This window comes from Homalodisca vitripennis, unplaced genomic scaffold, assembly GCF_021130785.1.
Source record: "Homalodisca vitripennis isolate AUS2020 unplaced genomic scaffold, UT_GWSS_2.1 ScUCBcl_175;HRSCAF=1498, whole genome shotgun sequence".
Lineage (NCBI taxonomy): Eukaryota > Metazoa > Arthropoda > Insecta > Hemiptera > Cicadellidae > Homalodisca > Homalodisca vitripennis.
This window is the reverse complement of record NW_025776297.1, coordinates 67502-139590: the sequence shown is the minus strand read 5'-3', so window position 1 is coordinate 139590 and position 72089 is coordinate 67502. Positions and strand designations below refer to the sequence as shown.

Sequence of the window (72089 nt, the reverse complement as noted above, 5' to 3'; positions counted from 1 at the left end):
CTCCTTCTTCTTCTTCTTCTCTTCCTTACACCACATTAACACTTTAACACTCTGATACTTTTACTCCTCTTCTTTTACAGTACATATACACGGGGGGATCAGGATTAGCATTGGCTGTTTAGAGAATTTTTTTTGCTTCGGCAATTTTTCTAGGCTGTACATTGGAGCGAATTTTATGTTTATTTATTTTTTAACATTCCCTAATGCAGTCGCGCGCAGGCCTGCTATCCTTGGTTCGGCCAACCCATTACATTTTACAACACAAGCTTACATTTTCTTTCCCTTTTCCTTTTTCTTTGTCTTTCTCTTGCTTAGTAGGGTCAGTCTTTTGGCAGTAGGTGGAATTCTTTGTTATTCAGCTAAGTTAGCAGCGATGGATAGGTTATTAGTTTTTTATTGTTGAAAATATTGTTGAAGATTGTAGTTTTGTCTATATAATTTTTTGTAAGTTAGTTGTTGTTGTTATCTCCTTGTGTCTTTAAGACTTTATAATTTTTGTCTCTGAAGCTGCTAAATGTTCCAGCAGCTATCTTATTTATTTGCTGTTTAGTGTTTATATTGGAAGTGTTTTTTTTTACTGTTGTTACTGTTATCCTTTGAAGGCTTTTTTTATTGTTATTGTTTTAGAGGTTTATTGATTGTTATAACCTAATTTTGTTGGGTTTTGGCCCAGTTAGTTTTTTTTTTGGTCCTCTTTTCCGTAGGTTTTCAGGGTTTTTTTTTTTGCCTTTCCTGGCCAACACTTAGAAACTAGTTGTTTTTTTTGTTTTTAAAGTTCCTAATTAAACCCTTTTACCACGACCAAATGATTTCCTTACTCCGTTAAAGCTCTTCCCGTAGCTCTACAGTTTTTCTTTCAACGCCTTTTAAGAGCCTGAATTTATTTGCTCCAAGTCTCTAAATTTAAAAAACTAGTATGGAAAAATAAAACTTTATTTTGTCTTTTCCCACTGGCCACCAATTTTTTTTTCTCAGCCGTCCCGTAGGGGGAGGAGAGTACTGGCCCACTTTTGCTAAATTTTGCCAGTAACCAGGTTTTTAACCTAATTAGCCTTTACAACACGAACTTGGGTCTGTTGATATTATGATGGGTGTAATTTTTCTCATATTTTTAATTTTCGCTTTGGAATGGTCTCTTCATCCCTTCTGTTCCTCCCATCTTTGAAGAAAAAAAATACAGACCTTATGTCTGGAGTAATACTCTCCCGGTGGTCCAAGGAGTTCCGCCAGCCGTTCGGGGTTTCCATTCGGGTGCTTAAGTGGCCCTTGGGTTCCGGGGTGGAGATACCCCCGGATGGTGGAGACTTTAGGAAGTGCTTTGGCTAATAAGCTTTGGGCTAATAAGTGTACACTTATTTAATTTCCTTCCCAACCTTACTGGAACACCCTCTTGTAGCATTTTTTGACCACCAAGCGTATTAGTGATGTAGAAACAAACGAAAAAAACCCATCCTTGTGTCAACACTTCAGACCTTTATTTATTGGTAGCTACCACAGAAAGTAGTTAATTTTTGTTCAAGTTTTTTTTTACTACTACTAGGCTTTTCCTCAAGCCTCTTTAAACTAAAAAAGATTTAATCTTGAGTAGTTTGGTCAGTCGGAATGGATTCTAGCCGTTACGCTTTTGGAGCGCCTCGCGAGCGTGCAGGATATCTATACTAGAGCTATTTCTAGCTGTTTTGCTAACGACAGCAGTACCAGTTGTAGTCTCTAATCTTTCCGTCCTTGTCTTCCTACCTTATCCTTTTGAGTTTTTTTCTTTTCTCTCCCGGGGTAGAGGGGGAGGATGTGGCGTTTGCCACTTTATTTTGTTGGTCTTTTGGACGGACCGGGAGCTGTTTCCTTACAGCTGGTCGAGCCATCTGTTTTTACCAGATGGTTGTTCTCTTTCTAGATGTATTCTGTGGCTTTTCTGGCTTTTGATTGGTTCTAGTATTTTTCAGGTTTTCTAGATATCGGGAATTAGGTTTCTTGTCCTCTTCTCTTCTGACCTTCCATAGGGCAAGGACATCTTGGAGTTTTCTGTGGTCGGAGTTACAAAATCAAAGCTGGCTGCCCGCTCCCTCTACCGAACCGGCACGGTGTTTTGGTGGTTAATATCGTATGCCTACCTCCAATCAACGTTTCACGACCTCGTTTAATATTTAGGACCCAGTCTTTCCAAATTCAGTTTTTCGAATAATCGTCGCAATATTGAGAATCTCAACTATAATAAAACTTCCGGAGAACCCATCTTCAATACTGTCAGTACTGTTTCAGTAAATGCCTTTATATCAGAATGGCCAATCTAATTTTTCGTCTGCGATCAGTGTGAATCAGCGCCGCGTGTATTGAACTGCACGCAATTTAAATCTAATTTCACTCTCAACTAGATGCTGAACAAACGGTAAACTTTAAGAACCATGTTACAAATATATGGTATATTGGCTCAAAACTTTGAGAACGATCTCTCTTGTTTACAAATTACAAAATCACTACTACATTAACCTTTTCATATCTAATGTCTTTTGTCTTGTTTTATTTGTTTGTCTACATTTATAATTACATTCTCCATTCTTGTTAGAAATTAACTCAATTTCCATAATGCATTTTTCAACAGTAAAACAATAGAATTTTATCTTAACTCTAAGGGAGTTTTATACACAACACAATACCCGAACAGAGTCCGGTTCCGTTAAAAGAAGCAATGTTCTAAAATGTAATAGTTCGGTCCGAAAAATTAACCGGTCCGTCAACCAGCGACCGGAAACGCAGTCCTGATTTATCTGGAAGTCGGGCTAATACTTACACTATTAATACTACGTACATGTTCACACAGGCACCGATTCACCGTAAATGTCGATGATGGATAGGCTTGTTTTTTCAGTACTTATAGTATCTCCACAGTGGATAGTCGAGGCTAACTTTAAATATAAAACCGTAAACAGGGTGTACAAATTATCCTCTAAGTAATGCACACTTTAGAGGCGATGAACCCAGCACTCTGTATTTAGTGTCTGGTACCTTCTCCTCAAACAAAGCAGCGAGGCGAGATACCGCAGGTTAAATCTTGGCCTGATGCGCATGCGCCAATGTGCAGCACTCGTGCTGTATCGCTTCTAAATATTTTATTCAAATTTACTAGTTTAAAGTTTTAATTTTAACAATTAGTTAAGTGAATTTTAATTATCTAACGTGGCTGTGATTGGACTTGAAAATCCAATTTAAATGTATTGGACATTCAAGTGAGTAAGGCACACAGTAACATTGGACTTTTCATTCATAACCTAACTTTGACTAACTAACAAACACGATTCAAGAGTTAGTAACATGCGTCTTTACTCAGACTTCGTCGGTGCGACCTATGTACTAGTGACTGTGGCTTATCACCAAGTCAGGACTAGTTCACTAATAGCGTTTAAGCCTAGTAATCCGAGGGATAGCAGATCGAATCCCGCCAGGGACACTATCTTTTTGTACCCACGATGATTAAATTATTTTACTTACATCAACTCAAATTTTGACAGATTTTTTTGTTTGTGTCTTTTATTTATTTGTTTGTTCAACTTTTTATTATAATTTTAAATTATTTAAATATTTTACATATACCGATATTTATTTTAATTAGATGTCAAAAATTAGTGCCTATATTCATATTTATTACAAAAAATGACTGACTCTTGAGCAAACAAAAAGTGGAAAACCTCTTATCCTTCCACCACACCTACAAGTATAGAGAGAGCCATTGCTTGAAGAACGGGGAAAGAGCCTGGCGCTGTTTGGGGCGGAACCGTGGAGCGACGTTGAAGACCAATGCCGATGCGACGAGACTTGTGTCGCGCAGCGGCAAACACCAAGGGCCCCATCCAGTCAAAATGAGGAATCTGTCCTTGTCACCTGCACCTACACCGCCTCCCGCATCTCCCGCGACGTCCGCTTGCGCTTCGACGCCTGCGGTCTCGTCGGCACAGTCTGCCGCGACGCCCGCGCTCTCGAGCGATGCTGAACTCCCCGCGTCATCCGCGACGTCCACCTGCGCCTCGATCCCGGTTGTCTGTCTTGACTCTGCCTCTGCCGCGGAATTAGCCGACCTGGTTTGCCGAAAACAAAGTTCTCCAAGACCGTCTACTGCAGCTCGAAGAACAGTTTAAGCACTTTCTGGACCACTCTATTGAGTCGGATACACGACTCATGCAGTACACCAACCAGGTTTTCGTGGCGTCCACGCCGCGGGTTGACTCACCTGTACGTGTCTCCGCGACTGACTGCGGCGTGCAGTGTGACCTGCCGATGAACTGCGGGGACCAGCGGTGTGCCGAGACCCGAGATCTTGTGGCCAGCCTCAGGCCCACCATTGAAGTCTTAGAAGCGGAGCTGAAGTGCCTCAGGGGGAAAGAAGAATTTGGGTGTATGGGAGAGCAGCCACCGGACTGGACAGTGAAACATAATAAAATGAGGTCATGTGTAATCAAACCAGCCAACAAACCTTCTACTGTCCCAAAGCTGGTGACCTGTTCTTTGGCAACCTCTGAGAGGCTGAGCTCGCCCTGCAGTGAGCGGAGCAAAAAAGAAGAAAAAGAGGAATGGGAAAAAGAGGAAGACGAGGCCTACAGACGAATACACCAGAGCTGTGAGAAGTGCCTTATTCCTCAGTTTTAATTGAGGGATACAGCCACACCCGCGACTTGGCAAAACATGTGCGGCGGAGGATTACCCGGGGGATGAAAGTAGAGGGTGTCTGAAAGCCTGGATCCGGGCTGCTGGATGCGACGTCTCAAGTCTCGCCCCCACTCGGTAGCTGCTGCGTCATCGTAGCTGGGACCAATGACGTCGCCTCCGGTCAGCAACTCAACATCATGACAAAGCTGAAAACCTCCACTGTTGTTGTCTCCACCCTGCCCCACAGACACGACTTGCCAACCAACCACCAGATAAATCAAGAAATACTGCTTGTAAACCATTACATCGAAGAATTGTGTGCCAGGTACCGTGGGGCAGGGGTTCTGGACTTCAACCGCATCGGCAGAAGTGCGTTCACGCGTCACGGTATGCACCTAAGACCGGACATCAAGCATCTGCTGGCGGAGCTGTTGGTTGAGTGTCTGCAGGGAGCGAATCGATTCATCCGTGTAGCGCCCTCGCCGCCTCCTGCCTCCCGCGCCGAGCCCGCCAACACAGCGCCAACACAGCCCGCGGAGTCTCCTTCTGCGCCTTCGCTCTCCGCCGACGAGCTTGTTCTCATGGCAGAAGAGCTGCATCCAGACATATTTGTTGTTACTGAGCATGGCTTCACGGCAGATACTGTGGCAATGTTCAGTATCAGCAATTACGAATTGGTTAGTAATGTTCACCGAATGCAATTTAAAGGGGGTGGCGTGGAAATTTTTGTCAAATCCCAATTGACTTTCCAGCCATTCAATGTTGATTACAGCTGTGGTCTAAACTTTTAAGTGGCTGGAATAAAACTCGGACTAAATTCCCTGGCAAATATAATAGTAGTTGGCTTGTACAGATCCCCAAACGGGTGTAGTACAAAAGTTTTTTAAAAATTCGAGACCCTCCTAAATGTTTTCTTTTCTAAATTATTGAAGTTTATTATTGTAGGTGACTTCAATATTAACGTTTTAGACCACGCCAGCCCTCTGACCCAGCGGCACTGCGATATTCTCACTTCTTTCGGCTTAATCTGGTCAGTGAACTCACCAACACGGGTGACCGCCGCGTCGAGTACAGCCATCGACAACGTCATCACAAAATTCCGGATGTCTCGGTCTCTGTGCTGGATGCGGCCATCTCCGACCACTTCGCCCAAGAAGCTGTCATAAATAATTCCAAAGCAAAATTCAAACCCCAATCCGTAAATATTAAACGAGATTAAAGCCATCAAACTTACAACTTTTTAATAAATCTCTTGGGAAGGAATCGTGGTCTTTCTTAGATCCATTCCAGCGAGTGTACGATTCCTTTAATGTGTTTTTTGACACTGTAATTTTTCACTTAAATGTCACTTGCTCATTTCAAATATTCAATGAGCGTTCTCATGGGAAGAGGAATACTTGGGTTACTCAAGATATCCTAAAATTAAGAGAAAGGCTCCATTATTATCATTCAATATACGTCAAGTCTGAAAACGAAGAATTTAAAACATTTTTCCGCAAATTAAAAAAAATTATCGGAACGAAATCAAAAATGCTAAGACTCGAAATTTTGAAGAAAAATTAATACAATCGGACAATTTTGCAAAAAAGTGCATGGGAAATTATTAAAATCAACAAAAACTCTAAAAATTTTTCTAAATTTTCAACTCCAACCCTTAAAATTCAAAACAAAATAATTGAAGATCCTTTCAAAGTGGCAAGTGAATTCAACAAATTCTTCTCATCAGTGGCCGAACCAGACAACTCATTTAACCCGGACAGCCATCGCGAGGAGCAACTGGTGAGACCGGTCTCATCCATGACTTTCTTCCCCGTGAGTGAGGCGGAGGTGGCTCGTATCGTGCAGGAAACTAAAAAATCCTGTGACATCAATGGTATGTCTGTGTGGTTACTCAAAGGGTGCGTCAAGCATCTTTTGACACCTCTCACAAAATTGATTAATATGTCGTTCGCTCAAGGCGTCTTCCCATCGGCATTGAAGATTGCCAAAGTCACTCAAATTATCAAAAAAGACGATCCTTGCATCTCAAGCAATTATCGTCCAATTTCAATCCTCCCTGTGTTCAGCAAAAGTTTTGAAAAAAGCTATCCTCAATCAATTTCAAACATTTCTTGACCGTTACGACGTTCTCTGTCCCGAACAGTTTGGGTTCAGAAAAAACAAATCGACAATCGATGCCGTAACAAATATGGGTTAAAATAATGTTTATTTGCTTAACTGTTCACAGTTATATGAATTATTAAATATAAACACTTACACATAACATAAGCTACTCAGGTGATTATTAGTCAGACAGAAAAGGGTATTAGTTGCAAGTATTAAAAGATTAGTTACAAGAATGTAGATAAAACTTCTACTAACCAGTAACGAGTAATATTCTTGCGAAAATATGTATTATATAAAAATTAAAACTATGATGAGACTGTTTATGACGCTCAGCCTTATTCCGAGATTGGACATGCACCATCGTTCTTCTCTATGTAGAAATTTCATTAAAAGTTTTATATCAGTTTTCTGGTAAGCAAGTGAAAGGCAAAAGTGCAATTAAGTTCAATATTGTCACTAACGTCTACCATTGGCTGCAATATATTATTATTTATTTTTAATCTTCGAATAAAAATGTTATTTCTTAAAACCTTACATAAAAGTACTCAGTTTTTTTACATATTTATTTTTTAATATTTTTTCGTGTCGATCATGGTTAAGAAGTTTGCAAAAATATTAGCTGATGTTCATCCAAATTCAATTGGTTAATACATACTAATATCAAACACAGTGTTTCTCAAATATAAATTAAACTTCATGCAAATGTTGAAATCTGAAGTGAGTTCGTTTTCGGGATATCGTGCAGACTGACAGACAGACCAAATTAAAATATTTCAAGCCTCACGAGTGATGAATTTCGTTAAAGCTCAGGGAATTATTTAATTTTAAAAAATTTAATAGAACTAACATAAGTGGAATATATAGTTACAATATAAGGTTGCAGAGCTGAACATTATAGGTACCAAATCCTAATAGCAAAGTTATCGCACTTCTCAATACAAGTCAATGTTAGTTTAAAACTTCACGTTTATCTCTTTTTTACGTATACCTATTATCATTATAAATTCATTAAAATCGTGGAATTAAGAGTGTAAACTCAAAAAAGGGCTTTTGTGATAACGTTAATTTGAAGTAAAACGAACATCACCTATTAACGGATATTATCTACCTACTAACGGACATACAAGCTAAGGACCAAAGTAGTTTTAAGAAAAAATTTCGCAAATATTTTCTCGTATGCTTATAACATTCTAAGGAGCTAGTTTTCCGATAACTATTTAAAAAAAATACAAAACTTACATTTGAACTTAGAGCTAATATACATCTAAAGCCATTATGCGAGTTACTTTATCTGCATGGTTATCGAGTGGTTACGTTTCTCAATAACATTCACCATCAAATGTTCCAGTTAGTGAGAAACTGATATTTCTGTGAAGTATAGTGATGGCTATATTATTTATTCAATATTGAATATTTTATTTACTTATTGAAAAAACATATCCATCTCAGTTTCCAAATGGAAATGTATAAAATTCTTAAAAAATTTAGTTTACAATATACATTTTATTTTTCAAAAATCACTTTAAGTAATAAAGTTTATAGTATAACCACGTCATGGGCTTAATAAAAACACCAGAAATACAGAATAGCAATCTTTACTAGCATATATTTAGTTTAATGTAATATGTGTATGTGACAACCAGTGACTCAGTTACCCTGGTCCCAAAATGTGGACCACAAGTTAGATAGCTTGTGAATTCTGAAAAAAAAAAACATTTTGATTGTTCCTATCGGATTTTTCAGTAGGTTGGCTTTCCTGTCAATGTGTGATGAAAATTATATTCCGATAAACAATTGTAGTGGAAAATGGCATAACAACTCGGAGTTGGCATTATTTTTCAAATATAGCATTTTTGACTTTTTTCAGAGTAAAATTATTATTAATAGTGTAAGTGAACCATGTAAAGGCGACAAAGGAATCTAAGGAGTTGTTTCTATAACTGTATCATCACAATCGGCAAGTTATAATCTCTTGTAAAGTAAAAGGAAGCTCTGGTGGTAATCTCATCAACTAATTGAATAAAGTAAAAGATATAGACTATAATTCTCCTCAAATCTGTACAACAACGTTTTTGGAAATAATTAAGTTTAAACAAATAAACGCAATACATTATGAGTTTTAATTCAAAGTCAGCTAAAATTCACCAGTTTTAAATTTTTAAAAGTTTTTACACTACTATATAATGCCTGAAAAATGTCTCTAAGTCACATTGAAGTAAATAATTCTCCTAGTACTCTTTTCACTTCTTATAAACACACACCAAGCCAACGCTACATTTTCTATTCGGAAAATCTGTTTACATATAAAACAATGAATCAGCAAAATAGTAATAGATTAAATATTTTCAAAGCTTTGATTGATAATAGTGATGGCATAGATGAAGACAAGAACTATTCACCTTCAGAATGTTCAGAGAGTTCAGACTCAGAAGATGAAAGAAGATTAAAAGTCAAGAAAAACAAGAGCCCACATAAAGTTTACATGAATAAAGGACTACTGACCGGTCAAGCATCCACCTCGAAGTTTAGGGTTGATTCTTCGGAAAAAAGAGGCCCGGATTGCGGCTCTTGCTGCCCCAGCGACCTCCCACGGCCTGATGGAGACCTCCGACGGCCCATTGGAGACCATCCACGGCCTGCCGACAACATCTCGATTCAGCAACGCCGTGCCACCCGGGACAGGAGAACAGGGCCCGAGTGAAGTCGGGATTACCCCCGAGAGCTGCCAGGGTGCGGCGACCAAGTGCCAGGGGAACCCACGCCGGTCGGAATCCCAAAAATGCCTTTCCAAAGGCCACCTGACACCACCGGGGACTTCTGCTCCAGTTGCCAAGCTGATGGATTCAGCTACTTCTGAGGCCAACTCTGGAACTTCAGGCCGACCCGCCGCGGGTCTGCGGAAACGACAAGCGGCTCCAGCTCCGACTCTACCGCCGAAAAGCCGACGGACGGACACCAACGCAGGCGAAGACATGGACGTCGAGCGAGGGCCACGCATTCCTCCCATCATCCTGGACGTCCCCAAAGGATGGGCCAGCCATGCTGTGAATATCAAACAGCTGGTTGGGGGCGACCTGGAGGCAATCTGCACCGCTCGGACGCTACGGCTGAAGACGAGCACCGTGGCCCACTTTCGGCAACTACAAAGGTACTTACAGGAACAGGGGCTAAAGTTCCACACTTTCGCCATGACCACTGAGCGCCTCCTCAAGGTGGTGATCAAAGGTCTCCCAGCCACTCTATCGCCGGAAGAGGTCGTCGAGGCTTTCCAAGGAGATGGCTATGGCATCGTGGAGGCCAAGCTCCTGAAGACAAGACTTGGACAACCGACCAGCCTGTGGCTCATCACCCTCCGTGGAGGCGATGGGCTCCGGCCTCCTACTGATGTCTACACCGTCCGAAGTCTGTTCTTCTGCAGGCTGGAGGTCAGGAAGTACACCAGGCCTAGTAGACCAGTCCAGTGCCACCGATGCCAGGGGTTTGGGCATGGCTCCAGCCACTGCCACCGTGAGCTCCGCTGCGTACGATGCGGTGATAATCATCCGTCCAGCCTCTGCCCGAAGGAAGCTTCAACCCCGGCCAGATGCTGCAATTGTGGAGAGGCCCACTCTGCCAACTATCGTGAGTGTGTCACCTTCAAAAACGAGAAGCAACTCTCGTATGCTGCCGTTGCCAGGAGGGTTCAGAGGCCTGTACCTTCCAGGATTGAGCCTCCTCAGCCTCGAAAAGCTCCTGCTCCTGCTCCTGCCTTTCCTGCCACCGTAGATGACACCGCGGAGCCCTCCACTGAAAACCGGGAGGAAGACGAATTCGAGATGGTAAGACGTCGCCGTCATCGCCCAGCTCAGGAGCCGGAAAATCGGGAGGCTCGTTCTCGTTCAACTCCGAAGACCTCAACCTCCGAGACACGTCAACCCCCTGCCTCTCATCAACTAGAAAACCCAAAAATCGAGGACACTCCTGCCCCTGCCAGACCAGAACTACCCAGGCCCACACCGAGATCTCGTGCTGAGCCACCTAAGCCTGCTTCCAGCGCTGAACTACAAGCCCAACCGCCCACACAAAACATCACGCCGACTTCTCACCCAGATTCCCTCCTGCCTCAGGATTTCAAGGTAAGACTAAATCAGATTCTTTCTCATCTGACCAACATAGTGGCGTTGATGTCACGCCTCATGGACATGTTGTCCGCCACCGTACATGGGTAAGCTGAGAGTTGTCAGCTGGAACGCCGACGGGCTGGCAAACAAGCGGCTGGAACTCGGTCAGCTACTAACTGAAATGGATGTGGACGTCGGTCTTCTACAGGAGACTCACTTCAGGGCGACACATCGCTTCAATATCCCCAATTACCAGATATACCGCACCGATAGGCAGCTGCAGAACAACCAACCCGGCGGAGGCTCGGCGATCATGGTGCATCGGCGAGTGACCCATCGTCTCCTGGCAGAAGTCCCTGCCCCAGGAGCTGAGATCACCCGGATTGCCATCCACTACAGCGGAGCCGAACTGGAGATTGCCTCCGTCTACAATCCACCTAGAAACACTCTGCAAACTCGCTGCCTTGATGCCCTGCTGCGTCCTGGTTCCCCTGCACTTGTTGCTGGGGACCTCAATGCAAAGCATCTGGACTGGAGATGCCGGAACACCAACTCCAACGGCAGAAGTCTCCACCGTCTCCTGGACAACCGACTCCACATCCAACTACTGACACCTGAGGAGCCCACGCACTACAACCACAATGGACGGCACCTCCCGGACATACTGGACATCTAGCTGGCTCGCTGGACGGACACATCGATGTGTTTTGCAGTGTCTAAACTCTCGTCAGACCACGTGCCAGTTGTCTTCGACATCCCGGACGACGGAGCGCCATCATATCCTCCTACTCGTCCCACCAAGATCAACTGGCACCACTTTGCAAACCACCTCGCTGACAGACATCGGACACCACCAACTCCCGCCGAGTCACCGGACCAGCTAGACCGACTTGACTTCCATCCTCCAAGAAGCTATGACGGCCTCGTCATCTCCTCTCTCCCGGACTGACATCAATCCACCTCTACTCGAGGAGTTGAGAGAGGAGATTCGCCTTCGTCGCAGACTGCGATGGGAGTATCAGTCCCGATGTCCCCACGCCAAGCAGACATTCAACCGCCAGGCCAGGAAGTGCTCTCGTCTCCTAACTGAACAGAGAACGGCTGCGTGGGATGACTTTGTGGAACATCAAGGTGACGGTGGTGTCGGCGGCATCTGGAAAATTTCCAAGGCACTTCGAGGGGAGAAGAAGACCAACCGACCACTTCATGGACAGCGTGGTAATGTCTACTCCCCTGGAGGCCTTTGCCGACACCATGGAAGACCAATTATCCCCACACGCGGATGTCTACGACGAGGACACGTGCGAAATAATTGAAAACTTCCTGGAGCAAAACCAACCTGACGAAGACGACCTACTGCCCACTGTGACTACACTTGAAGTGCAAGACCACATTCGCCGCCTTCGCCCGAAGAAGGCCCCTGGCCCGGACTCCTGAGGAACTCCAGCATTGAAGAACCTGCCGACTTGGGTGATCGTCACGATCACCTTCATCTTCAACTCATGCCTACGCTTGGCTCACTTCCCGACCACCTGGAAGGATGCCAAGGTGATCATGATACCCAAGCGCGGCAAGGACCCTCTCTTCCCGGAGAACCACAGGCCGATCTCCCTCCTGCCTGTGCTCTCCAAGATTCTGGAGAAGATCGTCTTGGCGAGATTCCCTGAGGAATTCTTCACGTCTATCAGGACAGAACAATTCGGCTTCTGCACCGGCCATGCCACCACCCTTCAGCTTCGCAGAGTCCTGAACAACATCACCGGAGCTGTAGGAAGGAAGCACCACTCCACTTCGGTCCTGATAGACGTGAGCAAAGCCTTCGACAAGGTGTGGCATGAGGGACTGCTCTTCAAGCTGTCATCGTCTCCATTGCCTGGCAAGATTTTCCAGCTGCTCCGCAGCTATCCCCACCTCCGGACCTTCGCAGTCAGCGTTTAGCGATCCACCTCCACGACCCGCCCAGTGACATCTGGTGTGCAACAGGGATCAGTTCTCGGCCCGATCCTGTACCTGTGGTACACAAACGGCTTTCCGGTCGCTCCGTGAGTGCAGCTCTCTCTGTACGCGGACGTGCGTTTCTCACTGCCACTTTTGCCAACATGAGGATGGCTGGACTCTACATCCAGCGGCAGCTGCACCTACTGGAGCCCTGGTTGACCAAGTGGAGGATCAAGTTCAACGTTGACAAATGTGAAGCCATAAACTCCACGAGGACAAGGAGACAATCGGACGGCCGTCACCTATCACTCAACGGCGACGACATACCGTGGAAGACTTCAGTCAAGTACCTGGGGGTACTCCTGGACTCGAAGCTGACCTTCACACCCCACGTCAAGAGGATCTGTGGCCAAGCGAGGTAATGCTTCGGCAGCATCGGCCCCCTGCTCAACTCCACGAAGCTACAGACCAGGACGAAGGTCCTGCTCTACACGGCTCTGATACGACCAGTGCTCACATATGCGGCCCCAGCATGGTACCAGCTCACCTGCAAGACCGCAAGGAGGCAGTTGCTCGCTGTCCAGAGCGTGTGTCTTCGGCGGGCCACTGGGTCGCCCTGGTTCGTGAGGAACACCGTAGTCAGGGCTTCGTCCAACGTCCCTACCATCAGGAGTTTCGTAGAAAGGCCTGACATCGAGCCTTGAGGAAGCTGCAGAGTCCTCACCGTGGGATCACATCCGTGAGCTTCGCGCCCAGGAGGTCCCCCAACTGCGTCTTCCTATGGATGACTGATGACATCGACTACAACTTCGACTGCACCACGACACTTCACCCCACTGACAGGTAGCGAAAGCTACTAGTGCTTTGACCCTCGAGACACAAGGCCAAAGCCTAACCGGCAGAGGCCTTGAAAGATGTGGGGGATTCACCCCCCCCCCATAGTCACAGCGACTTGACTTGACTTGACTTTTGTGTGGTGTTTATTTTCAGGAAATTATAATCACATTATCCTTCTTTGCTCTTTAGGTACAGAGAGGATAAACTCCTGTAACTGCTGCTCTTATATCCTAACGTGCTAGAAATGATTTTAACGGGTTTTAACTATTAAAGTTCCGTTATTCAAATCGATTGGTTTTTGGTTTTGGAATGTGTTAAAATAAAAACGCAAAACGGGTGTTTTGGATTGGGAAACCTATACAGGCATACACTGATCCCATTAACTTACTCAAGTCAACCCCTGTTGTTTTAGACGGACACATACGTCAGCTTTACCACAGACCAATGAACCTCATAAGTGTACACCAGAGCGCAAAACACTCATAACATCAAGTGTGGAATCGAACCCATGACTCTAAAGCCAACAATCTAGTCCGAGAGTAGCGCCTTAGACCACACAGCCATCCTGATTTGACGTCTTTGTGTGCAGATAGTTCACTTACGATTGCGCACTAGCAGAGCTCACTCCCTTATCGCTTTTTCAGTGTTCTAATGCGTCACGATCGCGACCCTTGGTGCTTGTTGGGTGAAAAATTACTCCAGATACACACTTAGACTTTCTACACAAAAATGGAAAAAATTATTTTTTATCTATGGCAATTTTCACAAAAATAGAAAGTACTTCAGACAAGTAATAAATAAGATTAATTCAGATTCCTTTGTAATGCGTTATCATTATGTAGGAACTGTTTCGCGATTTATTCTATAGTTAAAAGTCCCTGAAAGTATGATGTAAACTGCTTTGGGTAAGGAGAAATAAATTAATAAATGAAACTTATCTTTATGTCCTGGTCCTTGTCAGAGTAGTCCTAATGGAGTTCCCCGATTTGCTGGATTTTGGAACATATTAACTAAACTATTAACCCTCCATCGGTCACACTGTATCAATTTGATACGCATGCACGTTCTCCTCCGTGCTATTTTACGATGTGCGCGCATACTGCCATCCCCTTCCTAATGGGCTTCCCTCTCCTCATCCCTGAACTGGCAGTACTACCCCTGACCTTGAACAGAGCGTGTTTACGGAGCTGTATCAATTAGATACAGTGCGACCATTCCCGTTTCAGATTTAAGGTATCAATTTGATGCAGTGCGACCGTTCACGTATCATATTTACAGTATTATTGTGATGCAGTGCGATCGTTTCTGTTGCGCTTTTTAGGTAAAAAAAATGTCAAAACGCAGTTTGAACTTAGAAACTGATGACGGCCAAGAAACTGTCCATCGCCTCTTATTTTCTGATACAAGTGAAGAAGAGAATGAAAGGTTAGAATACATTGATGGTGATAATAGCGATATAGACGGTAAAGATGTGGTTGAAGAAAGAGAAGAAAACTCCGATACAGAACAGAGTGCTGTTGACGAACTAATGATGTTGGATGAACCACAGGCGCAGGTGATCGACCAGCCACAGCCGCAGGTCATCGACCAGCCACAGCCGCAGGTGATCGACCAGCCACATCCGCAGGTGATCGACCAGCTACAGCCGCAGGTGATCAACCAGCCACCACCTCTACAACGTCAGGTTCGCGAAGAAGATGTAAAAGACAACTTGTTTTTGACAGCTAAATGGGGTAAGAATGATGCAATTAAGTGGTTCTTAAGACCTAGGGAGTACAATCAAAGAACACAGCCACAAAACATTTTGCGACGCCTGCCTGGCGTGATTGGGCCTGCACGTCAAAGCAAATCCGAATTAGATTGTTGGTCCAACTTTTTCACAGATTCAATGTTAGAAAAAATTGTTTAAGTACACTAGACTTCGTGATGCCAAAACCACTAACGATCGAAATAAAGGCGTTCATAGGCATACTTTACCTTTTAGGAGTTTTTAAGTCAAACAGTCTGGATGAGATATTTTCTACCGATGGTTTCGACATAGCAAAATGCAGAATGACGTTTAGTCTCAGACGGTTTAAATTTCTCCTAAGATGCTTATGATTTGATGATAGAAGTACTCGAGACGAGCGTAAAGAGATTGATAACTTAGCCGCTATCAGAGAGATATTTAGAGACTTCGTAGGTAACTGTAAAAAATGTTACTCTCACGGAGAAAATGTAACTATCAATGAAAAACTGGAAGCCTTTCTTGGTGGTTACCACTTTAAACAGTATATTCCTTCAAAACCAGCAAAATATGGTATCAAAATCTTTGCTCTTTGTGACACTAAAACATTTTACACTAACAATCTTGAAGTGTACTGAGCTAAACAGCCAGACGGCCCTTTCTGGGTCAGCAATAAGTCGGACGATGTTGTTAAGCGATTGGTTGAACCAATACATAACAGCGGCAGGAACATTACTGCCGATAATTGGTTCAGTTCGGTAAGCCTTGTTGACCATTTGAAAGAAAAAATATTATCATTTGTTGGTACGATTAAAAAAAACCGGACTGGTATTCCTTCTGAGCTGACATGTACAAAAGGAAGACCTTTGCAGTCAAGCTATTTCGTGTATGGTGAAAATTCAACAATGGTATCAAATATGTACAAAAAAACAAAAATATTTTGTTGATATCAAGCTTACATTTCAGTGACGAACTGATGCTCACACAAATAAGCCTGACATTGTCTTGCACTACAATAACACAAAGTCTGGTGTATACTGTGTTGACAAGTTATGTGCTTCGTACAACGTTGCCAGAGGTACCCGCCGATGGCCGATGGTAATTTTTTATGCCTTGTTGAATGTAGCAGGCATCAATGCTCAAGTAGTTTCATTTGGAAATGACATTGTCACCAAAATTAGAAGATTGTTTCTACGAGAACTCGGTAACTCCCTTGTAACTGAACACATTCAACGAAAGTGTGAGACCATACCAGTTGGAGGGATTCCCTTGCACATTCAACATGGACTGAAGAAAATATGCAATGCTGACCGGTATGGAAATGATTTAAATAGAGAGAGGCCACAGTTAGAGAAGTGGACAGGTGTGAGTTCTGCAAGCTTGATAAGAGAACTCACACGTACCTTTGTTTGCTTATTTTATTCTGTGTCTATTAAGTGTACTTGAAAAAGTTGTTAATTACAACGAAATATTGTACGAAAACAATTGTAGTTTTCTTTTGAACTTTTTATAGAAATATCTTATATTTTTAGCGACAGAAACAACTACTTTTTGTACAGCAATTGTTTGGCTAAAAAATACCAAAATATATGTAACTGGTTACAAAATAAATATATTTCATTATTCCTAATCGTTATTGTGTGTTATTTCTTCAAATACATGTAATTTACCAAATGTGTATCAAATAGATACAGTGCGACCATTCCCGTTTCAATAACAATTTGGATTGAGTGCACACATTTTGTAAAATATTTTTAATATTTTTTAAACTACATTTAAAAAACGACTATGATATTTGAAAAGCATAAGACATATTTTTAGAACCCATAAATATTGTATGAGTATATTGGAGTAAATACCACTGAAATTAGTTTAAATACAAATGTATCAATTTGATACAGTGCGACCTGTCATGTAACGTTTCAGGTGCGACCGAAGGAGGGTTAAAAGAATCAAATTACAAAAGGCCTTTTCATTATGATTTCTATGGTTATACATAACAATGGCCTTTAATTTTAAAGAGTTTTCTTTGTTGATTTTATGTACAAACATTTAACATGCAGCTCCAATGTGTGACTTTAAATCGAATAGTATCCAGTTTTTACAGCAGGAACGTCCTACACCGCATGGCAAAAGACCACTTTTAATTTTTATTCACAAAACTTTTTTCATACACTCCACCTGAAAATCATTCAAACGTACACTTTGGAAACTTAAATACATCCAATTATTTTCCAAATATTCCTACTTTCAGCGACGGACTCAGTTATTATTTTTAATCGGAGGTATCCTAATCATATTCCAATAACTCACTAAAATTATAAAATATATTGGCACTAAAAAAGCGTTTAGTGTTTTTTAACACACCTTAGACGTTGGAGCATTTTTTATTAAAACTGGTAATTTTTTTTAAGAATACCTGCCTGTGAAGTCAAGTGTTTATAAACCACCGTTCTGTATGTACCACTTCTATAGGTATCTCTGCATATAATCTCATACTCATGTATATCTCGGCTATTCGTCATGGCACATTAAGACATACAAAACAGGGTTGTTTCCAAGATGTGGAGACCACATGTATGCTATGTACAGCCTGTAATATTCAAAAAACTACTGAATCATAGCATTTGCACATCAGTTAAATAATCTTTCCATATTAATAGATATGCAATAGTACAGTTAAAATTCATTAACTTCTCATTGGTTGGATAATTATATTATAAAATTACTAAATTGAGTATAGAGGAAAATTATTTAAATTAGGTATACATAAACATGCGAGTTTTGTGGTAAAATTACGTGTAAAAAAAGCAACGATATCATGCAACATTTTGTCTAATGATTGATAGCAATGAAGATAAAGTTATTTTAAAGTTTCAAGTATAGATAGAGTCTCAACGATGAAAAAAAAACCTTAGATTAAATATGGTCACTTGTGGTTAATTATTGATTTGAGGACATATTTAGAAACCACAAAGAACATAATTGTAGTCTCACGGTCTTTACTTACCAATTAAAATATAGTTCCGCTTAATAAGTAAGTAATTCAGGTAGTAAAAAATATTTAGTAATGAATTTAAAATAAGCTTTGATGCCCAATGAAACACATTTTTTTTCTGCTTCGTAATTTACAAATGTGTAAATTTCTTAGAGGGGTTATTATTTGTGAGACCATTCCGGGATATTGAACTTCAAAAGGTTTTTCTGGATTGAGTGGACACATTTTGTAAAACCACATTTTTTAATAGTCTATTTTTTAGAAAAACCCCCTGCCATTTAAGGAAACGACTTTGGGATATTTCATTGTTGCAGTCAGTATTCAGTTACTTTATTATTTTAAAAACCGCATATATTCGAAATATAATAGCTTTTACCAAATCAAGTGCAGTCGTAAATTTTATTGCGTTCAAAAAGATATTTATATATCAAAGTGTATAAAAGTTAAATACAATATTCCATTGAACAATGCTATATTATACCCGAACATAACATGGTAGAAGTGTATTACTTGTATGAACCATTACAACAATAAAACTCATATAATCTTAAAATCATTTGGAACTGGAAACATATTTTATACATAAATACTGAATTTTAAACGTAACATACTGTATGTGTAAATAAGTACTTTTTATACACTAATACTGAATTGTGTTGAACACTTAGAAAATTTAAACTAATTTATTATATTGATTTTTTAGTGAAAATGAAGAAGGATCTAAGAAAAAGTTCTTGAACATATAATAAAAGTTAATATGAATGGTACTGAAGCTCATAATACAAACCATTCTTCCATCAGCCATTTCCACACATGAGATATTTAGGATTAATATTTAACTCCATATGCCGTTTGAACTGTGTATGTGGTCTTCTTATCTATATGTAAAGAAATGAATGTTTGTCTGTATATCCTTTATAGAATCGTAAACTACTTGAACAATAATTATGAAAATGTTTATGTATAAGTATTATTCCATATAGAAGGCGTATGTTATGTCCATTGATATAACTCTATATCAGGCGGCGCTGCAAGAGATAAAAGTTTTAAGAGCGCCCGCACAGAGTAAACTGCAATACGATACAGTTTCCGATATTAAAAAGCCAAACACAATTTGAAGGCACTAGGTCCTGATGTGTATTTGTATTTAAGATAGTCTTATGGTCGATCTAAAAGCTTGAGTGTTATACCACTTTATATTAAAGTACATATACGTGTACAATGACTATAAAGGTTGGGACACACATAACCGCACCGTGCCCGACACGTGAGTCGGCCGAGTATCGGTGCGGGCTCGGCTCGGTTACCGTGAGGCCACACATTTCCGTATGCAGTCCGAGCGCAACAATCTCACTGTTTGTACTAGAGCATGTTTCTTTTGACATTCGAAGTGACAGATACTTAAAAAATATTCGGAAGATTAAGTATTGCTGGAGATAATTGTTAATTCTCATTGTTGTTATTTTTATTAATCGCTGTGGTGAATGAAAATTTATGCAATGCTACAGTAAAGCTTTGTACAATCAGCTAGTATGTAAAATTTGTAAAAAAATCTTTATCTTGGTTATATTTTTTATCCCTATAATTCTTGTTCATTGTGTTTCATTGCAGTGAATTTTGGTCAAATACACTATAAACAAGTATATTTGGTGTTTTTTTTGTATTAAAAAAAAGCTATAGAGTTTAAATATGTTGCAAGCCCGTCTATATTAATTTGTAAAACATAGTAAATATTTGTAAAATATATACTGGAGAACATACAAAGAACAGATTTTACTAAATGTTTTTCTCTTATACTTACCAGGATTAATAATTTATTGCCAGAATTCGGCTTAAAAATAGTAAGAAATTCAGGTATTTTCTAAAAAATATTTAGAGTATGGTTGAATTTCAAAATGATATTGAGTATATGTTTAATGATAATAAATTAATGTATGGTTAGTCTTGCTGCTAAGTTATAATAATATTTAAATAGACACGTTAGAGCATTATAAAATAGATGATTTATAATATAATATTTCAATGTTACATTTTCTGGCCGTAATATATTTGAATTAATTTTAATTCATGCATAAATCCTTTTTGTTTAATACAGCACACTAGTTATACTAAATTTAAACTTTGAAACGTAATATTACATTATTTACTACATAAGTCAGTATTCAATAACTTTATTTTTAAATTTCATTCTTGCTCGATTTCGAAATATAATAGCTTTTTGTATGTAGTATCCCAACACAGTGCAGTCGTAAATTTTATTGCGTTCAAAATTTTATTGTAAATCTATTGGCCTAATTATTAGTTATAAAAGAAAGAAAAATCTAAAAGGATGTAACCTACTTTTTATATTTTATTACTCTAAGTACATAAATTTGAAATAAAGTAAGTAGAAAACATTTTTGTATTTGTTTATTATTACTGCTATTGTAAATACGTTATGTCATAGTATTATTTTATTATTTGGAACTGGCAAACATATTTTATTTGTAAATATTGAATTTGTTATTATGGGAAAATAAATGATTTATTATTATTATTTATTTTTAATACTGAATTTTTCTTGCTTAAAAATCTTATTGTAAAATTTAAACTAATTTTTTTATTGAAGTGAAAATGAATAAAAAAATCTAAAATGTCATAGAAACATTCTTGAACATATGACCCTTACAAAGTTACCGGAATATGAATGTGTACTGAAGCTCATAATACATCGAAGAAAAATATATTTTCGCGCAAATAATTCCACACATGCTTGTTATTTTTTAGGATTAATTAAAAAAAAATCTTTATAGATTTTTCATAATTCGAATTTAGTTGTTTAAGATCACTTAAGGTACAACATGGTTTTCAAATTTGTTGTAATAAGAAAATATGCACAATAACAAAAAAATGACTAGTTTACTCTAAGGTAAGAAAATGTAATACTTTTAATAATAAATATGATTTTGTACGCGAACACAGGATGTAGAGTTAGTAGGCTATACTAAATAATTCACTAAAATGGAACGCTGTAGACTACTTAAATAGTTTTGAAAAGAAGAACCCGCAACAGTAAACAACATATGATGCCGCTCGTAGACCGCACCGTGCCCGTCAAAATTCAAACTAAACATATCGGTGACGGTGCGGGCACGGTGCGGCCACGACGGTCCTGGTGTCGGTGCGGACATGTGTGGACTTGCAGGTTGAAAACTGCGCTGCAATTCTTTCACCGTATGACGGCCAGCATACGGCCGACTGACGTGTCGGGCGCGGTGCGGTTATGTGTGTGTCCCAACCTATAATAAACATACATAGATTTTCTTTATCGTGGCAACAAGGCAAACTCTACATTGACGTTGAAGATATAATTCACTTGAACCAGAAGCGCTCATACACGGGCAAAACTTATGAAAAGCGTATGAAGTCACATGAAACAGCTAGTTCTGTATAAAATTTATAATAAATGATGACATAATAATTACTTTGGACAAAAAATAATAGCCCACAACAGAGTTGAAAGCCTTGAGTGGGTAATGTCCTTTGGGATACGGTACAGCACCACTTATTAGACATGTTTTGGGACATAACTTTGATAGTTTACAAAAGCCATATTTCACTATCTTTGAAGATTTTACACCACTTAACATGGTATACTTGTAAGCAGGACTGTTCTAATAAGATATTTCCGGCGATGAACAACTCCATATAGCTAATACTGCATACAAGACCATCTGCCTCACGGCCCAAAATTTCTCTTCATTTCCTACTTAGTTCATAAGACAGGTATGGGCATGATCTACGTCTCCTTGTTTCATACAAACGGGAATGTACATTAAACTGACTCCGAAGCATTCTAAAAATCCGGACTATGAATACTTTAAGCCTCTATCAGCTTCCTGACTGAGAGCTCTCAACCTTTTAAGACCTTCTTACCGGGGTAGGACCTTAGACAGATCCTGTGTATTTTTCCTGCTTCTAGCTTGCAGCTCCTTGCTATCTCATCACCACCCTCAGACGAGACAAAGTGATCACGAGTTTTAGTGATACGACCCTATATAGTGTGAGTGCTCTATTTAGGATGTGAAGGTCCATCCAAACACCTCTCTACTTATGATGGTTAATTTTATATTAGGGTCTTTCTGATTGTTCTTTTTTCATAGAATGTTTGTACATTTCCTTTTAAGGTTTCCAACTTTTATTTCCTACATAAGTTACATTTCTTTCTACTGTTAAATTTATTATTAAATAAACATACTCATTTATTCCATGATCTTGCTATTCTTGCTCTGATCTTGTATTGTTTTCTTTAGAGGTTAATTTTTTTCTCCATTTGTTAATAGGGATTTTGTTGATAATGTTAATTCATTCTTTTAGTTAAATTTAAGATTTTTAAGCGTTATTAGTTTTAGTGCAGACTTATGAACTCGTTTCTTTCTCCACGTACAGGTTGATGGCCATATGGGGATAATTTCATAGAAAATTATTGTAAGCAAATTATGGAAATAAATGCAATAAATTGTTTTATCAGTTTGTTACAAAAAAAAACTTTACCGTGGCTTTCTTCTCACTTTGGAGTACCTCATAGAATGCGTAATGGCAGATAACAGGGTATCTGTTACATATTATTTCTAAATAAATATAAACAACATGTTGGAAAACATACAGTTGAGATTTATCAATACATAGCTACGTTTCAGTTCTCACAGGTACAATAACATTTATATTTGAAAAATTATTTTTTTTTATTTATAAAAGGTTAATTTAACTCTTAGAAATTAATAAATGGAGGAAACATTAAATGAGCTATGGTATCAACATCAAAATCATGAGGTTTGAGCTTTTAGGCAAAAGACTAATATAATTGAAATTTGGAAGGAAATTTAAGAAGTATTAGGTTTTAAATGGTAAAAACTAATACTCGTAAAATATTGAGCTCACATATTGGGATGATGTTAAAGAGCTACTAGTAGTAGGCGTGATCCGATTCCTCAGATGGTGGTATCTAATAGCATGGAATGTGTGGACTATTTTTTGGAATCAGAATCAGAGTTCATTAATTTTGGTAATAACAAGATGTTTTATGAATTAAGACACATACTAAAATAATAAAAATCGTTTAAACAAAGTCGCTTAACATAATTTATATATTGGTAAGTTCTGATAGGAATGATTGTACAGTATACGGATCTTTCCAGCAAAATTAGATTAACTTTTATTAGAAAATGTTTTGAGCTGGTAGGATTTTTTTAACTTCAGAGGCAGCGCGTTATAGAGCTGCAGAGCTGAATAGAGAATGCTCTTGTCAGAAGATGTCAATCTATGGATCGGGTAAACCATGTTACCCTTATGAGGGGTATTTTACTGATGATTTCAGGTATTTTCCGAAAAATTGGGGGTTAATGTTAGAGGAAAATAACATTCAAGTATGGCAGATACTTGAAAGGTTAAGGGATGCAGTTTCTAAAAGGGCTTACAGTGAGCACGAATACCAGACCCTGACATAGTTCAAACAATCCTCTTTTTGAGTCAAAATACTCTTAAAATTTCACTGGATGACCCCTGAATCCATTATCATATTTTAAACTACTGTACACATAAGCATTTATGGATGCTTCTGGATACTGTGGGACGATAAAAGGGTCTATTAGGATCAGCTAACAAAGTTGTTATGCTTTTAAAATATACGAAATAAGGGAATGGTAATTTTTAGGATATAAATTAAATTATCTGAAAACTAAGCGTTTTGTACAATACTTTTGGAAAGGAGGGTCGTTGTTAATCGGCTGTTAATTAAATTAATCCCAAACTGAAGCAAGCATCATTTTTATGAAGAAGTTGGTTAAAATATAATTACTATTGGATGTGATTTTATATAGGCCTGTACCTTGTAAAAAGAGTATTATTAAATATAGGGCACTCGTTTATTTGTTGATATCTTTTGAAAAAAAATTCAATATATCAATAGGTAATAAAATAGTGACAATAATTTTAAAGACGTTGTATTTTTGAATGATTATATGTTTTTTATAAATTTGTCAAATACAAATTAATTTTACAATTCCTTTCGTAATTACACGGAGAGTAGAATAATTGAAAATAGTTGCCGCATTAAAAGACGAGAAATATAGAATTGATTCGAATTGCCAGTCAGTCTGTACCTAATCTGTTGAATTCACATAGTTATACTAATAATTTTTTATTCAAATGAAATCTAATATCGGACTGTAATTTGAAATAAATTTCCCTGAATTTTTTAATTGATTTCAAACAATTTAATGGTTATTTGTAATAGATTTGTGGCTTCAGGCTATTCAATAAATAATTCCTGGAAATGTAGCTAAATTACCCAGTGTTATATGGATTAAAAGCTTTTTGTATAATTCATAAATTAATGTGCTGATATGACAAATGACGGATCATATTTTATTAAGGTTCTCTGAATTTTAATGCAGATAAAATAAACCAAAAAGGAGACCATATATCCTGCACTTTATCCACAGTGCCTGGACGTTAATGTAATCTCAGTAGACTTTTTTAAAAATAAATGACTTACATTAATGGGTTTTTTTCCGCATTTTTACTAAATTTAAATAATGCACTTCTACAGATATTGTTATTACAGGGAGTAAATTCAACTGCTAAGTGTGAAATCACTTTCAAATTCATGGGTATTACTTTCATACTTTAAGGGACCAATTGCAATTTTGATTTTCTGTGGAAGAGAGCTCTTGTGTACATTACAGTAACCAATTGAATTATGCCAATAACATAGACTATGTTCTATTCTAGACAGTTTATTTCCTTTTTAAAATTCTTGAATATAACCGATTTAACTTAATTTAGTTGAGCGTTTATTAGTCTATACCAGTTACAATACGTCGTTTTAATTCAATTTGAATATTTTTCTTTTTACAATATAACAGATAGATATAAATTAGAAATATGTACCAAAATCCATCTCATGAATAATAGCATATTTTGTATCAACTATATGAAAACAGATACAAGCCTTTATGCTCCATTTTTGTGGTTTTATGAATTTAAACAGAATCCCTCCGTGTTCTCGGATATAGAGGGAGTTCAAAACAATCCAAACATACATTTAATAATATGTTTTAGAACTCAACTTACAAATTGGATTGTTTTCTTAGTTTATCTTCTCCCGCAGCTATAAGTGCAGTAGAACCTGTCATGCTAATTTTTTGTCAGCCTACGAGGTAGGTTATGACACAAATGACTGACAAGATGTCATTAATATTTTCGTACTAGTGACACACCATTGTGAAACGAATATGTGTTAACACATGATACAATAGACAGGTATGCCTCATACATAATGTGATTAACGTTGCATCAATAACATGCCAATACAAAACAGATAGGTTGAAGTTTAGCGTAGCATACCAACAAAATCTTGAGTTCGTGCATGTGCAAACGGCATGTTACAAATAATTTCCTAACTAATGTCAAAGTTACTGCTTCCTTACGGCTAACAGGTGTCACTAGCATACCAACTATGTCATCAACTTGCCAAATATCAGTGCAATATCCCCCTTATCAATTCCTTGCAAGAAGCATCTGCCAATATCATACCATCTTTATGTCACTAGCTTGCTAATATTACCCTAATTTCGATCTTACCTATTTCTTGCAGGAAACATGTGCCACTATCATACCATTTGTATGTCACTAACTTGCCAAAAATCAGTATAATGGCCATCTTACCAATTTCTTGCAAGTAGCATGTGGCACTATCCTACCACTTGTATGTCACTAAATTGTTACCAGTGACATATCAATTTTAAGTTCTAGTGGGCTATGCTACTAAGTAGATTTTCGGTGATAAATTACTTGTAAACTAAAAATGTTACCTTCATACATCAATTGCATTTACCTGTAATAAACTACGACATTAAATACGTGAAATTTGTTGAAATGTATGAAATGAACACAGACTCAGAAACTGAGTGCTGATATCATGAAGGCAGCTGTATAAATATCCTGTTAACCTGGATTGTAAAAAATGGCAAATCCTATTGACGGTATGATGATAATAATATTTAATACTATCGAAAATTTTTCTATCGAACTATTCTTTGAGTATTCCCATGAAACAATATTTATAAATCTGTCAGTTTAAAATGGCTCAAAGTAGCAAATTCATAGTCGGCTGAGCGAAATTACAGTATGACATTTGCATGTAATTTCGCTTCAAATGTAATGTATCAATAAATTTCAAACATAAATAAATTGGTTTAACAAGATTTTTTTGTTGTTCCTTGCAAAATATTCTTGTTCAGATTCAAGTTACATTATATATATATATATATATATATATATATATATATATATATATATATTTTATTTATTTTATATATATATATATATATTAAAGTTCGAATTAATAGAAACATTACACTTGATAGTATACATTAAGTAATTGTTTAAAGGATTTTATTCCTCAGGTAGGTTTATTTCTGCCTGGTTTTATACAAATAAATATGCAATTATTAAATATTTCCCCGTGTAAATTAAATGAACCAAAGGGAAGTTTATTAAAAAAAACTGTTTAATTTGTTTAAAACATGTTAGTGTAAAAACAACACAACATTTATAGAAATACTGAAAAAAAGGATATATTATATTAGGAGTAAAGTATGCAACACATTATATACTTCGTAGTATAACAATAACATTTTTAACTTATTTTAAAACAATTATAACGCCAATTTTAAACGCGAAATAAAGTTGTAGGCAATCTGACTACAACAATGTTAGTAAAACATGTGACATATAGTAAAAACATGTAGCATAAATGCTCCTAAACATAAGTGATTTGGTGTATATACTCTTGTTATTTATATATTTCTACGAGAGCCTTTTTGTTTTATTATGACTAGAGGCTTGAAAAATTGTACCTAGTCCTATAAGGACCTTTGCGCTGCTTCCGAATTGATAGCATATTCTGGAGTGGTAAACTTTGGGGATAGGGGCATCCTCCTGTCTAGATTCACGAGGAAACATTTGGGCACTAATCTCAAGTCATGGCCTCTCGGAAAGAAGAGAGTCAGCTCTGAACCAGCCTCTCAAATCAAAGCAGGCAGGGGGAGGCACACCCTTATGCCTAGGTTGGTAGACCTTTGACTCTTTGGGAACGAACCCTACCAACTCCAACAGTTTACCGCAGTATACGTATCAAATTACCCTTGCACCCCAGAATTTCGACATTTTGATGTGCCGCTCCTAGATATCCATAAGGTTGCCCATATTTAAGTGGCAAATCGATATTTGCTGTATCCAGTTTGGGTTCAACTGAAGATATAATCCAGCCAGAATTGAACCCTCTGGGGGCTCTTGACTCTATGACATCCTGTACGAACAGTCCCATGAATTATTAAGAACGATGACATCTTCATAAATATTAAATCTGTAGGGTTTAAATGTTGGATACAATTTTTTTGCAAAGAATGTTTCCTGACAATAAGTTGTAAGTTATTGAACATTAAGGAGATCATCGACATCACCCTGGACTCCTTTGACAGTAGCCTTCATGATTTGAGAAACACCGACTCTGTGGACACTGAGAACGATAATCATCTTGGCGTCAAAGTTCCTCTGCTAAACCACTCTACTACAGGCAAGGGTGTTTCAGATCCCTGGCGGCTCAGTGTGCGTCGGGAATGTTAACATCGCTTATTAACGGCAATTAAGTTCTTGTGACGGTTATAAACAAACCAATCTATTACCGTTAGATACTATCACGACGACGCGCACATATCGGCATTCCTAGAATAGAGTTTACGTACGTGATCATTAAATGTTCGCTGTTACCTGTCCCATCGACGTCAGTTTCTTCTGATGCTGGCATACTCGATGACCGGTCCGCAAGAGCCAAGGTCAGACAATCAATCTTGTCAGAGTTGACCTTCGCACTGACTGTTTTACCAAAGGCCAGCTGTACGTCCTGCTTTGTACAGTTCGACGCCTAGAAGACATCGTGGTCCGTGTCCGTCCTGATAGGATATCCGATGATGTCGCCTACGCGAAGAACATCGAGCATGGCAGACTTCTTCAGCCTAGGGGGCCCGCCCAAACAAAATTACAGAGCAAGAGGTTAACGCAAGAGGTTATCAATTAAATTAGCTGAAGCTAAAACACAACACCGTCTTGATGTATTTAAGATCTATGGACATTTGGGGTGGGGGGGGGGGGGGGTGGTAAAATTGTAATTTATATCTACTTTTAAAAACTAGATGTCTCGCATGAAACGGCTAATTTATAATGTGGAAATATATATATATATATATATATATATATATATATATAATATATATATATTTGTATATAATGTATATAAATGTAAAACCTACAAACACTTTTCAATATCTACACTACAAACAGCTGTCACCCTGTATATGTAAAATAATCAATTCCCAAAAGCTTGGTTACACGAGCAACCAAATTATGCAGTGAGAGTGGAAGATCTTAAAAAATTACGTTAGTAAACATATATGATGCTTTTTTTAAACGAGGATACCCTGAGAAGATATTAAACGAAAAGCTACAGCTCAATGAAAGCAACCTTAATAATAATTATGCCAAAAAGAATTATTATGATGAGCCTAAATTAATAACACAATATCATCCTGGTCTCTACAAAATTAACAACATTTTTAAAGTAGCTTACAAAATTCTTCAAAATTCTCCACTGACAGACTCATTTCTAAAAAGTATTCCACGTATTGTTTTTTTAAAAGACCTCCTATTTTAAAGGACATTATATCGAAACCAAAATTACCAGCTGATTCTGATGTGGAAACTAAATTTAAAGGAGCACATCCATGTAACAAATCAAGATGCATGGTGTGCAATCAAATACAAGAGTCATCAAAATTTGAAAGTAGTTCAACTAAAAAAAGTATACAAAATTATTGGAAATTTGACATGTGATACAAAAAATGTAGTATATCAAATTCAGTGTAAACAATGTCCTAAAGACTACATCGGCTCTACAACAAATAATTTAAGAATAAGAATGACAGGTCACCGTTATGATTTTAAGCATAATGATGAATCAAAACCATTGTTATTCATAGTAAAATACACAAAGAATCTTTTGAAAATTTATATACAGTAAAACCAATACGATCAATACAAAATTCAAATACATTAAAATTAAGAAATTTAGAACAAGCATGTCAAATTGTCACAAAATCTAAATTCCCCTATGGATTAAATCTTCGATAAATTTGAATCATCTGGACACTCATCACATCTTTACACCCACAGTCTGAACATATGTTTATCATTTCAAGAATATTATGCTTATTAATTTATTTATCTGTTTACATGTATGTTTTTGATTATTTTATGTGTTTCGTTATGTTGTTTTGACCTGAAGAAGCGTAATGCGAAATATAGTTAATCAATATTAATATGTTGGCCTTTTTCTACATATATATATATATATATATATATATATATATATTTTACTTACCGGTAGGTGTTGCCTTGCAGCAATATGTTCAGTACGAAGTTCGAGAGAAAAAGTTTATTAGTTATACAAGAATTAGAAATGAAGTTACAAAATCATCAGGTTACTTGCGGTAACTATGAACGAGTAACAGGGTTGCGAAAATATGTATTATACAATATGAAACTTAATAACGGTGCAACTTCTATGACGCTTAGCCTAATTCAATGGTTGGACATGAACCACTATATAACTCATTCTTGTCTATGTAGAAATTTCATTCAAGGTTTTATACCAGTTTTCTGGTAAGCAAGCGAGGATACCAAAACGCAAATTTCGATAAAATAAAATTATACATTGACAACAACGTTTAAACATTGACTACAATATACCATACTTTATTTTTATTCTACTAATAAAAGTGTTACTTAATCTTACTTGATAGTGATTGGTTCCTTACATATTTGTTTATTCAACTATTTTGGTTACCTAGAGGAACTTTGCAAAAATTTTAGCTGCCGCTCATCAAAATCCCATCCAATTATATTGGACTAATATCAAACACAAATATAAATAAATAAATATTAAGCTTTATGGTAATTTAAAATACTATAGGTCGGTTCCTTTTCAGGATATCTTGCAGACTAAACAAACAGAGAATTGACAAGGGCATCACCTCTAATTACAAGTTAAGGACAAATGAATTTAACGAATAAAATGTCAATAATATTTTCTGTAAACCTTATATTTTTTTAAACAACACAGACTATTAAGTGTTCAAATAATTCTTTTACAACAATAAAAAACTGAGAACAATCGTAGAGATAATATACATTTAAATTCCTTATGCGAGTTACGTTATCTGCATGGTTTTTTTAAGTAGATGTTTCTCAATAACATTGACGAATCCAATGTTTCTCGAATCAAATTTGATATGACCCTTAAATCAAGTGAAGACAATACTATGTATTAATTATAGTTTTTTTTTCTATGAATTCAAAAAGAATGCATCTACATCCTCAAGTCCCAATACGAAGTGTTCTAGGCTTTTTTAAAAATCTAGCTTGCAATTTACACTATGTTATTTCAAAGCTAATTGAGTTTTTACAGTTCTGTGTATAAATTAAATATTATAGTGTAAAAACTATTGCACTCAGTAAATAAGAAGAGTAAATTAATCAATACTAATTTATATTCACTAATAAATAGGTTTAAAGTAAAATAAGAATCCTCAGTTACCCCGGTATCTGGGTATTAAACTATAACACCTCTAAGGCTAGATAGCTCGCCACTTCCTAACAAGTATTCTGATTGTTCCCATCTGATTTTGGAATAGATTGCCTTACCTGTCAGTGTGCAATGAAAATGATATCCCGATAAACAGTTTTTAATGGTGTTTTATTACCAACTAGAAGCAGGCATTATTTTTTAATATAGCATTTTTTATTTTCTTTGGAGTAAAAATTATTAATAATAGTGTAATTTAAACATTTAAAGGTGAAAATGCAACCTAAGAAGTTATTTCTATAAACCTATACAGGGTGTTCTGAACAAAGGTGCCCATAAGTCAGGGCGTGATTCCTCACATCAAAATAAGAAAAAAAGGTCTAATTAACATAGGTCCGAAAATGCTTAGTTACCAAGTTATACAGGGTGAAAAATTTCGTCTGAATTTCAGTTCCCCTGCTGCAAACGAAGCCCTACGGGTATTTGTTGGCTGTTAATTAAAGATGTACAATTTAGCGTACTTTATGTAAAATGAACTGAAAAATTGAATAAAAACCGTTTCCAGACCTGTAGCTACAGTAATTTTTAAGATATGTGACGTAATACGCGAAACTTGGTCCCGAAAAACAAGTTACATTTAGGTTTGAAGCAGATTTACTATGTTAAATGTACAATAAACACAAAATATTTTTTTCACGGTACTTGTAGAAAATTTAATTTCGAAGAGAAAGATGTTAAAATAAGTCTATAATAGACAAACGCAAACTTTGAAAAATAATCCTTAATTACATACAACACGCATGAAAAAAATAGACAAAATCTGTTAAGCTCTCTACAAATGTAATATTGAAATTAAAACAGCTGTTTTATTAAAATATTTAATTTGAGAAACAAAATAATTTCTATTTAAAACATATGTTTTAACAATGTAACATTGTTTATAATAATTTAAATAAACATTACAAGCAGCTATTTTTCCATTGCTCATTAAGTGCGTGTGTTGATCTGTACTTTAATACAAGTTAGTGCGAGTGCCGTTGAAGTTAATTTTTGATAGCTAATAATATCTTATTCATCATGGCAGGTAATATGAATATTATGTACACTAATGGTGAAATGGCAGACATTGCATTTAAAAATGTACGGTCTTGCACATTGCAACAGTCGTCAGGCTAGACGACTCTATCAGGAACATTTTCCTCATAGACAGTTACCGACTCATAAAATGTTTTCTTCCATTCATAGAAGGCTAAGCGAGATGGGAACCTTTAAATCTGGAAAAGTTGGTAGATCAGGACGGCCACGTACAACGTGTACAGCTGAATTGGAGGAGGGCGTGTTGGACGAAATAGAGAATCATCCTGGAAGAAGTACTAGAGAACTAGCCTTGGATTTCGGTGTTAGTAATTCAATTGTCTGGAAGATTTTACACGAGCAGCAGTTGCATTCTTATCACTATCAAAGGGTCCAGGCTCTTTTGCCTCGATATTACGTTCCTCGTGTTCAGCTATGCCAATGGCTTATCCAAAGGTGCAGAAATCCACATTTTTTAAATTACATTATCTTTACTGATGAAGCAAAATTTTCAAGAATGGCTATTCTTAACACCCACAATACTCACATGTGGGCAATTGAAAATCCACGTGCTATTTCAGAGAACCGTCACCAATATCAGTTTTCTATAAACGTATGGGCTGCTATTCTGGGTGATACAATTTTTATTAATTTTTTACCTGATACGCTCAATGGTGAAAATTATTTACATTTCTTGACGACTAATCTGAATGAGTTACTCGAAGATGTGCCACTATACACACGCAACAACATGTGGTTCATGCAGGATGGAGCTCCAGCTCATTACACATTACAAGTAAGAGAATTTTTAAATGAAGCATATCCAAACAGATGGATTGGTCGAGGAGCCCCAGTAGCATGGCCTGAAAGGTCACCTGACCTCAATCCCTCTAGACTTTTTCTTATGGGGGACATTTAAAGACGCTTGTCTACGAGACTCGCCTGTGGATACCATAGAAGAGTTGCGGAATAAGGATTGTTAACGGGATTCAAAGGATACGTGAGACACCTGGGATCTTCGAAAGAGTTCGGCAGTCTATGAGAAGACGGCTGGATGCTTGTATTTTGAATGAGGAGAAACATTTTGAACATCTACTGTGACGTGGTTAGTTTTTTAGGACAAGTGTAACTTTTTTGTTGAATGATAATTCAGATAACTTTTTTATGTATGATAATGTATGATTGTAAAAAAAATATTTACTTGATAAAAAAATAATAGTAACTCATTAATTTGTTTTAATAAAACAGCTGTTTTAATTTTCAATATTACATTTGTAGAGAGCTTAACAGATTTTGTCTATTTTTCATGCGTTTTGTATGTAATTAAGGATTATTTTTTAAAGTTTGCGTTTGTCTATTATAGACTTATTTTACATCTTTCTCTTCGAAATTAAATTTTCTACAAGTACCGTGAAAAAATATTTTGTGTTTATTGTACATTTAACATAGTAAATCTGCTTCAAACCTAAATGTAACTTGTTTTTTCGGGACCAAGTTTCGCGTATTTCGTCACATATCTTAAAAATTACTGTAGCTACAGGTCTGGAAAACGGTTTTATTCAATTTTTCAGTTCATTTTACATAAAGTACGCTAAATTGTACATCTTAATTAACAGCCAACAAATACCCGTAGGGCTTCGTTGCAGCAGGGGAACTGAAATTCAGACGAAATTTTTCACCCTGTATAACTTGGTAACTAAGCATTTTCGGACCTATGTTAATTAGACCTTTTTTTCTTATTTTGATGTGAGGAATCACGCCCTGACTTATGGGCACCTTTTTTTCAGAACACCCTGTATATAATAATTATAATTTCAATCGGAAATTACTAGTCTGTTGTTGTATAGTGGAAGAGAGCTCTGGTGGTAATTTCATCAACTAGTTAAATAAATTAAAAGATATAGACTATAATTCTCCTCAAATATGTACAACACCGTTTTTAGAAATCAATGACTTAAAAAAATTAACGCAATACGTTATGAATTTTAATCCTATATGAGCTAACATTTACTAATTCCAAATTATTTTCAATATTTACACAACTATTAAATGCCTGAAAGATGTCTCACAGACAGATTCAATTTAATAATTCTCTTGGTAATCTTTACACTTTTTTATAAAACACAGTGAGAAAAAATATAAAATTATGTGAAAATGGATATTAAAACCTTTAGTGATTTCGAAGATGATAGTTGTAAACTGATTCTTTCTGTACACTTAGAGTACTGAACGGATATAAAGTCATAAATCACAAGTTCTTTCGGTTTGTCCATAAAAAAATACGAAAGTTATTGTTGATCAAGATAAAACAAGAAAATAAACTGAGTCAAAAAACCAGTAAAAAAAATTAAAAAATATAGACCATAATTTTTCCTCAAATCTGTAAAACACCTTTCATATAAATAAATTGAGTTTAAACAAATTAACGCAGTAATTTCTGAATTTTAATCCTAAATGAGCTAACATTTACTAATATAAAATTATTTTAAATATTTACACTACTATAAAATGTTTGAAAGATTTCTCTCAGACACATTTAAGTAAATAATTCTTTTTATAAAATATGTGAGAATTGATCTTAAAATATTTGGCGATTTTAAAGAAGATAGCTGTAAACTGTTTTCTTTCTGTAAACTTAGAGTATTGAAGGGATGTAAAACCGTAGATCACAAATTCTTTCAGTTCGTCCACAAAACATACGAAAGTTATTTGTTGGTCAAGATAAACAAGAAAATAAACTTATTGTAAAATTCATTAAAAATTATAATCCTTTTAACTGCAAACTTGTTATAATTACATCCAAAAAGTAAGTTTCCATTAATTATGAAAAATTTAAAAAGACTCAAAAAATTACTGAAACACGTTTATTCAACTTTTTACATCATACCTTATTTTTCTACATAGTTACCACCCTTTTCTAAGCAATTTTGGTATCTAGGAAGTAGTTTTTTTATTCCAGCATCACAAAATTCACCCGCCAAATTTTTAAGCCAAGTATCCACCTCTTTTTGAAGGTCATCGCTGTTGGCAAATCGCCGACCGCCAAGGTGTCTTTTCAGCTCCGGAAACAGATGAAAATGGTGAGTATGGGAGGATGACCAAAAACATCCCACTTAAATTTCCTCAAAAGTTCCATTGTTGCACGAGCAAGCGTGTGGTCCGGCGTTATCTAGAATAAGCAGAACCGTGCGCGACAAAAGTCCGCGCCGTTTATTCTGTATTGCCCGCCGAAGTCAGGTGAGAACTTCACAATACCTTTCTGCATTTACGGTTTCGCCACGAGGAAGATAGTCAATCAATAACACTCCACGGCAGTCCCAAAAAACTGTAGCCATTACCTTTCCTGCCGACTCAAACACTTTGGCTTTTTGAGGAGCTGCCTCTCCTTTTTTTGCCACACCATACTCTGGCGTTTGGTCTCTGGAGTTGAGTGGTGAATCCATGGTTCATCACCTATGACTATTCTACTGAAAAGGTTTTCGTCTTCATCGTCAAACAATCGCAAGAAAGACTGGGCAGCAACCATTCGTTGTTGTTTATGGCATTGCTCAATAAGCGAGGCACCCATCTTGCACACACTTTTGCAAGCTGAAGATCTTCTGTCATGATATTGTGCACAGATGACCGGCTAACTTCAACACTTGACGGCAGTTTATCCATAATTTCATCGAGAGTCACTCGCTTATCATTGTAAATAACTGCTCGTACAGCATTAATGACGTCAGGTTGCCGAGAATTGGCCGGTCGGCCACTACGCTCATCGTCATGAACATTTTCTCTTCCTTCCAAAAACATTGCACGCCAAAGACGGACCATCTGAACGGACATAACATGTTCACCATACACTTGACACAACTGACGATGAATTCCAACGGCAGTTTCGTTTTTGGCGGTCAAGAAACGAATAACACTACGGACTTCGCAACTGGCGGCAGAACGCAGTGGAGTCTCCATGATGTTTGGGCAGCAACTGACTGAGAAGCGTGACAATGGGCCAGTGACCGGCGCACCTGTTGCCAACCGAACCGCGCTACATATCCCCGCCCACAGCTGCACGCTGTGTTACGTACGCGTCTTTTTACAGAACAGGGAAACTTACTTTTTGGATACATTGAAACTATTGCAATATTTTTTGCTGTGGTTAATTATCGCTAAATCTAAGATGTAAATTTACTTTCATTAAGAAGAATAATCAAAGAAAAACACTTTGAAAGAAGAAAAGTAACTCATATATAAGTCCTTGTCTCGATCCTGGTCTTCACCAGCATACTCCGGGTGTAGATTTTCAACGTCCTGCGCGTTAAACGATTTAGAACATTAAACGGAACAATTAAAAGAGGTCCTGGCTCTTATCAAGGTCTTAGCCATCGCACTTGTTCCTGGTCGTGCTTCTCTAACCTAACGTGGCGTGAGTTCAACGAATTTTGTAAATAACAGATTTGAATTTATCAAAATCTTGATAATACATGTTCTTTCTTGTTTCTATAAAAGATATAATATGTTTACTGTTGTATGTTTTATCCGTTTCTTTTTTATAGTTTTTCCCTTCGATTGCTTGTTTACGTAATGACACTATTAACAGTAAATAGATGTTCGTTATCAGGTTACCCGAACACATACATACTATAGATATAAACATGTTTTGTTACTCTTCTTACATTAATGTCAACGTGATAAATTATCATAATTTAGATCCAATATCCCGGCACAATACTCAAAATGTCGTGATTGCTAAATAGTGTATCTGCAAGAAAAAGAAAACTTTGTAGATTACTTTTCCCTTTGATGTGTCTACATAGCTTAAATAGTCTATATAACAGTCTATGTAGATTACAATTGTAAAGTTCCTTAGGGCAAACAACTTACGATATCGATAAGTTATTTGCCTTCAATTTATGTATTAAATAAACAATACATTGATTTAAATATGAGTTAGAAACTTTTACGCTTATCTGCCTGTAATAATCAATACCTATATGCCGCGGACAAAACATAGGCCATAACTATTTTCATAATTAGTCTGCAATGTTCAATACTCTGTCCAAACACTGGTAGAGTTGTCGCACTAATTTAATTAACTTTCTATACTCATTGTATAGTTGACATTGATTAATCTCCTGTACTTTAACTAATTATTATTTTACATTATTACACGTATCATTCTTATCATGTTACAGACTTTTTAAATTGTTGTATATAAAACTATTATATTTATTCCAACATAGTTGCGATAATCCTTTGTATAACTATATTTACAAACCCAGCAGGGATCTCTTCTGGGTGTTTTATACCTTCCAGCTGAAGTTACCTACTGGGAACAGCAAAAACCAATGTGTCAATTAAATCTCACCAACGTTATGGATGTCCAGAAGCGGCACATCACTATCCACAAATTTCAAGATTCTTGGGGTTAGGTTCATTCGAAATTTCTAGTCTATTGCGGCAGATGACCTGTTGGAGAAGGTAGGGTTCGTTTTATAAGAGTGAAAGTTTCTTGCCAGCTTAGACAAAAGGGTCTGCCACCCACTACCTGTTTTAAATGAAGAGGCCGGTTTAAAGCTGGCCTCCACCTCTTTCGAGGGAAAATGATGAGATTAATACCCTAAATTCTTCCTCATGGATCTCGATAGGAATCGGTCCCTACCCCTAACCTTACCCATCCAGAATATCCTGTCACTCTGAAAGAAGCTCAAAGTTCTTTGTCTAGACTGGCAAGAACAATTGACTCATAGGGAACGAACACTACAAACTCCAAACAGTCATCTCCCGCAGTAGACCAGACCTGGTCAAATTTACCCTTACAGAATTTCGACATTTGAGGTTAGTGATGTACTGCTCCTGGATATCCATAAGGTTGGACAGATTTAAGTGACATCGGTTTTTGCTGTACCTAGTGTGGGTTCAACCGGAAGGCATAAACCAACCAGAAGTGAACCCTCTGGGGAAAGTAAATGTATAAATAAATATTACTGTGTTAGAGCTAGGAGATACATTACATGAATTATTCATAATTTTTTTCAGAGGAAATGAGTACACATTTTCAGAGAAACTACACAAAATTTTCTTGGCGAAAAAAACACAAGATCTTACGAACACAATTTATTTTAGGCTCTCTAAATATACATGTTTGAAACTGCTCTCACTTTCAAATTTGTTTTATGACATTCCATTTATAGTATGAAAGAGACGTAGTAACACACATATTCAATACAGTTATTTGAGTTTCAAACCAATTTGAAACCAATTTCAAAAATATAGTTTAAAATTTATATTCTTCATTTCAAAAATCTCTGTAAAAAAGAACGTTTATAGTATAACTAAGTCATGGGCTAAATCTATAGCACCCGAATTATTGAATAACAATCTTTACTAGTATTTAGAGTTTACTAGTATCTTTACTAGCTGGTTAGAGTTTTGAACATTCAAAATTGGAGTTACACGATCTCAAACCGTCACACTTCATCTTTTTGTAACCAAGTGTTGGTTTCACGAAGAAGTTTCATGTAATAATTTTGTAAATAAACATTAATACATTCCAACGATGTTTAAAATTTACAAAATAACCTATTGTAGATATTTAATCTGTTCGCATGACATTTACTGTATAAAGTGTTTATCGTGGAAATAAGGGGATTAATAAAACTTCCTCAGGCATTTGAAACATGCAATGTTATATGAACACCAAAAACGAATACAACATTGTTTAAGGCACTTACAAATAACATTGGTTGTTCAATGAATAGCAATTCTTCACTTCAGAACGGTACAAAATTGCTTATAACTGTCTTAAGTGTTTTTATATGAATACAAGTTAAATATTTCTGTAAATACTCGATATATTTTTAAATACTATTCTACTAGCACAACTATGTTGAGAAGCAACACTACTAGTAACAACGTGTAAGACCCAATCTTCAATACTGTACGTACCCCATGATATCAATAATAGAGCTCAAGTAATATAGGTGGGTTAATATTATTTTTTCTCATATACGCTAAATAATATTCATCCTTATATCCGCTAAATATTATTTATCCTCATATCCGCTACAACTGTATGAGAGCTTCCTGTTCACATACAAAACCCAAAGATGTTGAGTTAGAGACATTATTAACAAACAAGGCAACCAATGAAGGGGTTTTTTCTTTTTTTTTTGTTATGTAATAAATATATTTAGCAAGTACTTGTTATAATTCATTGATATAAAATAAAATGATGCAGTTTATATACAACTTTACAGAACAAATACTAAGACGGAAGTCAATTACCGTGGCCATAAATATAAACTTTTTGAAAAATGTTATTGATCGTATCAACAAGGACACAAAAATACAGCGTTGTCGTGGAAATATAATTCCCTCAAACCTGCGCTCATACCAGTTCAAAGCCAAGACAAGTGTGTGCGACGTTTCGGGTAACGGCTACTTTCTTTATGATCATTTTGGGTTAAATTATTTATAGTTAAGTTCTGTCTGACAGTAGTTTTCTGAGGTTTTGAGAACCCCTACATTAAACAACATGTTCGCCGAGTTTACCGGATTTAATATAATATATAAGTAGAGTGGTAACATATAGAACAAGTACTCATTGCGAATCAGTTTTTATACAGACTAATGACACTTAAATATTAACTAATATTGAATCACTTATAAGGACATAAAATATAACTATTCTAAAAAATACGATATGTCGGCGTGCAAGTTAAACTTTTTGGAAAAGCCATAAATTTGTTGTAGAATGTGTGAATATAAAAATAGGTTTAAACAGCCCTTCTAGACCTCCATAAAACTACACCAATTAAGGGGGTTTGGATGAATAGGTTCACTTATATATTTAGTTCATTTAGCGATTTCGTGTGCAATTTAGTAAACATTTCCCTTGTTTTTTTACTAGGGAGAATAATTCAGGCTCTGTCCTTCTTATAAAATTACGTTGAATAGATATTATAAAACTTATTCCTTTTTAAAACATTACATTTTAAATTTCATCTGACCTTACTAAGGAAAATATATGTAGACCTGTTTCAGTAATAAATGTTTACATGTATCGTTACTTTGATCCGCAAAGTAAGCGTTCTGCCTAAATAAACATCGTTATATTTTAATCGAGTATATATTTCCCACTACTGCACTGCCATAGCAATAAACCTTTGTATTGATTACTCATAGCTGTTTCAAAATAGGAAACGATCTATTTGCCGTTTCACCATTAACTGGGCATTTAAAATAATGTTTCACTAATTAATCACCTGATCGCAATTGAAAAACATTAACTTAACGATCTTGAACAACTTTTAGAAGTAATTATTCTTTCAATAGCTTTTTAGTAGTACGATATTTAAATAGAGAATAAATGATGATGAACTGCAGTAAAATGGGACATAGATAATTATGAAATACACAAACATGTGCAATCTTTGTATATAAAGAGCTGAAAAATCAAACGTTCATTATCAACTACAGTCCCTGTCTTTGGGTTTCCATGATAATTGTAACGTAACCTTTATTACTTGTTACTGTAAAACACGGTTTTAATTCATTAGAATTACTAGTTTACCAGAAAACTTAGTTTTGGAGGGCTTATATTAAAAAGGACATCCTTTCGGAATTATAAATTCCTGTATATGCTTATAAAGGGTAGTAGATGGTTTCAGTGTTAAGACGTAAGCCTAAAGTGCCTTAAACTATATGATTAATTAGAGTTGTTAGCTTTATGCCTAAATCTTTAAATAATCACATGATTAATTTGTTTAAAAATATTGTTTAAATAAATACAAGACTCCATTTAAAAAGTATATATATATATATATATATATATATATATATATATATATATATATATATATATACATACATACATATATATATATATACTTTTATAAATATATATGTGTGTGTGTGTGTTTGTGTGTTTCAAAACACCACTTAATCAGAAAAAGCTAAAAGCTTCATTTTTTCGATATATCTCGAAGTGAGTAAATGCAAAAGTTAAAGTGAAATGTTAGTATAACGACTTGGATTGTAGATATTAATATTCCAGAGTAATAATATTTAAAATATCAATGAGACATCCCAAGACGATATAAAATATTTTTTTGATTAGTGAGCTCCTAGTGAATATTCAGTACAATTTATTAGTAAAATTTTCAGTACAGTTTTTAAAAAATAAAATCACAGTTCTAAATAAAAAGAATGGATTTATTTTAAACTGGCAAATTAATAAGTTCAGCGTTTCAGAATTTTCATTACTCTATTTTCCACAAAGAATTGACAAACCGTTAAGTAGTAAATTGTAAAGTTCCTTTGGCAAGAAATAAAAATACTAATCAAATATATCAAACTAAAAATCAGAGCTCTCTTCTAAAATAAAATGATAAAGTTTTAAAATAAAATAAATACCACTTGTAAATAACTAAAATAAAAATGTTAACTTCTAAGTACACAAAGAATTTAAAAAATAAAAATTTAAACGTCTCTTTACACTAGTTGAACCTTAACTTTCAAGTCTCTGTAATTCAGATTACAAATATCTCAAAAAAATTATTAATGTTCAATTAATTTCCAATTTATAATTCACAATAAAACAGTTCCAGTTAAGTATTAATAAATTACTAAATTTACAACTTTCAATGAAAGTTATTAATAAAGTTCAATTTTATTACACCTTTCTTGCAAGATTGAACCAACTGTAACTTGTATGATTCTATTAAGCTCTATTGTTCATTGAGAATTAATTATGCAGATTGCTCTGTTGGTAAAATGAATTAATTTTTTCCTATAAAAAAAACAACAAAATTAATTTAATATCAGATCTGGAAGACTCTTTCAATAAAAAGTACAATAAATATGGTGCTTAACTCAAAAACCCTCGCGGAAAAAAATTTAGAAACACGGTGCACTGTAATCAACTTAACTTACGAAAATAACCAATAGAAGGTCGAAAATTATGAGCTGGCGCTTATATACTTCCCTTTCCAATCAACTTTGTAGGACATCCGCGGTGTTCTCTCATTGGTCCAGCTAAATCTAACAGGGAGAACAATAGTTGCAACAAGACAAAGTAAATACAAGTTCTAATCAATTCAAGGCAGTCAACCTGCCTTCCTAACAATTTAAAACTACCAGTACTAACTTGCCAAAGGATTACGTGTTCGTTTTTACCCTGACTTTCACAATCTAATCTAAAATTAAATCCCAACATTTCGATTCCAAAATTTTAATTTAATTTAAGTTTTAATAAAAAAAATAAATCAACGTAGCTTTAAAAACGCTATAGTTAGATATGTTACACACAAAAAAATATTTTTAATGAATATCCAACACCATGTCTATTTTCAATTTAGTATTAGTAGTTTCTAGATTAAAACAATATTTCAGGTCTTGCATTTGTTGCATGATACAGGTCATCTGCTGCCATTCAACTTTTAAATTGGCACACCAGAGCTTCAGATAGTTCTGAAGCGTACATAAGTATAGTTTTTGAAATTGGACCACAATGATTGGTGTTATAAACATATAAATTATACACTGATTCCTTGTATATTTTTTACGTTTATAGTAAGAATGTTAGAAGACATTTACAAAAATGGCCCACTTATTGCAACATTATTATTACAAAAGAAAGATTTTTCATAATTATTTAAAAGTTATTTTTATGGGGTGATATGAGAGCCTTAACAACCTCAGAGCATTTTCCAGCTCCAACTACTCCCATTTTGTTATTAACGACGTATATCTCTGTGTCGCAATGAAACCATGATGTGGTCTGTAGTGCTAGTCGTGAGCCTCATCAACCACAGACCTGTTTACTCTGCTTCTACTCCCATTATGTTACTTACGACATACATATGTCTAATGCAGTGAATCCATGATGTGGTCTGTACTGCTTTTCGTGAGTCTCTGCATGGTCCTGATGGAGGTTATCCCATCATCACAACTATCAGCTGAGGATAATGAAATGTTCGTCTTCCAAGATGGACAATCAGGAGACGGGCCGCCTGGTAAAATAGATGTGAGTTTTGGTACGTATTCAAATTAGTTTATTAATACACACTAAGTACTTTATAAAATGATAGCATAACTTAAACAATAATATATACGGTGCAGAGCCTTATATCTTCTTAAAAATTTACTTGTAAACAGAACTGAACTAAATTTTACGAAAAGGCGATGTAAGAACAATATATATTCAATTTCTGAGGATGATGAAATGTTCGCTTTTCCAGATGGGCAATCAGGAGACGGGCCACCTGGTAAAAGAGATGTGAGTATTGGTAGGTATGCAAATTAGTATTATTACTACAGATTAAGTACTTTATAATATGATAGCCTAACTTAAACAATAACATACACAGTGCAGAGCTAAATATATCTTTAAAAATTTAATTTTTTAACAGAACTGAACTAAATGTTACGAAAAGGCGCTGTAAGTATATTAAAATTTCAGTTTCTGAAGATAATGAAATGTTCGCTTTTCCAGATGGGCAATCAGGAGACGGGCCGCCTGGTAAAAGAGATGTGAGTTTTGGTAGGTATTCAAATTAGTAATATTAATACAGAATAGGTAATTTATAACATGATAGCATAACATAAACAATAATATACACAGTGCAGAGCTTAATATCTCCGTTAAAAATGACTTGTTAACAGAACTGAACTAAATTTTACGAAAATGCGCTGGAAGAATATTAAATTTTCAGTTTCTGAAGATAATGAAATGTTCGCTTTTCCAGATGGGCAATCAGGAGACGGGCCGCCTGGTAAAAGAGATGTGAATTTTGGTAGGTATTCAAATTAGTAATATTAATATAGACTAATTACTTTATAATATGATAGCATAATCTGGACAATAATATTAACGGTGCAGAGCTTAATATCTCCTCAATAATTGACTTGTTAACAGAACTGAACTAAATGTAACGAAAAGGCGCTATAAGATTGTTATATTTCTAAGAGAACATTTTTAGGTATTTTGTCATTATAGCTTTAGGAACGTGCAGATTTAGTCCTAATAAGATACTAAATTTAAGTATATAGTTTTTTTAATTTTTCTAGCACCTGTAAGTAAATTATTCTTAAGAGGGAATAGGAACCTAGTTTACGATTACGTGATTGTCGGATAAACCGATTCCTCAAGGAAAACGCATCACGCCTATTCAACTATGGTTAGTGTATGTTACGTTAGGTAATGATAGATTGGTTTTTGATAGCTTACGTGTGAAAACGTAATTTACACGTAGGTGATATTCACTGCTGATTTACCAGCACTGATAAATCCATAGCTTGTGATGTTAGCTTCTCACTTTTGGAAAAACGTGAAATAATTAGCGTTTTATTTTTACTAATAGTCCCAAGTCCTTGATTTTATTTAAACCTAACAATACTGCTCAGATCATACTTGAGTAATAAGAAGGCCACACTTTTAATATATTTGTTGTTATTTTACAGGAAGTTCTTGCATGCTTACTGACTGATTCTTTCCTTAAAATAACATATTATTTTTAATAGAAAAAATCCTTATCCAAAATTTTTAAATGTCCACTACAGGAGCATATTCTAATCAGATCGAAGATAATGGAGTTATGAGAGAAGGCTGATATAATTAAGTAAGAAAGTTTTTAAACTCGTGGAAATGTCTGTAACTGAAAATGTATAGAAGTGATATTTCCCAAGTTCGTTGATGGTCAACTAATAGTAATAATAATTTTGAGTTGCTTCGGCCTAAAAGGAATTTATAATTTACGGGAAAATTCCAACCAAAATACGAATATGATAAATACTAAACAATTTAATCGAATATCAATTAATTTAAAAATTAAGGCAATCAGACGGTTTTATCTAAGTGATTATTTTTCACTTCTTATATAAATTTTTATTTCTATGTAAACATTAAAAAGTATTCTTCGTATAATATTCTGATCGGAATATTGTTGATCATGGTATTTATTTGTTAAAATACTATTGTGTTATGTTTTTAATTCTTGGTTTGGCTCCTGTTTCTATGTTTAATTAAATCAGTGTGTTAAAGATAAAGAGTTCTGGGATCTCAACAATTAAAAAATGAAAACTGGGTTTCCTGTTTTATTTAAACATAGAACTACTTGGAAGGGAATTGAGGCAGATTAATATTATTATAATATAGTATATAACTGTATATATTATATTAGGCTAATAATCGCCTCGTAAATGCTGCGTAAATAGCGGATATCCATACTGTAGGCAGTTGAAAAGTATACTTTATCCAAAATAATATAAAACTTGACGTGTGTAACTTAATTATTTATTTAAATTGTATTGTCAATTTTTCGTACCTTACGTAACTCCTACTTATTATTTCTTTATTTATATTTTTATGGTAACACTAGCTTAATTCGTAAATTTTAAGAGAAATAAAAGCGATAAAAATTTAAATAAATTAATAATTATTCTCGTCTAAAATTTTTGTCTTTTTAAAATTTGTTATTAATTTAACATTTAAGTTCTAATGTTATAAAATATTTACATACCAAAATTAGTTTCATGTAATTATAAGTGCACGATGTAATGTATCTCTGTTAAAAAATAGGTACAAATTGTTTAATCAACAGTCGAGAACAGAAAAAATCCTTAGTATCATTGCCCTCATGTGAACTAGTAGCACAAGATTGACCACGAGATGTCATAGTTCTAGGCCTATGGTGTATCTCTGTGCATTTTTTCATGTTCCATGTACTTTGTTACGTATAATCAAGATGAAACTTTATACAATTAGAAAAATTTATCACTAATCGCAGTCAGACGCCAGTACATCCTCCAGGGTCTCGTCTGTGTTGGCCTAAAGCCACGGTGCCCAACAAAATAGTATTACAGTAGCTCAAGACTGGCCTTATTGTATTGCAGCTCTAATCCAACTTGTGGTTGTTTTTCTTAGCCTTGATACTTGTACTTTGCGATCAATACTGTATAATCACGATGAAGTTTTATAGAAATAGTAACGACAAAGGCAGACTGTTGCACGGAGAGGATTGTTGGCCTCCATCATTGGGCAGAAGACGTTAGTACTGTAGCAGCTCAAGATTGGCCTTATTGTATTGCAGCTCTAATCCAACATATGATTGTTTGTTCTTAGCCTTGATACTTGTACTTTGCGATGAATACTGTATAATCACGATGAAGTTTTATAGAAATAGTTAACGACAAGGGCAGACTGTTGTACGGAGAGGATTGTTGGCCTCCATCATTGGGCAGAAGACGTTAGTACTGTAGCAGCTCAAGATTGGCATGGGTCGGAGCTCTAATCCAACTTATGGTTGTTTCTCGTTAGCCTAGATACTTGTACTTTGCGATCAATACTGTATAATCACGATGAAGTTTTATAGCAATAGTTAACGACAAGGGCAGACTGTTGCACGGAGAGGATTGTTGGCCTCCGTCATTGTGCAGAAGCCGTTATTACTGTAGCAGCTCAAGACTGGCCTTATTGTATTGTAGCTCTAATCCAACATATGATTGTTTGTTCTTAGCCTTGATACTTGTACTTTACGATCAATACTGTATAATCACGATGAAGTTTTATAGCAATAGTTAACGACAAGGGCAGACTGTTGCACGGAGAGGATTGTTGGCCTCCGTCATTGTGCAGAAGCCGTTATTACTGTAGCAGCTCAAGACTGGCCTTATTGTATTGCAGCTCTAATCCAACTTGTGATTGTTTGTTCTTAGCCTTTATATTTGTACTTTGTCAAAAATACTGTATAATGACGATTAAATTTTATATAAATAGTTAACGACAAGAGCAGACTGTTGCACGGAAAGGATTGTTGGCCTCGGCCATTTTGCTTACGACGTTAGATCTGTAGCAGCTCAAGATTTTATTTATTTATTTATTTATTTCATTCCAACGGCAAAACCAATGTTTACAAATCAAAATCTATAACATGCAGATACTTAAATATACTAGTAACAGAATACTAGCATGCAAGCAGTATAAAATACAAGCAGTATGCAACAACTTGAAAAGTATACTAAGTATAATAACAGCGATAAATATGTATATATAGTAACAAAAACAAAAACAATTAATAAATTACAATCTGTACGTATGCAAGAAATAAAAGACAAACCAATGTTTACAAATCAAACCTATAACAGCAAACAATAAGTATACCAGCAACCGAATACATGCAGATATAAATACGAGCAAAGTATGTAACAACTTGAAAATATACTAAGAATAATAACAATCGATAAAAATGCATATATAGTAACAAAAACAATAACAATCAATAAAATACTATATGTACGTATGCAAAAAAAATAATAACAAATGAAGAATAGATACGGTAGGACGCGCTTCATGTAGAGTCCTGCTGTGCGGCTGTCAATACTCCTCTCCTTATGGTCGAAACCCCGTCGTGGAAGAGATCCAACCCGCCGCAGTGACGGTTGCCAATCCTCATCATCCTTGCAAGTGGACCATGGAAGTCATAGTTTCTTGAATATTGGCGCCTCCCAAACAACTCCCTCGAACGAGTCCCCGATGGTATACGAAAATCCACTCGCGAAAGCAGCGACGGGCAGTCCAGCTCCCCCCTTATCAGCCGAATCAGCAACAAGACATCCGCCACACAGCGCCTGGTCCGAAGATCTGGGAGAAGAAGCTCGGCCTGCAGCTCAGCAAACAGGAATGTCTCTAAACAGCAGTCCTCGCCGCAGTCCCACCAGTCTCAGGAATCTCCTTTGGACCGCTTCCAGTTTGTCAACAAGACCCAGCTGGTAGGGAGACCAAACAGGACTCGCATATTCCAATAACTGGCGAACAAAGGATGAGTAGAGAGTCCTTAAGACTGCAGAGCTTGTCATTCCACGAGTAGACCTGTTGATGAATCCCAACATCCTATACGCTCTTCTGCACAGCTCATCGACATGGTCATTGAAGGAAAGATCAGCAGAGAAGGTAACACCCAAGTCCTTAATTTTGAATACTCTATCCAGAGGTTGACCATCCAGTGAATACTGAAAAATACTAGGTTGATGCAATCGACTGAAGGTCATTACAGAGCATTTGGACGAGTTTAGCTTCATGTTGTTAGTTCTACACCAATCCAGAACACCATCAATACTCGACTGAAGCAGTGCAGAGTCGTCCCGGCCTGGAGACCACCGTGTAGATTTTGACGTCGTCAGCAAAAAGCAGGGCATCCACTTTCAGTATCGAAGTAATATCATTGATGAATACAGTGAAAAGATATGGGCCTAATAAGGAGCCCTGAGGGACGCCCGAGGATTGATGGAATTCCTGAGAAAGTGCACCAGGAAGCCTTACCAGCAAGCGCCGTCGCAGCAGATAGTCGCTCAGCCAGGAGAGGAGTGGGCCGTGAATGCCATAAGCTTTGAGTTTTTGTCCAAGAATGTAGTGGTCAACCTTGTCAAAGGCTTTGGCAAAGTCAATAAAAGCCACGTTCCCAGCTGTTTTACCAGACCCCATGGTGGATAGTACTTTTTCTTCAAACAGAAGTAAATTGGTTACTGTGGATTTGCAGGCGGTAAAACCGTGTTGACTAGGACAAACTAGAGGTTTCAAGTATGGTCTCAAACGAGACAGTACGAGCCCTTCAAACACCTTCCCAACAGCAGAGAGAATGGTAATGGGACGATAGTTTTCAACTTCTGAGGAACTACCACTCTTAAGTATAGGAACCACGTGTCCCACTTTAAGAATTTCAGGAAATATTCCATGCAGTAGAGATAGGTAAATAGAGTAGAGTCAGGGGTTGAACTAAGATGTCTTTGCAGTGATACAAAAATGATGGAGGTACGTTGTCAGGGCCAGCACCCTTCATAACATCAAGATTCCTCAAGACCTCTAAGACCTCCGAAGCAGAGAAAGATATAGCCGCCAAAGAAGAATGTGTGTTGAAATCGAAGTGTGGAGCTGAAGTTACTGGCTGGGAGAAGACAGAAGAAAAGAATTCTGAAAACATATTTGCTTTATCCTGCAGGTCCAATGAAGTGCGTCCACTAAGTGTGACAGTAGAAGGGACTCCGAGAGATTCAGTAGAAGTGCGGACAAAACTCCAAAAGCTGTTGGGATTGTGCGGGATGGAATCTTCAATATGGCTCAGATAATCCATGCGGCATCTACGACTAAGGTTCTTGCAAGCCTCACGCAGTATACAGAAGCGAGTGTAGTCCGTAGGTAGATAGGTAAGTTTATAACGTTTGTGCGCAATCTTCTTTTGTATCACAGTTAATGAGCTCCCTGGAAAACCATTTTGGGAAGGGTGAGGTTCCCAGTCGTTTAAGAGGGCTGCATTTAACACAAATATCACCAAGCAATGAAACCAATCCTCCTTGAGTCGCAGCTCTAAGCCCACGTGCTGCTTGTGTGTAACTTTGCCTTAGTCTATAAACTTTGTGAATAATTCTGTTTATGAATTGCTAGTTCTTTATTTCCCTGTATTGATCATATATGTAATATTTTAACCTATCATGATAATGGAGACGTTTTTTAGTCACCTTGCAATCCTGAATGTTTTTTCAACATTTTTTTTCATTATCTCTGTACAATATATACGAGGAAGACCAGTATATAAGTAATCTTATAGCCTGGCTATACTTATGTTAATACATTGTGGGAGTCGAAGCTAATTGTGAACGCCTCAAAGGTACTATCGCACAAAACACTGCCAGCTCATGGCACAATAATAATTCTGCGTGATCTATCACATCGGTAGCAAACACGCTTAGAGCGTTTTCACACATTCGGTCTGATTTTCTGAAGTGAGGATATAACCAAGATTTAACCTGCAGTATCTCGTCTTCCTGCTTTGTTTGAGGAGAGGGTACCAAAGACTAAATACAGAGTGCTGCGTTTATCTCCTTTAAAGTGTGGATCACATAGAGGATAATTGATACACCCTTTTTACGGTTGTATATTTAAATTTAGCTATGACTATCTACTGTGGAGACACTATCAATGTTGAAAAACAAGCCTCTCCACCATCGGCATTTACGGTAAATCGGTGTCTGTGTAAACATCCACGCAAGAAAGTATTAGCCTGGCTTCCAGATAAAAATGGACTGCATTATCGGTCGCTGGTTGTTAGGCTGGTATAATTTCTGGACAGAAATGTTCTATTTCATAGCTATGCTTCCCGTAATGGAACAGGATCCTGCTTCGGTTTTCCGGTCTATGTGAAACTCCCTCAGAGTTAGGATAAAGTTTGCATTATGGCAATTTAGGTGATTTTGAAGAAGAACTAAAAAATTTCACTATAAATGTAGAAAATAAATAAACCGAGATAAATACATTTCTTTAAAGACATTAGACATGAAAAGGTTAATGTAGCAGTGCTTTTTTAATTTTTAATCAGGAGATATCGTCCTCGAAGGTGTTTGAGCCAATACACCATATATTTTGAATATAATTCTTAAAGTGTACAGTTTTTTACACATTGGTCTGAGAAACCTACCTCTGTCAAAATAAAACTATCACTGGTTTTGTAAAAGTAAACTGATAATCGTTAAATAGTGACTTTGTGCTTGATATCCACATTACAGTACTGACCAAGCACTACCTAGTATTTGCTCAAATTTACAGTTAAAATTATATTTTTACTATATCTTTTAACTTTCCTATCTGGATATGTTCCTACTCTCTATGCAACAGTGGTTGCAGAAATGTTAGAGAAATGGAATGCCAATGTACCGTTGACTTATTCTGTGCTTTTAGGTTGGCAAATTTAAACAAATTGAAAGTACTTTTAATGAAATATAAAAGTGGTGTCTTTCAACCTAGCAGAACCGCTCGTGTATGCTGCAGAAGTACTACTTGAATTGCGGGTGGAATGGGAACGTGAGAACGTTGAATCCCTACCTCTCCAGCGCGCAGCAAAGCTGCAACTGGATACCGCTCAAGCAATTAGTTTGTCCTAAAGGTTGTTGACTTCGGTTATCAACCCATGGAACTTGCCTAAGGCGAAAGCTGGTGTGCCAAACGCCCAGATGGGTGGTCTGTAGTTACTTTTGCGTTTCGTCTGTCTCTCGTCAGGTGCACGAAGAAGTGCACGACGCTAGAATCACGGATGGATCATCCGAGTTTGATTCACGAGGAGATAGACTAGTTGTTGTCTATCAGGATCTTCTTAGCCAGGAATGTTTAGTAGTTGAGTTCATCTCCTACGCTGGCTGGGATGGTTCTCGATGAGAGAGTGAACTCTCAATCATTAACTGAGAACGCTGTAGTACAGTGACAGCTGCAATCTGCTGTCCATCTTACCTGATGTCTCGCTTACCAAAGGGAGTCACGCCGCCGTATAGCGTAGTGCTAAGGTAGTGTTGGCACCACCACACTGCTATGCAGCTGTTCACTTTGCGAAAGCTTATTTGAAAGTAGGGACAGATGTCTCGCTAATTGTGTTACTGTTTCGACGTTGTTTCGTCTCATCAGGTACAGATAGACAGCAGATTGCAGCTGTCACTGTACTACAGCGTTCTCAGTTGATGATTGAGAGTTCACTCTCTCATCGAGAACCATCCCAGCCAGCGTAGGAGATGAACTAAACTACTAAACATTCCTGGCTAAGAAGATCCTGATAGACAACAACTAGTCTATCTCCTCATGGATATCCCGAAGATTAGAGCAATGAGTAATTTAAATTGTAAAATGTTTCCTTTTCTTAATAATAACTTTTATTTTTTTACTCCAAGAGCATTTTCATACATTAGGAGGTGTTAATGTACTTTGGTGTATCCATTTTAATTACAAATAAAACTACTATAAAAAACACAACCTAAAATGATTTAAATATTTTCACTAAAATTCTCGATAACGATTAATTATAGTACTTTGGCATGAAACAGTGTTAAGTTATTTTACGTAGTTTAAATGAATGTAAAGATGACAGAGGAATCTAATAAATTTTTCCTATAACTGTATCATTTAAATTGTTAATATTTAATTTCTTGTACATTGGAAGAGAGCTCTAGTGGTAATCTCAGTAACCAATTGGATAAATTAAAAATTATAGACTATATTTCTCTACAAATATGGAGAATATCATTATTTAAATATTGCGTTTAAACTAGTTAACGCAGTAAATTTTTATATTATAATCCAAATTAAGTTAGCATTCACTAATTTAAACTTATTTTAAATATTTTCCCTACTATAAAATGCTTGAAATTCTCTTTAGAGATTTAAAAGTAAATAACTCTCTTAGTAATATTTATACTTTTTAAATATATGTATGAATGGAACTTAAAAGTCACTCAACGGCGACGACATACCGTGGAAGACTTCAGTCAAGTACCTGGGGGTACTCCTGGACTCCAAGCTGATCTTCACACCCCACGTCAAGAGGATCTGTGGCCAAGCGAGGAAGGGCTTCGGCAGCATCGGCCCCCTGCTCAACTCCACGAAGTTACCGACCAGGACGAAGGTCCTGCTCTACCCGGCTCTGATACGACCAGTGCTCACATATGCGGCTCCAGCATGGTACCACCTCACCTGCAAGACCGCAAGGAGGCAGTTGCTCGCTGTCCAGAGCGTATGTCTCCGGCGGGCCACTGGGTCGCCCTGGTTCGTGAGGAACACCGTAGTCAGGGCTTCGTCCAACGTCCCTACCATCAGGAGCTTCGTAGAAGGCCTGACATCGAGCCTTGAGGAAGCTGCAGAGTCCTCACCGTGGGATCACATCCGTGAGCTTCGCGCCCAGGAGGTCCCCCAACTGCGTCTTCCTATGGATGACTGATGACATCGACTACAACTTCGACGGCACCACGACACTTCACCCCACTGACAGGTAGCGAAAGCTACTAGGGCTATGACCCTCGAGACAAAAGGCAAAAGCCTAACCGGCAGAGGCCTTGAAAGATGTGGGGGATCCACCCCCCCCCCCCCACAGTCACAGCGACTTGACTTGACTTGACTTGAACTTAAAAGAAAAAGTGCAGTCAAATGTAGTACATTGTAAACTGATTCTTTTTGTACGCTTAGAGTACTGAAAGAATTAAAAACCCACAATCACACGTTTTTATTATTTGTTGAAAAAAGTTATACATATATAATTGACTGTTCACGAAACAAGTAATACACGTATTGTAAAATTCCTTAAAAACTAAGGAAATCCTTTCAATTTATAACAATTTATTATTACACTGGTACACTTTTACCGTTTTTGCTGAGATTAATAATCGCAAAAAATAGGATATAAATTGCTTTTGATAAGACTAATACTGAGAGCATAAACTTTGATTTATAAATAATTAAAGTAACTTATCTCTAAGTCCTTGTGCTGATCCTGGTCTCTGCAATCGAACTCTTGGTGTACATTTTCTACATCCTGCGTGTTAAACAACTTTGAATATAAAGCTGACTTATGAAAAGTCCTGGCTCTTGTCAAGCTTTATCATCGCATCTTAATCATGCTTTTCCAACACAACATGATAAGAAATCGTCGACTTTTGTAAACAGAACTTCTTAACTAATCAAAAACATTGAAATACCTGTCCTTTGTGGTTTCCATGGATTTAAAAATATATAGACAGCTGTGTATGTTTAAATTTTGAATTTTTATTTTAGTTTTTACCTTCACTTGCTTGTTTACGTTTTGACTAATAACATAAAATTAGGTCGATTTTTTAAATCTGATTATTCATACACATACATCCAAAATACAAAAATAAAATGTTGACCATCGTAGCGTATGGTTTATGTGATAATTAATTATCACTTGGATACAATATCAACAGACACTATTCGATGGCATTTTATTATTAATCAGTGTATCTGTAACAAGAAAAAAACCTCGTAAATTAAGTTTTCGCTTTGATGTATATAATTCAAGTAGTCTACATTACAGTGCTCTTCTGTAAACAAGTTACCATGTTATTAAAAATACCATAAATAATTACAAATCGGTGAAAAGTTGACGAATAAATATAATTTCATATAATTTTCAAATAGTCTGAGGTGATTTGCCTTCAGTTATTATACAAAAAAGCCAATTCCACAGTTAGGATTAGAGTATTTCAAAGTTTTTAAAATTTTTTCTTTAAATACACTATAGATATGTAACTTTGCAATGGCTAACTAAACACTCCAAAAATATAAATGATCTAGACTGGAGGATATTCCTGACTTGAAAATAACTAGATTACTTATAAATAGTAATGTTTTAGGATCCTAAAGTTGAAGAGTGAAACTACGTATATACTTCGTGCTACGTTATAAGTATCAATGGAACACACAAGTTTCTCTTTAAAATTAAATAATATACAAGTAAATAGATGCAATAATCCAATGTTAAAAATACTAACAGGTATTGCTAGAACCGATAACCGCGCAGTGTGAGATCCTAGACTTTGGATCTGACATAGAAAGAGCCCACAGTTTCATAACCTGTGTGTGACCAGACACAGTGTTTGTCAGTACCAATGACCTTCGACTCTTCTACTTATTCTGTATAATAAGACTCCCGCACAGGCCAGAATCCCACGAGGATGGGCGTAATAACCCTTAAGAGGGGATCTACCTCTACTGTTTTATAACAATATTTGAATGCGCGGCATGTGTTACAACAATATAATCATACAGAGTTAAATATGTTGGCTACTATAGGTACTTCCTTGTACACAGCGCCTCACGGCCTGGTTGTCAAAGTCTTCAAAGTTTACTTTTATCCCGTCGTATGTAACACTGTAATAGTTCAAATGCCTTTATTAGTTGAATAAAGGATTGTTAAATGTTGAAATGACTTTTGTGATTATCAATCGACTTGACATTAGAATTGACATAGACAATTCATAAACCCTATAAATTTCAAAAATAAACTGCATAAACTCTATAAACCTCATCTAGAAATATATGAGTTAGTATTAGGTTTGCGGCTTATACATAAATATGGGTAAAGACCAATTCAATAACAGTAAACTAAACTACGATAAGTTATAGGCTATAAGTTGTGTCTTCCAATTATACTATGTTGTGTCTAGTGCTGCGGTTTAATGTGTTGTTTTGTTTTTTACATTGTAGTTTTAGTAGGGCTTTACTGGTCGACCTAACGTGGGTTTCTTGGGTAGTATCATACCAAATGCGTAGTGTGATGATATTTTCACAAGGATTAGCAACTACTGTTAAAGATCCAGAACACTTTTATTTATTTAGAAGTGTTTGTATTTCTATTTCCACTCCATTTGATAATGCGTTCCTGAAAATAGCATGTAATGGTAAGTATGAAACATTTCAATGTTTCTATTTTTAATGTTCTTCTCTTTTGACATTAATTAATGAACATATGAAACAGTCTAAATAGTAATTACAATATTTATATATTGTACGCTTGATTGCTTTATATAATGTTTTCAGTATATTAATCTGTACTGAAGTGTACCTCAACCATATTTTTATACAATATTATCCTGAATAATAACATTTAACTTACTATAGTTCAGAGTTCTTAATATTTTCTGGTTTTCATACACTAGGTTGAACTATTTGTGAATATTTAACTTCCTACAAAATGCCGTAGGGCTGGCTGTGTGACATACGTAAGAATATAGTTCTCTTGAACAACACTATACAATTTTTATCAAGTATGCAAAAACACGTAAATACCACTGTGGATGTAAAAGCTTTTCATTAAATAGCAAAGAGATTCTCCATGCACACTTTTGGTACAGAGAGGATTAAAATCAGAGCGAAAAACTAACTAGGCAGGTTATTAATTAGGTTAATTTCTATGAAAGCAATATCGAGTTAGATTATAGTGCATATCAATGCATAACATTTGCTGGTCGTTATCGAACCTTTACACAGGAGATACATTTTTTAACAAACTAAGTACGAAAACATGATTTATAAATGATTTATTAAATTTATTTTCAAAAACTATTAGCTGATACTTTTATTTTTTGAAATTTCTTTATAGGTCAATAAACATTTAAGCTATTTTAACAATCGTCTCTTTAACCCTAAAATTAACCAGATTTAAACAATTTGAACAATCTGTAAATTGTAACATTTTGAACATCTTTATATGCAGTATTTGGCATGGATTGTAGGTAAAACGTTTACATAATATGTGCAATTATAGATACGTGCACGAGATTACACAGTATCATACCATATAGTGTTACTGCATTCATCTATGCATGGGTATAATAGAGTAACATATATTGTAATATGTCATGGTTTTTCAACGCACGTGTGATACTGTTGAAGATCAGTGAATTCATAATTAGATTCACATTGAAAGTTATACAATTTATTGGTTCATAGTTTAAGGTGGGAATAATAAATAGTTGAAATATAAATCGTACTTCAGCGTTTCGGTATGCGTATGTTTTGTATTTTTTATTGAAAGGATAAGCCGATCCACCGTTAAGCCTTATTCTGGCCCTTTTCATAGGCCACTGACCTTTGCGAGGATCATATCTAACAGAATAAGTAAGAGATTCGGAACAGTACAAGGTCGTTGGTATTGATAAAAATGTGCAAGTGTCTCAGACAAGAGTCGAACCTGTGCTATCTCTAACTCAGACTGAAAGTTCAACATCTATCTGTAAGCTTAAATGAAAGATTATACTACTTTATTTAAAAATCCTTAATTATTACAAATTGTTATAATTTTTTAACCATAATTATTAACAAGTGTACGATATAATTTGCTAGTATTTTAGAAAAAAATATTTTTATTTTACCTGTATTGTTTACGGAATGCATTGATAAGTCTTACATTAAACCGTGAAAATAGCGTGAGTTTTTTCAATCATTGTTTTGTAAATTAATCTATGACAATTAACTTTACTTCTAATGGAAAAGTATCAATTATTCTTAGTAATTGATCTAAACAAAGATCCTCCGTAGTCACAAAAACTAAAAGAAGTTAGTTTAATTATAATTATTTAAAATATGCTCTGCAATATTCTCCACAGCGGTACATTATATATTGCCATGAAACAGTTATTAGACAAAAATGTATTATTTATAGTAGAAATTTATTATTTAAATATGAAAATGTAACCTAATAAGTTGTTTCTACCACTGTATCACTTAATTTCGTTTCTCTTGTGAATTGGATGAGGGCTCTGGTTGTAATATCAGCAACTAATTGAATAAATTAAAAGTCGCAGACCATATTTCTCTTGAAATCTGCACAATAGTTTCCTTCATTTTTAGTTTTTTTTAGAAGTCAACCAGTAATCACTAATTTAAAATTTATTTACATAATTATGATACTATAAAATGTTAGTAATAAGACTCTTAGACACTTTTAAGAAAATAATTTTCTAATTAATCTTTACACATTTATTCAAATATTTATGAAGGGATCCTTAATAATTTTCAATCTTTAGATAAAGACAATGTTACTTCATTCCTTTTGTACAGTTATAGTACTGAGAGGATTATAAACCTTAAATTAGAAGTTTATAATGTTTGCACATAAAGCATAACAACCTTAGTTGATTATGATAATCTTCACAAAATAAATAAAATTGCAAAGTCCCTGAAAGATTAAAATCCTGTTAATTGTAAATGTGTTATAGTTACGTTTAAACTGATTAACTTTGTTTCGCTGAATATTAATCGCTAAAATTCGCATGTAATCTGCTTTGTTTAAGAAGAATAAGAAGAGAATAGAACATAGAATCTTTGATTCTAAACTAATTATAATAACTCATCTATAAGTCCGTGTCTTGATCCTGGTCTTTGCCATCGTACTCCTGGTTTAGATTTTCTGACTGTATGGTTCAACGACTTTAACGTACAACTGAACTATGAAAAAAGTCCTTGCCCTTATCAAGCTTTGTCTTCGCACTTGTTCCTGGTCGTACTTTTCAACCAAATATAGTATGCTTTCAACGAATTTTGTAATCACCTCTTTTCAATTTATTGAAAACTTTAAAATACCTGTACTTTGCTTTTTCCATGGATAATATACGTATGTCACTATTATACATAGTATACAATATTACTACGTACACTGTTGTGTATGTTCCACCTGTTTCCCTCTATTTTTCTGGATACCTTCACTTGCGTCACGACTACAGTACTACTATCATTATATCAATTCTCGTTATCAGATTACCCTTACACATATATACTAGAGAGACAAAAACCTTCCATTGCGCGTCTTACACTAACGTTTACGTGATTATTACAGTTTAAATCCATTTTCTAGTCACAATATTCGATATGTAATTTTATTGATTATTAGTATATCTGCAACTAAATGAACCTGCGTAGATTTGGGGTAAGTTTCCCTTTGGTGTATCTAATTCAACTAGTCTACCTTTACAGTGCATTTAAAACTAAATTGTAAATTTATTTCGGACAAACAAGTTACTACATTGATATTTTATTAAATAAACAACCAATTATTTGAAAAATAGCAGGGGTTGAGTATTCAATATAATTTCATTACATTTTCAAACCGTTCGCGGTAATTTGTCTGTAATTATTAACTCTTGTATACGAATAATAAAATGTATTTTCATAACCAGTCTGCAATGTTCAAAGCACTGCACGAACAATAGTAGGGTTGTCACACTAGCTTAATTAACTTTCCTTACTTATTGGATAGTTGATATTGATTACTCTCCTGTAATTGAAATAATTAGAGTATTATAATTATATAGAAAGTTACAGCAGACGGTTGTTATTTTTGAATATCAAAATAAAAACTATGACCCATATTTAAATATAGATTTTTTTATAAAAAAGGAGCTGGTCTCTAGCTGACTTTTTTTATTAAAAGGCCTTTGATCACATCCGCACAGGACGTAAAGGCTTTCATCACATATATATTCCCTTGTTACTAAGGAACCACTTTAACTAATAAAAAGCTTTAAAATATTGTAAAATTAAAGTATTCAGGTACTTTTGATTTTTAGGTGTATGACTCTCTTAAATATAATTAATAGTGTTTTTCTCAAATTAAGGTAGAGTCACAAATTTAATGTTACATTTTGTACTTTTTTCACATTATTTATTTTACTATTTAAACGAAACATAAAACTTATTACTTAAAAAATATTACATTCCGTCCAGTAAATAACATGGTAGAACTTCTTTAGTTTTAAAAATCCATGACAACTATTGAATATGTAAGGTTTTAAAATTTGTAATTTTTTTTCTTGGAGTATTGAAACTTTGTACATTTTTACTCAATCGTGTTGTATAAATTGTTTAAAGACCTGAAGCAATCAAAATTATTTTCACTGAATCCGAAATAAACACTGAAAGAGCCGATAGCCGCACGGTCTATGATTTTGGACATTGAATCTGAGCTGGAAAATCGCGCGTTGAAAACCAGTGTGTCACTTTTGTCAGTACCATCGACTTTGTATTTATCTATTCTCCTCGTTATTTTGTATGATAAGATCCCCGCACTAAGCCTTAAGAGGGAATCAGCCTCTCATTACTTATACAACGTTTTGAATGCATGGCATAACTTTTAAGAATATGAGGAATCATAACTGAGCATGTTGGCTACCAGAAGTTAAGAGCTCAGTGTTGTACTTGCTAGTGCACTTTGCCACATGTGCTGGTAGTAAAATTTTAAAGTTGACTTTTATCCTGTCATTTATGAAATTGTAATCGTTTGAATGCTTTTGTATAGTTGAATAAAGGATTATACAATTCTGAAATACCGTGTGTAACTAGCAGTCCACTTAACGTTACAGTAAACATAACCCGTTTATACACATATATATTTATAATCAACTACATGCTTTATATAAACATCATACCATACCTTGTGATTATTATTACTGACATAAACAACGGAGACTATAAACTAATAGACGTCGTTTTAATAACTATATTAATGAGGTAAAAACTACAAATAAAATCAAACCTGACTTTATTTGAATGTAAATGTGGGAATTTTTTCGGCAATCATTGTCAAACATGTCATTACGAATCTCATTTGTTTACATCTCAAAGCGAACATCCAGATGTCACAGGGATAGAACGAAACCAACAATCATGTTTCTACATTGTCTCTATATGTCTTCGTAATGGGACTTGTGATGGGTCTTGATTACAGCAGTGCTCCTCTAACGTGACATATTAAAGTATCAATGTTTAAAACAAATTTTATTTTGAATGCATGACACTTTTTATTACATATTGCTATCTCAGATGGTAGTTTATGTTAGTTGGAAAATAAGTTTTAATGTGGCCGTGGCACTACGTATAGTACTGGATTATTAAAAACATCTTTCAAAACAAAGATATAAAGTGTAAGACAATGCCATATCTACAATGATAACTGAAGAAAGTTTTTGATTGAAGTAGAGAAATATTACAAATGGCTACATGATAGCGCCAAAATTTTATTGTGTTTTAGATAGAAATACCAAACTTTTACTAAATAATTCATTTGTGTATTTACTAAAAATATATAAAGGATGTGTGAGATAATTCTTTAAATTGATATCCTTGATGTTACTTGTTAGATTAAATTTATTAAATGAACTGGATTTCGTGATACCTATTACAATATAGGTGACAGCCTAGGTAAACATATATTTGTTGTACAAGGAAGATCAAATTCTATATAACTGAAAACCTACTCTAAATGATTTAAACTATACTAAGTTAATTGATATGTTTCACCTATTAACCTTACGGCTGGTGTTATTTCGAACATCGAGGCAGAACTTAAGAAATTGAACAAATCTGTTAGAATATTTGCTTGATAAAGATTCTAAAACAGACATGAAAATTTGTTTTTCACAAGAATAACTTGATCGTATCAGGATTGATTAAAAACGGTGACTAATTCCAAATTGGAACTAACCCGTTAGCTAATGTCACCTAAAGTGGACTCGAATAATAAAATCTTAAATTTTTCTAATCTTAGTTATTAGTTTTTAAGAACAAAACGTGAATTGAAATTCATATGTTTACTAACGCCCATTTCCATTTATTGGTTGCATCTTGTGAAGGTGATGCACTAGATCCCCATGGAATGATGAGAGGGTAAGTTTCAATGTGAAACTTATCACATATTATGATTAAAGCTATGTTATGTCTCGTATATTCAAAGAGATGGATACTTTCGATGGATTAAAATATCACTACTGTAACATGGTAGGTATACCTCACACGGTGTGGCGTGTAACAGACTTCACAGAGGTTCATGTAAAGTTTCCAAGTTTATAATACATTTCATTCTTGAGGTGCGCTGTGAACCGACAGACAGACAATCAATACTGGTTATCAACTTTTAAATCCCTCAAGTACACAAAGGAGTACTGTGTGAGCAAAATCCCATGGTTCCATAATCATAGATTTAATTCTTGCCAATTCAATACCTCTTATATGCGTATTCAATATTTTTTCCTAATTTATTTTTTCATTCGCTAGTTTTCTTATTTACCAATTAATTATATGAAAAGAAACTAAGGCTCAAGCAAATCTTATTGATTGATACGCACCATCACCAAACTCAAAACTAGCTATAAATAAATAAAGTCTACATGTCAGTTGCTTTAAAGGTAAAGTGCGGAGAGACAGACTGTCAGAAATATAATTTTTAAATTCCATCGAGTCATAAGCTTATCTGCCTGTAATCCATACCGATCTTCTCCTATTTTATTATAAACAATGAATACAATCACTGCTTCTCAACACTGCTATGTATTAAACATATATTGTTATATTATTATTATATAGTATAATATTGATATTATTATTGGACTGGTGAAACATATTGATACTGTAACACACAGTCAATGTATATTGATATATTGTAATTTCTGTTAACTTATTATTGAATGAGTTGTTGCTCATTTGAGTTAGACCTTTACTGTCTACCAATAAGTTGTCTGCAGTTGTCAAGGAGTCTTTAATTGTCCTACATTAGATTTTAGTTATCATGCAATATTTTCAGATCACACAGAACTGTGTACTTAATGTTCTTATCAGGCAAGGTTTTAAAGCCTCTAACGAACCTTGTATTAAAAAAATAACGCAAATAATATTTATTTTAATATATATATATATATTTTATTTGTTTCAATCACATTTTTATTACAAAAAGTTTTTTGTAATAAATAAAGAATACAAATTTGTTAAAAAAAAAAAAAAATTTATAAGGTCATTTGAATTCAACCAAAAGTACCAGGAGAGTAAGGATAATTTCATTACGAGAGAGAGAGAGAGAGAGAGAGAGAGAGAGAGAGAGAGAGAGAGAGAGAGAGAGAGAGAGAGAGAGAGAGAGAGAGAGAGAGAGAGAGAGAGAGAGAGAGAGAGAGAGAGAGAGAGAGAGAGAGAGAGAGGGAGAGAGAGAGAGCTTTTTATTTGTTGAAAAGATCCATATCCATCTGTATTTTAATTAATTATAATTGCTAAACTCTAAAATTTAAACTTTTCAATTTAAGCCAGAATAATGCTATATTTCTAAGTCATTAGTAGCGATTTAATCTCGTTACTTCAAGTCGTTTAACGCTAAGAGGTTATCAAAGTTTCATCTAGAAGTTAAGCATGAATTCTTTATTAGGTAAGTTGTAATATCTGCCATATATAACGTAAATTAGCAGCATTGTAATTATGAATTAGAACTTAAAGAAAGAGGTACTCTTGTGCTCCTAATAACAATTAAACGTGTATTTATATTTCAAAATAAAGTAATAAAATATAGTTTTATAACAACTGTCATAGTTTTTTCTTTCGTATTTGTAAATATTAGTTTTCAAATTCCAATCGTAACATATTATTAAACTCAATTATAATGATCCAACACGAAAGCGATGTTGCCCATAATAATATTCAGGTAAAGCTTTTTCCATTACAGAGCTTAGCGTTGCAGAGTTAGCTGACCAGTTCGGCTGAAACGATTGCATTGGTGTTACCATGATGCAAACGAGAAAATTGTTGAATAGATAAATATTTAAACAAACTGAGTACAACGCAAATCATTTGTAAATGTTTAGAAAAATAATTTTAAGACAAAACATAATCATTTTATTTTAAAAATGTATTTACATGTGAAATAAACGCCTAAGCTTTTTTAACATTCTTTATGGTAATCTTGAAAATTATCATACTAAAACAATGTTATGTATTATCTCTTACATCTCAAACATCTAGGATTTTATTATCAGGCACAAACTCTAAGGACAGTATTTACATGCATATGTCGTATCTTATATATGTGCTTGACATTTCACAGTATTATATCATCTGGTGTTGCAGCAACTCATCTATTTATCCGTATGACAGAATAACATATCTTGCAATATGTAAATTCTTCTCATCTCAGTTTCATACTTATATAATACTGTTACTATATCATTTTATTAAGTAATTAAACCCTAAAACACAAACTCTTTCTCTTAGATCCCAAAACGTACGATCGTTTTTAGTTGATTATGATAAATAAATTGTTGATATGAACGTCAATCCATAGTCAGTTAGAATTCACTCATTAAAATTATACTTATATGTTAACCCTGCTATTAAATGCTAGAAAATATTTATTATACATCTTAAGGTAAATATTTCTGTTAGTAATCTTTACACCGTTTATCAAATATGTATGATCGGATCTTAAATCGCATGTAAATTATATGAGAAAAGGATTGTAAACTGATTCCTTCTGTACACTTAGAGTACTGAAAAGATTATAGACCCCAAGTAACAAGTTTTTTCTTTATCAATACATACCATAATTATGTTTTCATAAAAATAATCATAACTGCACAAGAAAATAAAATCATCGTGTCAAGTCCTTTCAGATTAAAATTCTTGTAATGGTCAACGCCCATTATATAGGTATTGTTTTACTGTTTTTGCTGTAATTATTAATCGCTTAAAATCGGATGTAAACTACCTTCAATAACTGTAATAGATAGAGAAAAAATCGGATTTCTAAACAATTAATATAAACTAAATTGTGAAAAATAAAAAAAGAAATCGTTTATTTTAAAACGGTTACGCTTTTAAAACTAAAACAAACTATTTCCACCTCTTTTTATAATACATGATAAGTTCTTAACTTAAAGATATACATGTACATCTCCCAATTGTCTTTAAAATATTACTGTTTCCATAACATCATTAGTAGCGATTTAATTTTGTTCCTGCAACTTGTTATGCCCAAAGAGGCTCTTAACGTTTCATCTAGAAGTTTAGCATCTGCCTCTCTATGAGTGATTTTGTAATACAAGCTGTTTGTTACGTAATTAAGCAGCATTTTAGGCCTAGATATTAATCTGGTGTAACGTGATTCTTAACATAATTAATAACTTATAGACTAGTAAAGTTCATTTATAATTAAAAATAATTATTACTGTTTTATTCTCAACTAATAGGAACAAAGTTACTCTCAGTTACGTTTTATGTTTATTTTAAAAATGAATTATTTAAATATAAATAATTTTATTTAAAATGTACTTTATTTTACGAGACTAAATGTTACCAGATATGTTACAAAATGAATAAAACATAACAAAGTTTGTACTACGACAAGAAGCAAACAGGCGAAATTAAAAATAATTCTGAATGTCTGTGGAGGTTAAATTCAGAGCTCTGGTGATGGTTTCAATAACTAATTGGTTAAATCAACAATTACAGACCATATTTCACCTAAAACCTGTATATTACAGTTATTGTTTTATTAAGTGTAAACAATAAAATGTTATTAAGATATTATTTTTATTCCTAAGTCAACTAGCAATCGCTTATTTCAAATTATTTTCAATATTGCACTGCTATTAAATGCCTGAGTGATATCTCTCAGACATAGTAAATAATTCTCCAAGAAATCTTCATACTTTTTATTAAATATGTATGAACGGATCTTACAAAATTTAGAAAGTAGATGGTAAAGGATTGTAAAGTGATTCCGTAAACGGATAATATATAGCTTGGACTATGTGTTGAAAATGATTGTAAACTGATTTTTCTGTACACTTAGAGTAGGCTACTGAAAGGGTTTTAATAACATAAATCTCAGGTTCTTTTTTAGCTCACAAAATATACGAAAGTAATTCTTCAAGTAATCTTTATACTTTTTATCAGATACGTATAAACGGATATTATATAGCTTCGACGATGTGTTGGATAGGATTGTAAACTGATTCTTTTTGTACAATTAGAGTACTGAAAGGATTTAAAAAAAGATAAATATTAACTTATTCTTTAGCTCAACAAATAAACGAAAGTTATTTGTTGATCAAGATAATCTTCCTCATTGTAAAAACACTGTTAATTTTAAAACGTGTTTTATAACTAAATAGAAACTGTTTCACTGTCCACTGTACTTTTAAACTGCAATTATACAATTCCTTAGTGGAAGAAAAATACTATTTTATACGTTAATTTAAAACAATGAATTATTTGAAAAAATATTGAGAAATTAAAGATTAAATACATTTCATTTAATTTTTAAATACTTTACTCTAATTTGTTTGTAATTATTAATTTCTTTATAGGACTAATAAAGTTAAAGCAATGAATATTTTCATAACCATTTTGCATTGTTCAAACCTCTAACCTAACAATAATAGGGTAGTCACGCTTGCTTAATTAACTTTCCATATTTATTGCATAGTTGACATTGATTACCCTACTGTATTTTTAAGGAATTATAATTTTATTTTTACTGCACACTTTACGGCATAGATATTTTTATCGTTTAAATGTAAAAAAAAAAAAACTTTGTTGCATATTCTAATATGGATAAGGTATTTTGCTCAGTATCACTATAAACATATTAGAGAAGTTTCAAACGTAAGCTGTTATATACTTGATTTGTGCTTAAAGAGGCATCTGACCATGTCTGCACAGGACGTAAAGTCTTTCAGCAAATGCATTCGTTTTAGCTGAGTCGGTAAACACATACTACCAAGACAGTAGAATATGTCTGCTAGGCATAGGGTGTTCGATTCAGTAAGTAACTCATGAAGATAAAAGGTATAGAATATTTTTCTTTTAAAAACTGCCTTTTACTGTTTTTTCTAATATTTAATTTAAGCAGTTTAACATGATTTAATCGAGCACCGATATCAGCTAGCATACACTAATGTAACTTAACTCTCAATATTTAGTCCATAAAAATATGTCCAATAGAAGGCTGTTTGACATAAGTAAAAAGATGCTTCTTTTATATAAATTTTCATATTATATCAATTACATAAAACAGCTCCGATTCCACTCTGTGGTAATCCAAAATAATTACAAAACGATTCTCCCTGTATTCGTTGGGTACAGAGCGGATTATAAACAGCTTAAAACGTAAGTTTTGGCAGTTTTAGAAGAAGGTTTTTGACAACCTCAATAAACCTGGACACAAAACTGAAACGAAATAACAACAGTTATTTGAATGTTGTTTACTTAGTAATAGAGTTCTCACTACATATATCTGTTCCGGTTTTATGTCACTAAAACGAGGATGTATAAACTGGTTTGTTACAGAGAGATCGAGGAGTGGATCCTGTGATTCCTAAAAGAATTATTAAAGTAACTCATCTGTAAGTTATGGTCCTGGTCCTGGCCATAATGTGTCCTGGTGAAGATTCCCGGACGAGCTTGAAATCGAACAATCAATTTTTATTAGAAACTGTGATATAGAAAAATTACTGAACGAAACATGTATGTTGTTGTTTCTATGGATATACATATTTTTATATATTGTACTGTTGGATATGTTTCAGCTGTTTTCCTTATTTCCTTTTAATCTTGACTTGTGCAGGCACGTCTATTCTTACGTCACGTCTATTACTGAAATGCAAATAAACTTCTGTTATGTGATTATATAGCTGTATATTCTATAGTTAAAAATATATCAATACACATAATTATAACTTACTTGTTTCTAAATGCTACCCAGAGACGAGTTTGACATTGCAGTTTAAGATACCGACATATCTAAAAAACGTACATAGGTTTTACAACTTAGCTGATCAATTAGTCTGCAATACAGTGTAATTTAACATTATTCCAAAAATTATTCCTAATGATACGAATTTATAACTAATAACATTTGTGAACGAAACAGGATTTCCCCTGATATTTTCTTTGCTTAGTGATACAATACAATCAGTAACACTACAATTCAAGATATGTAATCTGATCTCTTCTTGTGGTAAATGACTAAACTAATGCATGTATTCAACCTATACAAACAAAACATACATGAGCGTTGTGACACGCATAAGTCTGGAACCACAACAGCCACGTTGTGTGTCTATTTCATGCACATTTATTCTAAAACATGCACTTAATTAAATTAAACAGTAATTATTCAAACTGAACTACTAAAGTCATAAAATAATAAGTTTTATAACGATTAATGCAGAATATTTAAATTTTTATTCTTAGAGAGTACATTACGTTTTCTGAAGATTATAGATTAATGGTAAAGAGTAAATAATTTACGTAGATTTTTTTTTCGAAATAACTTACTATTTATATCACAATAATAACAAATATATTAAATTTATGTTTCTACGGAATTTTCTGGCTTTAATATGTCGTATGCTAACTTACTTGCAGACTAAGTATTTTTATTTTCCATTTCATGCAAGTAAAGGTACACGTAAGTACGTTAAGAAGCCTATTTCTTTAAACACTTCTATTTTCGACTTTTTAAATTAATTTTAAGATCTTTTCAAAACCAAATTTCCAGAATTGACTTACCATTCAATAGACCGAATTTGGTAAGATTAATCAAACCCCTTGAGTGGTGGGCGGATTTTTGCCTAAACACATATTTAAATTAACTGGACTCCAGCGACTCATGAGAAGAAAGGTTATAATTAAACTTTAAATAAAAAGCATATAATTTTTGGGGGTGTTAACTATGAGACCACTGATATTTCAAACACACAAGTCAGCTATATTATTTCTTAACTGAATTAAAGCGAAGTCTATCATTAGAGAGTTAAATTATTGTCATGACTTTAATTACTCATGAAACCTCACCGAACACTTCTAAGCGACACTTGGTGTAGCCTAGGTGTGCAACTATGTAATAGACCTGTCAAAGAAACGATGGAAACGATCTGGTTTTATTAGAGTTGTTTCAATCATACGCATTATATAGTCAATATATCGTCTGATCTATACGTCTGATATCAATTTTCCAATTAAACTGTAGTTTTTATTACTTTATAGCCTCCTTAAGATCTTACAATATATTTATAGGAAGTTAACACGCATAATATATACCTTATGGGGAAAAAAAATATTATGACATTGATCGTAAAATCGTAAGATAATATCACAGGAGCTAAATAACACCTATCACGTAGCAATAACATTTAATTCATGTTTTACATGACAAGATTATAACAGGCATGTTTCCATATGTGTTGTTAATTAAACAACAAGACCTTAACCATTCCGAAATACGTTGCTTACGAAGAATCATACCATATTCTTTTTTTATGTAATAGAGACTTGAATCATAATTAACAGAATTTTCATACTACCTTGGTTTTGGTGAAAAACTCTCACTGGTAGATTAAAAATTACCGGAGTTAAAATGTTTAAACGATTATCAAAGAGATAAAAAAATCCAAGGCCGGCAGCAATCTAGCAATTGAATCGATTGTTTTGGAAGCAAAAAGTATGAACCTGTGTGAATACTGTGGTAAAATAATTATATGGACTTAAGTAATCTTTATGAAGTTCTTGTAATCAAAAAAACCTTTTTTCTGATTGAGCATAAAATAAGAGGATAATAAATTGCTTATGAGTACACTGATTGTGAATTTGCGTGTTTCAAAAACTGTTATGCTTTGCAAGAATTCTAAGAATAATAAAATTATAACCCCTAGATCGAGCAAAAGACGTATAATTGGTATATTATAATATTTCAATGAATACCACAATTAAGTGTTATTTTGCTTTCTAGAAACAAAGAGTATGATACATATGCTTACTCTACCAAACCCCAGGTAGGTAGACGGTTATTATACGAGCTGTCAGTACTACTCAAAATTATACATTTAAATATAAGTTTCTGATAAAACTGTTGCGCGTTTATTACCCATTTGTTGAAGTTAATATACTTAAAATCGAAACAAAGCATGTGTTTCGAGACCGAATTTTGAATATTTTTATCGGATATCTCAGAAATGGGTATTACTGGTCTTGGATATATTTTATTCTGCTTTTCAGTTCCAATAGATTTAACTGGATCCAATATCTTAGAATAACTTAAAAACTATCTTGCACCATTAAAAAAACATCGGTTTCGTTTTCTATCCGTCCTTTCCTGGAAAATCGGGTGAACTCCTTGGCTAGCCGTATCTCGCTAACAAAGCGTTTACCGACATATGTTTACATGAACCTTTTCACATTTTGATGAAAATTAAACCACCTGCGAAGTTTGTCAGTTTACTCGTGGGGCACCCTGTATATGCACTGGACCGATGTCTTATGCTGTGATAAGGTGTCGATAAAACTGGGATGTAACTACGTATTTTGTGTGTCATAAGAGCAGAAGGAATATTTTTTAAATATCTACAAACAGTATAAAAAATTGTATATAAATAATAAAAAATAACTCACTGTACACGACGGTTCTGGTCCTCTCTCTGAGCCTCACATCGTGTTCCTTGGTCGGTGGTTCTCCGAGGTGTTGCGATTAGATTTATTTTTAAACATAATACTGAGAAACTCAGAACATTGAAATACCCCGAAATTTTCTTCCGATGTATCCATGGATACAAGTAATTTAGATGTGTACTTAGATATGTGAGACTATTAGCTGGTTTTTTTTAAATAAAAGTGTAAATATTCTATTATACGCAAGTCACGTTCTTTCAGTAATTATAGAACTAACTACATGAATTAATTCTATTTCTTTTCTAGTCTAGGATGCTTCCTAAATTTGTTTAGTAATTTATAGGAATATTTATATTTATGTTAAGAGAATTGTAAATTTATAATATAAGTAATTTGTAAGAGTTGTGATCTTTTCAGCAATGCTGAATATCATGTTGATTCGGGTTCGAGGAATGCTTAGAAGATTCCATTTGTCTCGAGGTATTGGCCGTAAGATACAGTTCCGGGTTGGATAGGTGCCGTCCAGTTCAGATATTGTGTTTGGTCAATTTTAATTTGCCAACTTTAGGTTGATTGGATGGTGGGAGGTACTTCGAGAGCCTTCCGGTTGATTTAAGTGGGTTTTTGGATGAGTCTTTGCTGTGTGCTCAGAAAGAGAAGTTCGTGGTAGTGATTAGCCTACTCTTGCTGTGTAGAATTTTGGTAGGAAGGTTGTGTTTGAAGTTAAATTCATTTCAAAATTTAAAGTTTGAATTTTCAAGTAATTGATCAATAACAGTTATTTTGGTTTGTGAAGTCTTCTGGAAATGAGTGAGGTACTGTGAAAAGTTAGAATTTAACATTTTAATAGAAAATTGCTTAATGGTATTTTCCTGTTCAAGTTGGTTAATTCAGGAATAGCCTACTGATAAAGAAATTTTATTTTATTTTCTGAGATTCTCTCTCTCTCTCTCTCTCTCTCTCTCTCTCTATATATATATATATATAATATATATATTATATATATATATATATATATATATATAGAGATATATATATATATATATATATATTTTTTTTATATATATATATACAAGCTCCTAAATTTAATATTCAAAGGGAAGCAGATTATTCTGGGGTAATTCGATAATCTTGAAAATTTGAAATTTACAGCAAATAAGGATGTAGTAATTGGATAAAACTTTGAGTTTAACTGGTTGGACATTGTCTTTGTTCCTACCTTATATTAATATTACCTTAATTTGTTTGATTTTTATTTTGAGAAGAAGTCTTATTTTATTAGTTGTTTCATTTCGTATTTGAAGAAGATTATATTATATTGAAATTTAATGAAGATTTTTGTTTTGAGTTTGTGTTGAAAGTATTAGCACTGAGAACTTGAAGGACACAATTATTGAATGATTTGATTGATTGTTAATTATAAGTCTGGACATGTCAACATCTGAAGGGTTATAAATAAGAAATAGTGACAATAAACTGAAAGTAAAAAAGATAGCTTGGCGATGGTCTATTATTGGTGTTCATTATAATTAAAATTTCTATTAATTTATACTGAGTTTAATTATTGGATTCCATTGGGAGTTGTGCATTGTTAAAATAAAGGGTTGTTGGTTTACAAGTCACTTGATCGCTCTTATACTTAAACAAAATAGTTGAAATTGGTTTATGGACACGTTACATAATTGCGCCACTCTGCTTTGTATAATATTGAGCGGTTGATGGGAAGCAGTTTTGAACGGGTTGTTTGTATTTGTGTGAACTCTTAAAAGAAGACATTAAATTGGTTTACTCTGTTATTGTTGTGCCTGGTAACTGCAATGCCTGGTGCCACCACCTGGTTCGGTGGTGGCGTGATGAATCGATTTTAACAGTATAATATTCCGAACTAATTGATAAATAAATTTTCACTAAAAATTTATGTGAGGTATAAACAGTATTATACAGTGACATTTGTGAACGGCACTGAACTTTAATTAGTGAATGATGTCGATGAAAGCGGACCTACTTAGTAAAAAGAAGAACTGTTGTTTGAAGTGAAACTTAGGTTTGTTGATCCTAAACCGAATTCTGTGGTAGTAGAATTAAGAAAAAGATTAAGACAACTTATTAAGTTACAGGTAGTGCCCAACGTTATACATCTTAAAGGGAAAATCAATTATAAGGACGAAATAGAAAGCGTTAAGTAGCAATTAGATGTATTGAGTGAACGTTTAGAAGAAAGCCTAGAATTAAAGAATAAATTGGGCATTTTAAGGTGTGAGTCTAAACTTAAACACTGGCAGAGGAGGTTAGACATTTTGAGTAGAGTTTTTCAAAACCCGAAAGTCATACAGAGTAAGGTGATAGAGAAGTTACATGAAAAATTCAAGTTAGCCTTAGCCAAGTTTGAAGAAGCACAAATTGACGAGGAAGATACCTCGAAAGCAATTCGAAAACTTTCTGAGAGTAATCAGGAATTAGAAGAGGGATTAGATAGTGGTAAC

The 72089-nt window shown here is 34.8% G+C and overlaps 1 protein-coding gene across 1 annotated transcript; it reads left to right on the top strand.

The window, feature by feature from the left end:
• Positions 1–40545: 40545 nt before the first annotated feature.
• LOC124370432 (immunoglobulin G-binding protein A-like) lies at positions 40546–46350 on the top strand. The gene is made up of 6 exons (XM_046828717.1): positions 40546–40575; positions 42960–43120; positions 43325–43372; positions 43579–43626; positions 43832–43879; positions 46268–46350. The coding sequence occupies exons 2-6, from the start codon at positions 42967–42969 to the stop codon at positions 46333–46335; spliced, it is 366 nt and encodes a 121-aa protein (XP_046684673.1). The 5' UTR covers positions 40546–40575; positions 42960–42966; the 3' UTR covers positions 46336–46350.
• The last annotated feature ends 25739 nt before the right edge of the window (positions 46351–72089 follow it).

What these genes read in the sequence shown, in the direction of transcription:
- LOC124370432 (XM_046828717.1), top strand. Translation starts at nt 42,967, where the DNA reads ATGATGTGGTCTGTACTGCTTTTCGTGAGTCTCTGCATGGTCCTGATG. An exon ending in TAAAAGAGATGTGAGTATTG is followed by an intron (nt 43,373 to 43,578) that starts GTAGGTATGCAA and finishes TCGCTTTTCCAG; the next exon opens with ATGGGCAATCAGGAGACGGG. An exon ending in TAAAAGAGATGTGAATTTTG is followed by an intron (nt 43,880 to 46,267) that starts GTAGGTATTCAA and finishes TTATAGAAATAG; the next exon opens with TTAACGACAAGGGCAGACTG.